The following is a 72,089-nucleotide window of genomic DNA, read 5'->3' as shown; positions in this document are numbered from 1 at the left end:
CCTGGTAATAATTTATTTAATGTGTCATTATGAGAGCATTGGGTTGACTTTTAATTTGGGCTTAAGATTTTCCATCCTCATCTGAAATGACAGAGTGTATAGTTACGCATTAGCAGAAAGCTTTTTTGTGCTTGAGAATTCCCAGGTCTGTACTACCTACACAATATGGCACTCTTTTTGCACTCTAGGTATATGGAAATGACATATCAGGAATTAACCTTATTTAGAATGAAATTCCAGGCATTGTACAAATGAATTTGCATTTCAAACAGACACGGAAAACAAGGCGAATTAGCACACAATTCAGTCTGAAGACACATTAGTGGAGCTGAAAGGAGAAATACAACCCACAAGACCCCGCCGTGGCTACTTTTGCAGATGTGGACCTTGATACTCCATGCTATCAAGGGGTAAAGCAACATTGCTTGAACTTTATAATGACATGGAAAAGAGAGAGTGAAGAAAAGGCTCCAAAAAGAAGGATATAAACCTTCCATAATGGTGATAATTAGAGATGCCTGTATTAAAGAGGGACAGGGTTTATAGGGAGAGATATTACAGCTCTGTGCACCTGAATGATGAACACATTTTCAGAAACACTTCCTTAAAAAACAAAACAAAAAAAACATATCATACAACTTGGATATAATAGCTGCCTACAATGAGCTATAGCAAAAACATTTTTGGGCCCCTAAAACAACGAAAATATGGTCTATTTTGCAAACATATATTCTTTATTAATCTTTGCCCATTGGACCTCTACAATCTAGGCCCCATAGGGTCTCCTTCCTATATTGCTATGCCCCTGCACAAGTGAAAAGAAAATTGAAGAAGAGATATAAACATGGTCTACGCCCACCCATTTTTGGTGTTTCAGCACCCTTTGTGCTCATTGGTTGAACTCACCTGCATTCATACAATTAGCAGGTAGGTGTGTATATAGGAATATGACTGGTCGTTAGCCTGGATTAAGGGAACACAGGGTAGGTTAGAAGCAGGTCTATTAAGGTTGATATACTTCTAAAAACCAAAGGTCTTTGGAGGTTTGGCAGTTCAAGAACAGCATGTTGATTGCTGCAGGTTGTAAGAACCAAATATGGAGTGTAACAGATTGTCCAGCCTTGTATTAATGTATTTCCAATCATTTCCGTTCTTTCAACCATTAACTGACTAACTGTTATTAACTGTTGAGCCAACAATCTATGGTGATCATTAGTGACTGGGATCTTTCATTTCAGAGCTGTGTGTATGGTTTATGTTGGGCATTACTGGATAACACTCAACTCTCCCAGGCCTCTGGGCCAGTCACACGACTGCTTAGGGTACTCCTTAAAGGAGAACTAAACCCTAAAAATGAATATGGCTAAAACTGCAATGTTTTATATACTGAACTTAGTGCACCAGCCTAAAGTTTCAGCTTGTCAATAGCAGCAATGATCCAGGACTTCAAACTTGTCACAGGGGGTCACCATCTTGGAAAGTGTCTGTGACACTCACATGCTCAGTGGGCTCTGAGCAGCTGTTGAGAAGCTAAGCTTAGGGCTCGTCACTAATTATCCAGCAGAAAATGAGGTTGGTCTGTAATATAAGCTGATGCTACAGGGTTGATTATTAAATTCTGATGCTAATTGCACTGGTTTCTGTGCTGCCATGTAGTGATTATCTGTATTTATTACTAATCAGTCTTATATTGTGACGTTTCTATTCTATGTGTACTGTATATTGTGAGTGGGTCCCTAAGCTCAGTAAGTGACAGCAGCACAGAGCATGTGCAGTGAATCAGCAGAAAAGAAGATGGGGAGCTACTGGGGCATCTTTGGAGACACAGATCTTTACTGCTAAAGGGCTGTGGTTACAGTTTATTACATAAGTAGATTTACTAGGGCAATGGCACACAGGGAGGTTTGACATTTATAACATTTTTACCAGGGTCCTATGCTCAAAATCTCAATAACAGTCGCTTCTCATTGGTGGTCAACCTGTCACTGGCAGTCCTGTAGTAGATAGAGTAGATATATAACACTATGGGACTCAGTAAAAAGCAAATAAGGGCTTTTGATCACTGTTGTTTCCTACCTGCATACAGACATAGGCCTAAAGCATAGCTAAACCTAAAATGGATTAACCCTTTTGCCTGTTCCTCTGCTTAATGTCTCTTCGGTGTGGGAGGTGCTATGACTACTAATTGTGCAATACCCATGTTATGTTTAGTTTCCCTTTAAAACACTGCTCCTCAGAAACCTAAGCCCTTTGATAGCAAACTCACTCTCATCCAATTTTCTTGAAGAACAAAAATTACAAACAGTGAGAATATAGGGGCAGTGTCATCTACTACAAACATCAGTTCTGTAAAAGCACATCCATCATACTATATCTCAAGTATATTATTATTATCCATTAGGTGTGTATATATAGATGACTGAACCCCTACACCTCACATATTGAGCATACCATTTCACCTGCCTTCCCAGCCACATGAACATTAGACAGACACCTTTACAAGTGTCAACAAAGGCATTTTTGTGGAAGACAGCCATGAGGGCTATGTATACCTACAGAGTCAACAATGTACCTCCATAATTGATATCCACTTTGCACCAAAACATGAACACCAGAGCTGCACAGCAATGAGCAAAGTAGCAAGCCATTAACCTAATACACGTTGCTCACGAGCCGCAGGTTGAGGATCACTGCTCTAGTGAATTAAAGGAAGAGGGTGAGGCCGACTCATTCCTTTGTTGACCTCCCCTCTTCCCAAGAAAGATGGGACAATGTGTTCCTAGACGCTGAGATTTTAGACCATAATAAAGCCATTACGAGGCATCATGAAAACACGGTAATGCCAATTTTAGGCTGATATGTAATAAAAGAAATGTAATAAATGGCACGAGCAGTAACCTATAGCAATCAATAAGATATTTGCTTTTCAACAGGCAATCAATAAATTCTACCTGCTGACTGGTAGCTATAGGTTATTGCACCTGGGCAAACTCAGTGCCTTTTGTTACATACATGGTACTTAGACCAGCAATCTAAATCTCATTCGACATACAAGCGATAGCCACTTGCATAGGGATTGCCAACCTTTTTTACCCATGAATTACATTCAATTGTAGAAAGAGTTGGGGAGCAACACAAGAATGAAAATTTTCCTAGAGGTGCCAAATAAGGGCTGTTATTGGCTATTTGGTAGCCCCTATTTGGACTGGCAAGAGGTTCTGTTTGGCAGTACATCTGGTTCTTATGCAACCACAACTTGCCATTTAAGCCTGTACTTGAAAAATAACCTGCTTTGAGGCCACTGAGAGCAACATCCAAATGGTTGATGAGCAACATGTTGGTCATGAGCCACTGGTTGGGGACTACTGTACTAGCCCATGGATCCTAGTGCTGAATGTAAAGATCTCTACTTGAGAGCTTGCCCTATAACTGTTGCAGTTCGCTCCATGTAAGAGTACAGCAGCCTAGTCTTTTATCAGTTATAAATTCTATATTAAATTCTTCTATTGCACTGTTCAGTAATTTGTTGGCTGATACGCACATGAAAAATACACACATGAAATTGCATCTTTAAGGTTAAAGGACCAGTAACATCAAAATAATTTGCATACATCGAAAAATAAACACCAAGACAAATTAAACTTTAAAATTGCAAAGCCTTTATTAAGAAATAACTTACCGAAACTCCACTTCCGCTCCTCTTCATCCAGGTGCAGATAGCGGATGTGAATGATAACTCCCCGCGCTTCACTCTGGCCGCTGCTTTTCTTGCACTACTTCCGCACTAGTTCTTGCCCAACCTCGGATGGCCAGAGCGAATCTCGGGGAGTTATCGTTCACGTCCGCACCTGGATGGACTTGGTGGAGCTGAGAGGTGGGTTGCCCTTGTCTCTGGCAAGAACTTTAACAGTGTAGGTGGCCATTGCCTCCCGGTCCATCGTCCCTTTCTGCCACTCTGTTGGGCCCAGGCCACGGGATGTGGGGTAGGGGCCACTGCGCCACGCTGCAAGGCCAGATTCCAGTGCACTTGAGGGCCAGGGGAATCTGTACAATATAGCACTCCCTGATCCGCAGCTTCACATGCTGTCAGTAGAATATATGAGATAGCCAGGGAGGAGAAATAGAGTACCACAGGATGGATTGTCGCCCTGTCACCTTTTCTGAAGAGGAGCGGAAGTGGAGTTTTGGTAAGTTATTCCTTAATAAAGGCTTTGCGATTTTAAAGTTTAATTTGTCTTGGTTTATTTTCCTATGTATACTAATGAATTTTTTTATAATTTTTTTTGAAGTTACTGGTCCTTTAAGGGACTTAAAATGTAGCTCACATGCTTTTGAAGTAAGCCAAACATTTACTAGCTGAATACATGTTGCATTACTAAAATTATTACTAGCAATAGTAACAGATTTGTTGAACAGGATAAGGTTTATAGATACGCTGAGATAAACACAGACACCCAGACACGTACTCTTGATGTGCCCACAGTGCAAGGGTTAGGCGATTTATTATATACTCTGCAAATGACATGCACTTAGTATTGAGAGTATATGTGTAAAGAAGGGATAGGAAAAGATGGTGGTGGTCTGTCTGGAGGAGTGCATGTAAAATATGTGTATATAATGAGCTCAGGAGGAGATGCAACTTATCACATGCTTCTTTATCTTTTACATCTCTCTTGTTCATTCTCCTTCTGTTTCTATGACATATATTCTGTTGAATAATCAGAGTACACTCAGGTGGTTACCTACTAAAACTCAACATTATCTTTTTATTAAACCAGGTTCAGCCCAAATCCCATCCAATATTTTTTTGTAATTCAACTTTTTATTGATCTTCATTTCCAAGGAAAGATATCAAGTACAACAGTGATGTAAGAAATTATGCAGTTGACTGTTACAGATGTAGCACAGTTAAACAGAACTCTTAAATTAGCTCAACCAACACTTGTGTCACAAATCCTGAGAATGTACATTGCAATATCAAAACACTGAGTCCTAATGGAAGTAGAAGAAGATTTTGTACGTTAGTGTAAGAAACAAGAAAAATAGAAAAGTAGACAGGTCTGACTAGGTCTGGGCAGATAGTAAATTCAAATCAGTGCACAGTACCTCTAAGGTGCAAAATCTCCAGATGTTGAGCCCACGGATACCACTCCAGCTCCCCCTCATAACTTCTATCCTGAAGTCTGTTTCGGATGGATTCCATCGCTCTAATCCAGTTTACCTTTGCTACCAGCATTTGTAAGCCCCGAGGTGAAGGACTTTTCCAGTGTGCCGCCAATAAAGATCTTGCTGCTGTCAGGATATGTGTAGCTAATTTACGCGATTGTTTCAAATGTATGGCCCTGATCTTCATCCCTAAGAGGAAAGTGTGTGGAGAAGCATGTATAGTGCAATGTAGGACTTCAGAGAGCAAAGCTGCCACCATCCCCCAAAATTCCTGAGCTACTGGACAGGTCCACCAGGTGTGCAGGAAGGAGCCCCTCTCTCCACATCCTCTAAAGCACTTTGAGTGGTCCGGGTTACCGCTTAGTTTAGCAATTCGCGCAGGGGTGTAGTACCAGCGAAATATTATTTTATAAGCCCTCTCACTAGAGGCTGCACATATCGATGTTCGTTTGGCCGTTTCCCAAATTTCTGTCCAGGACTTTTCAGAAATTGTGAGGTCTAAGTCCCCATCCAATATTTTAACTTATTTATTAATAAAATAACTATATAATATTGTTTCGGAACAGATTAGATAAAATTGAGCAAAAACGCAAAATCGTGCAGATTTTTCGGATTTGATGCCCAAATCACTAGATTTTTTTGCGTTATTGCCTGAAAACCCCAAATTTTTCAGATTATTGTAGGAAACCCAGAGCAGATCACGATATCTTCAAATTGTAAAAGGGACATCTGCCAATGTCTTCCACATGACCTCGGCAGGTTTCAGATGATTTGGATTCTGAGTTTTAGCACCTTCGGGGCATATAAATTCTTTCCCCTCAATCAGAAAAAATTTAGGTTTAGTAAATAACCCCACCAGTGTACATCGGTCTCTTAAAATTCACATGTGGCAACAAAATATATAGAATTGAAATATTAAATGTGTACATGTAAGGTATTTTACATATATGTATAAAATTATGTATATATATCATATAAAACAATGGTATGTATATGTAAAATACATGTATGGGACCTGTTATCCAGAATGCCCAGGACTTCATACTTTGAGGGGCACATTTACTTAGCTCGAGTGAAGGATTAGAATAAAAAATACTTTGAATTTTGAATTATTTTTTTGGCTACTTCGACCATCGAATTGGCTACTTCGACCTTCGACTACGACTTCAACTTCGAATTGAAAGATTCGAACTAAAAATCTTTAGACTATTCGACCATTCGATAGTTGAAGTACTGTCTCTTTAAAAAAAACTTCGACCACCTACTTCGCCACCTAAAACCTACTTCGCACCAATGTTAGCCTATGGGGAAGGTCCTCATAGGCTTTCTAGGCAATTTCTGATCGAAGGAAAATCGATCGATGGATTAAAATCCTTTGAATCGTTCGATTCGAAGGATTTATTCATTCAATCGAACAATTTTTCCTTCGATCGAAACAATTGCGGTAAATCGTTCGACTTCGATATTGAAGTCAAGGATTTAACTTCGATGGTCGAATATCGAGGGTTAACTAACCCTCGATATTCGGCCCATAGTAAATGTGCCCCTGAGTCTACTAAAATAAGATTTGAACATGAATTAAAACCTATAGGATTGTGTTGCCTTCAGTAAACATTATGGAGGTTATTTACTAAACTTCGAATGCAAAAATTCATAAAAAATTTGTGATTCTTTTTATAAAATTAAAAAAAGTTTAAAAAATAATCGCGAATGGAAAAGTCAGAATCAGAAAATCTGGCATCTCAGACCTGTCGAGGTTGCATATAAGTCAATGGGAGAAGTCCCAATGATTTTTTGATGTGCGCTGGGTTTCGTGCAATACCTCAACGTTTTCGGGCAAAAATCTGAGTTTTTGGGTGAAAAATCCCAAAAAATCGGATGAAAAATCGGAAAAAAATCTTGAAAATTGGATTTTCCCCTCAAAGCAAATTTTCAGGAAAATGTAATAATAAATAAGCGCAAAAAGAATGAGCAGATTTCAGTTTGTAGCAGAAAATATTGAGATAAATTTGGACTTTGATAAATAATCCCTATATCTTGGTTTTGATCAAGAAAAAAAGGAAATTTCTTTTAGAATTTTGAATTATTTGGATAAAATGGAGTCTATGGGAGATGGCCTTTCTGTAATTCAGAGCTTTCTGGATAATTGGTTCCAGGATATGGGTTCCAATACCTGTATTATTCATTCTACTTTCTTAAAAATGTTCTAGCTAGCTTTATAGCAGATAAAGAGGCATCAGTGTTCTTTAGCTAAACTGAATTAAAAAACCCTGTGTCTTGGGTTTATACATATGGGATTTTGATCATACAGGGGACTGCAATTTGGGACTGTTCTGTGATCAGTGGGCAGTATGCATTTGGTTCACATTTGTATACACATTTTCAAGCACTTCTATCGCAAAAATGCCCCTCAAGGCCATTTTTTGATTAGCCAAATTCTTTCCTAAACGTTGTGTACATGGGACAGTTTTTCAGTTTGAAACTGGCCTTTAATAGAATCCCCTTTAAAAGAAACCAATGGGTGGGTGTGGCCTTGTGGCTTTGAGGGTAGAGAAGGATGGACCATAAATGGAACATTGCATTGCAAAGACAACATCTCAAATGTTTTTAGAGCTTTTTGAGAGACCCCATCAATCTATACCAGCTTCAAAGTTACCCTCTACTAAGCACAATTCAGTGAAGTTTCCCTTTACAATATTTCTTTAGGTTTCTTTATTGCTTATATGGTGAGATACTGTGAAGCTATACCAGCCCCAACTTTCCCCACTACTAATCACAATTCAGGGGAGTTTCCCTTTACAAGATTTCTTTATGTGAGTTCATAGATTTTACAGAAAGATACCATAAAGCTATACCAGCTCCAACTTTCCCTTGTACTAAGCACAATTCAGAAGAGTTTTCCTTTATAATGGGTTTTACCTTATGGATGAAGCATTCGTTTGGTTGGCAGTGGCCCACCTTTTAAATCAGGTGGCAATAAATGAAGCTGGGCAACATGGTTGCTTTAATAAGGAACGTTCAAGAGGAGCCTGGATAGCCTCAGTATGGCTCAGGAGAGGATCCAGTGTTAAGGATCCTGAGGCTGCAAATAAAATAAGATGGGGGGCAAACTGGAGGGAGCCCTGGCTCAATAAAGACCTGCAGCCGTGCCAATTAGGCTGTGGAGCTTTCAGTCAAGAATGTGTACCCAACTGGGACCATCTGTTGCTTGGATCCCACTACTTAGAGTCAACATCAGGATCTCTTCTAGGATCTTCTCTTCCCATAGGATTTGGAAGTGTCTACATTGTATCCAGGCTGGAAATAAGGTGCCTGCATATATTTATCAGAATGACATTTAACACAGTAGGGTTTCAGGGTATGTTACCAACATGGTGCACAGTTCAGTTCTCAGATGGGGGCTGTTTTATTGAGCACTTGGGGATTGCTTAAGCACCTGCTGATATCCTCTTCACTGTGGAGTTTAAATTCCAGTGAATACTCAGTAGTTTCTAACGTTGAACTCTGGACTTAATATTGCTTTGTCTTATTTTAAACACTGCCTAGCCGGGTCATGCAGAACTATATGTCCTATTTTTTTTTCATTGTGACGTCATTCAAAGCTTTTCAATGAATCCTCTAAGGTTTTCTACCTTTATGTCAAGTGCAATTTGTTCCCTCGAAAAACAAACCTACTCTTCCATAGTGAACACTGACTATGCTTCCACTGTGCCTCCAGAATACTTACTATACTTCAGTGCATTTTTCAGTGATAAGTGTTTGTCACCAGAAATTTATTTTAAAGGGATACTGTCATGGAAAACATGTTTTTTTCATAACACATCAGTTAATAGTGCTACTCCAGCAGACGTCTGCACTGAAATCCATTTCTCAAAAGAGAAAACAGATTTTTTAATATTCAATTTTGAAATCTGACATGGGGCTAGACATATTGTCAATTTCCCAGCTGCCCCTGGTCATGTGCCTAGCAGCCCCCCTGGGCAAATGCCCCTAACTCTTTACTTACCCCTCTGTGCAGATTCTGTCCAGCAGAATTCACCGGGCACCATCTTCAGCCCATTCTGTAATCTTCGGAATGAAACCAGCTCAGCAATTTTCGCGAGTCTCAGTACATGCACAGTTGTCACGGAACAGATGATTGCTCCAACTGCGGTCTCATTCTGAAGATTACTGAAGAGAAGAAGATATGGAACGAAGGCCTCATAACACCCATCTACAAAACTGGGAACCGGCATGACCCACCCAATTACAGAGGGGTCTGTGTGGGCAGCACAATGGGCAAACAAAATAGTATACTAAAAAGGAGTATCCTCATGTTCCTAACCCAGCACAATATCCTCAGCCAGAGCCAAGCAGGGTTCATGGCAAAACACCGCACCACAGATCACATCTGCATTCTCATCAGTCTCATCAGGAACCATGTCCATAATACAAACCATGGAAAAATATTTGCCATTTTTGTAGATTTTAAAAAGGCTTTTGACTCAGTGTGGCGCATAGGTCTATTCCTGAAGAGTGGGATAGGAGGGTAAACATATGATGTCATAAAGAGCTCATATAATGAAAACCAATGCAGCATAAAGGTCAATGGAAATAGATGTAAGTGGCTCTGGCAGGGCCGTGGAGTCAGACAGGTCTGCAACCTGAATCCAACTCTATTTAACTTATACATTAACGAACTGGCAGCAGCCTTATGTGCCTCCTTGGCACCAGGACTGAAATTACATGACACCGAGGTGAGGTTCCTACTATATGATGATGATCTCCTATTCCTGTCACCAACAGAGAGTGGCCTGCAAGCCAACTTGGCAGTGCTGGAGAAGTACAGCACAACTTGGGCACTGCCCATCAACCCAAACAAAACAAAGGTCATGGTGTTCCAGAAGAAAAAGAACAAACAAAGCAAAAGCCCCTCCTTCATACTAAGCAACTGTGCACTGAGTAGCACTAACAGCTATACCTACCTTGGCCTAGAAATCAGGAAGCTTCAGGCTTGCAGAACCTTCTACACCATCAGAAGACACCTGTACCACTCTCAGCCACTGTTGAGAGTCTGGCTGAAGATCTTTGACAGTGTCATGACCCAAATCCTTCTCTATGGTAGTAAAGTGTGGGGTCCTGTCACTTACCCAGACCAATCCAAATGGGACTCTAGCCCAACAGAATTTTTTCATCTGGTATTCTGTAAGCACCTTCTCCAGGTCCACCAGAGCACCTCAAATTCTGTCTGTCGGGCCGAGCTGGGCAGATTTCCCCTACTGCTCACCATACAGAATAGGGCGCTCTTATACTGGGCGCCCTATGACCTACCAGCATAAAGCCTGGCTGAACAACGAGATCCAGGACAAACCATGTGTCATAATCCTAATTGTATAAATATATTTATTTATCAAATCTGTGATTCCTTTGGATTGCTGCACTCCATATTGTAATGAATTGCTTTGGATCTCTGTATACATTCCTAAGAACATGCAACCAAAGAAGTTACTGGTTGTCTAAAAAGACAGATTTGATAATTTTAGGATCATACATCCATCTGCAGTATAGTGCAAACAAACAGTACTATGCGCCTATCTGATTTCCGAGAGCAGCGGGAATTTATGAGAATACAGATTATTGCAAAACAATGAGAGCAAAGCAGGTTTGTCCAGATACCTGGTAAAATTCTGATGAAATCAATAACCATTTACTGTCCATGCAGTGAGCTGCCGGACCATTCAAGTGCTCTGACCAGGACTGGATTTAAAAGTAAAGAATTAAAAAAATAGAAAAAAAAGGAAATTGGGTTCGATCTATCTAGCTATATATTTATCTATCTATCATCTATCTATCATTTATTTATCTATCTATTTATCTATTATCTATATATCTACCTATCTCAGGGTCGGGTCAAGGGGTAGGCAGAGTAGGGCGCAAAACTGGGGGGGGCGCCAGGCACGTACCTCCTCTGTCGCCTACCCCCAGTCCGGTGGCCGACTATCTGTGGTTTTTATGTCTTCTTGCGTTCCTGTGCATGCATGCGAACGCATGTTCTCGTCATTTCGCACATGTGCACGTTCGCGCCAATCGGCGCATGCACAGAAGCACAAGCCTTTCTTGCGCATGCGCACGGGAGCACCACTTATCACTCGGGCTAAGCCGGCACCGCATCCGCCGGCTCACCTTGGGCGCCTGTGTGGCGCGGGCCAGCCCTGACCTGTCTATACACCTATATATCGATATATCTATCTATTTAGCAATTATCTATCATCTCTATGTATATATCTATCTATCTATATCTATCATCTATCTATTTATCTATCTATTTATCTATTATCTATCTATCTATCATCTATTTATCTATCTATCTGTCTGTCTGTCTGTCTGTCTGTCTATCTATCTATCTATCTATCTATCTATTATCTATCTATCTATCTATCTATCTATCTATCTATCTATCTACAGTGATGGGGAATTTGAGCATAAAAAGTTCTTTTTTTCTCTTTCTCTTTCTCTCTGTATATATAAATATTATATGTACTTTATCACCCAAAGTTTTTATGAAGAAAATACAATAAATTAAACGCTGTGCTAACATACATTACAACTTATTGACATTTTTGCAAATTATTGAAAACTTAAATCAATTAAAATCCAAAAATATACATATATTCACTCATTCTAATTTTCAGTACATTTTTTCATGGAATGCAATTTCTCTCCGTAATAACCAATTCTCTCAGTTTCGGTTTTATTGCATGAGAAAATTGTTTTATCGCCAGTTTTACCCACAGACATCAATTGATTTTTTTTTAACAAGAGAAACAGAAGGATTTTTTCATGCAATTTAATCCAGCCCTTTGCTGTTTAACATATACATGTATGTATTTACTACCTTTATTGTCTTCATTCTGTTGTCTTCTTAATTAGATGGCTAATATGACAGATAGTTCTTGTTTGAAGCTTTAGAATAGGATTATAAAAGACTAAAATTGGAAAATAGAGATCCCATTTTATTCTTGCAGAGACTTATTTGCTTATGAATAATATATATCTATATCTATATATCTATCTATCTATCTATCTATCTATCTATCTATCTATCTATCTATCTATATATATATATATATATATATATATATATATATATATATATCTATATCTATATACATACATATATATGTATATATCTATATCTATCTATATCTATCTATCTATCTATCTATCTATCTATATATATATATATATATATATATATATATTTCCTTTTTCTCTGTAATAATAAAACAGTACCTTTTAATTGATCCAAACTAAGATATAATGAATCCTTATTGGAAGCAAAACCAGCCTATTGGGTTTATTTAATGTTTACATGATTTTTAGCAGATTTTTAGCAGACTTAAATTATGGAAGTATCACTTATCCAGAAAACCATAGGTCCAGAGCATTCTGAATAACAAGTCTCATGCCTGTATATTATTGTTATTAGTGTTAATAATAATAATAATAATAATAAACAATACTTTTTAATAGTAATCATTATAAAAATGCATACTTCTACATATTTATATTTTAAAATGTATCATTATTAACAATAATAATAAAATGTAATACTTAATGTAAATTGTATTACATTAAATATATATAATTTTCTGATATAATAATAATAATAACATATAATAATATATATACAGTATTTAATAATTTCATTGAATCTCTCTCTCTCTCTCTCTCGCTCTCTCTCTATATATATATACATATAATTTGCTGATAAATGCATAACAATAATAATAACACTAATAATAATAATAACAACATAACTACTAATCATTTTATTTTATCTCTCTCTCTTTGTGTGTGTATATATATATATACACCATCCTGATGACGATCCAGTGGGATCGAAACGCGTAGATATGCGGTTGTTGGAATAAAACTTTTGCTATTTGTACTCATATGACTGACCCGTGAGTGCTTTCATCTGGTGGAGTATGAGGATTTTGGTGAGCACCCGGTAATTATTGCATAGAGTGGTGCGTGCCGATAAATGGAGATATATATATATATATATATATATATATATATATATATATATATATATATATATATATATAATTCAGTAAATGGACCCGCACTCATTCTTAAATAAATGTGCTACCCGTAATTACCATGTTCATTATAAAAATCTGAAAATATTTCTCCTTATCTAAACTGTTAAAATTACTTATTTTCAGGCGTGCGGAAGAGTTACTTAGTTATGTGTATGAGAAACACGAGGTATATATAAAGACCTGGACGACATGGGTTGTATTTTTGGAATCAGATCAATATAAATTTTTGTATTCGGACTAGGAGCTTATCTATTTTGGATACGTGTCATATTTTACTTGGTAAATCTGTGTTGGGACTTACTTGTATATCATTAGAGTAATTTACAACAGCTGAGCTACTCTCTTTCTTTTCTTTTCTGACTTTACTTTTTCTCTTTTCTTTTTCTGTTCTTGTCTTTTCCGGTCTATTATATTATGTTATTCACTTGATTTTGGTATCCTATTGATATGCTTTTAAACTATTTGTTTTTCAACAAGATATGAGTATACTTTGAACGCAAATGGTCCCTAGATTCCTGCAGCAGTCAAGTAACGTAATCTATTATGGGACGTAATATGTATTACGATAAATAAGACTGTGTAGTGTTATATTGTCAACTGCGCTCTTCCGAGAACTGTGTGTATTTTGGTATGCTACATGGCCCAGGACAGTTTGCTATTGTATATCACATGATTCTAACTCTATATCTTTGTTGTGATATTATTCTAATCTTGATACCTATGTTTATGCTATGTCTTAATATGCTTTTTTTTCAATAAAAAGAGAATATATAAAAAAAAATACTTATTTTCTTATCTCAAAATTGTTACAAAGCATCTTAGTTACACCTGTTAGCTGTACTGGCCTCTCTGCCAAAAGCCAATTAAGTTAGAAACTTTGTTTCTGTTCCTGGCTGTTCAGTGCAGAGAAAAGAGGGACTTTCCAGTACAAATGAGGGATCTCAGGTTGAGCTGTTAAAAGAGGGACTGTCCCTCTGAAAAAGGGACAGTTGGAAGTCTAACTATCATATACAAAACAGCAGGAATGCCCTTAACCAAAATGGCCACACAAGCAGGTTACTACAATAAGAATAGCCATATCACCTAAAATGATCATATTTATGTTTTGCATACTTTTCTTTCTCTACAATCATCATAAGTGCAGCATTATATTTCTCAGCCATTTGTAAGAACTTCCAGTTATGAACCTGTAGTGTTTAACAGCAGCTCTTTTAGGAAAGGTTTGTTCATGTTTATTACTATGCAGCACAGGGGACATTAGAGGGCGCTCTCTATAGCAGGTCAGATACTTAACCTTAGCCATGTGGAGCAGAGCTGGCAACTTCTCATCTTGTTTGTTATATGATAATAAGCTTTGTTCTTATTGGTTCAGGAATGTGACTGACAGTGTTGCTTCCCAGAATGGTTATTTTATCTGTTTTGTGAAACAAAACTGTCATTTTGTGGAAAGAATGAATCCTGTGCTATAAAATCTTGCTTTCTGTCGCAGGTATCTATTTTGTCATTCAAATCTAGCTTGTCATGCACTAGTTAGTTACACTATTATATATTATGTCCAACTTTGTTGTTACATAATTCATTCTGTAAGTAACTCTGCACATAAGTGTGTCCGTTACATGGAGGTTATACATTTGTGAGACAGATTGCTTGTTAAAATGTACAGAATGGAGTTTGTGATATAATGACATCCTTTTGTGCACTAACCAGATTTTGTTCTCATTCTTTAATAGAAATAAGTCTTTTGTATATTTTTTTTCTCTGTGTATGGTCACAAATACTTATATACCATGAGAGACATTCATTCTGTGTAATAGGGATAGTTTTGTATACAGAATGTATTTGGGACAAACGGCACCCCATAGGGGAGTGGAGGTAGTTGTCCATGCCTACTAAATCAGTAGGGGTGGGGGGGGGAGGAGGGAGAGTGTATAAAAGAAAGGGCAGGCTCCCTTCTCTGCCTGTCTCCCAAGGACTGGAGCAGCTAACAACATTATCCTGGCTTGGTGAGACGGACTTAAAGACATCCTATCACCCTCCTCCTTTTCCTCACTCTCTCACAAACCAACCTTAGTAACGTGCACTCTACCCAAAACTACCAACGTGAAACAAACAAGAAAAAAAAAATTCCAAACCTCCATTTTTTGTTTTATTGGGAAAAAAAAGCACATTAGCAAGAGAAAGCTGAATCATTCAATCCCAGAGGAGCTGCCAACACATTTACAGAAAATAAAAGAAATGGAACAGCTTAGTTGCAAACACAGAAGTAGCAGCATGGAGGCAGAAGCCCAGCTCTGCAGGCAAACGGAGAGCAGGAGTACACAGGTAACAAACTCCAGTAGGATTTCTCATAGGGGGTTCACACTGGAATATTTATATCTGCTGTTGTTTTGGTAGCTTCTATTTGTAACCTACCTTCTGGGATAGAGAGGGGTGTGCAGAGACTGAGCACTTGTACTGGACTTGTAGTTGTCTCTGCCAATGACCTTCCACTGGGGAGGTTTAAAAAGAAATGTACGTGTGCTTGTTCAGTACCAGGCTGTGCCAATTTTTATAGGGATTTCTAGGAAACAAACTGTACAAAAAAGAAAGAATAATGCAGATCTAGGGCAGGTTGGAGATACCAAGTGACAGATAGTAGATAGTAGATAATGATTACATGTGTTATTGCGTTGCATGCAGATAGTCTCGCTCTGAGCTGATGCTCTTCTGGAAATGAAGAGCAACTTTGTGTGTTGATTTGTTGCTTATGGCTAATGGCTGTTTATGCGCCTGTTGGGATTGGTGCAAAGCAGAACAGAGCGAGCTACCCTCAATAAGAGTAAGGCAGCGCCAGCCAATAGCAGGACAGCCATTGATAATGAGCCATTCAGACCTATGATGCTGAGAACAAAAGTAATCCAAGAAAGAGATTTATGTACGGTCTATGTGCAACCGGTTTTGCAGTTATTAACCACGTATTTGGCAGCAGTAGAAAAATGTTTGACTTGCAGCTTTGTGATCAGTCTTTCCAAGACGTGGTTAATAACAAAAGGTCCAGAGTGACCTGGTACGTTTTGGGACATGACGGGGCAAGTTGATATGATTTTGGGCAAGAGTCAATTAAGCGAGGAAAAGTTATCTCATGGTTTATCATAAGAAAACGCACGGACGAAATTCCAATTGAGGAGAAAAAAAATTTTCTCCAAATTCAGTTCCAGGTTTTTTTTCATAGACTTCAATAGAGCTTTCACGTGATGAACAGTGAGATAAGTTTTTCTTAATTGAATTCCAACTCAAATTGAATCTCGTCCATGGCTTTTCACGTGATAAACTTTCTCTCATTGAATTGAATCCAGCCCTATGTTTACAATTAATGCCCAGCTCGCCGTTCAGAGTAACCATGCCTTGATTTCCTCCTGGGGATGGTGCCGCTCCATCGCCATTCTCCAGAAAGATGTTTCTAGATGATAAAACTTGCTTGAAAACCTGCGGGGTACAGTAGCAGCTGACAAAATGTGAATGTGTCCAAGTTCTTCCATCTTTCCACTAGAGGGCATTGGCGGAACAGGCATGTTGCATATCGTATTGTTGTGGTTGCTTTAGTATTTTATTATTTTCAGGGGATAACTTTTTCTACATTTCTATTTGTTTTCTTTAACCTCTATCTAAAAAAAACTCATATATATATATATATATATATATATATATATATATATATATATATATATATATATATATATATATATATATATATATACTTAGTTTCAGTCATGAATGCCCTTTCATTATACAGCCTGCAAGCTGCGTGTGTTGTTATTGCTGATCTAGCTTTGTTTTTGGGCTTCGAAGCAAGAGTTTCAGGCATTTAGAATCAACAGCAACCAGGTAATTGCATTGATTGTTGAAGGTCTTGCATTTTCAGCCAGTGATTTCGATTATACAGTAACCCACATTCACTGCCTGATGTTGGCATGCCTGCACATACACACATATGCTAATAAATCAAGATCTCTTGATCTCTGCAGTTAAAAGGCTTAAGACTAATGTAGCTACTTAATAATAAACAGAACTTAGATTAGTGTTTATGTCTGAACCAAGATCACAAGCCATTCCAACACACAACAACCATATTATATGAAATTTAGATGCATCTAATGCATTCATCCCTTCTTATGTTGGTAGGCTTTGGAGGATAGGGCTTTCCAAAGCCTACCAACATTAATAGATAGTAATATCCAGTAGGTAGGTAACAAGTTCTGACCCCCCCATCTAATCCCCTAGAAATGAACTTCTGCTTTAATTCCGTCTGCGCCCCCTGAGGCTGCATGTAACCTGAACTGCAGCTGATCTGGGAGCCTGTGTGTGTGTTTCCAGGGCCCCTTGGCTAAATCATTTCTAGGAAAATGCTTGTTTTTCCCTGTCCTTTGAAGTGCGGCTTTGTATAACATTTCAAGCCCTTGTGACGTCGCTCACAGAGAATGCTTGTTACAGTTCAGTGTCACAGATAAAGCGTGCACTCACTGATTCCACTAACTGCTGACTCAAGATTCTGAGTAGGAAAAGTCTTCTTCCCACACAGAGAAACACATGGCACAGATATGTTGAGCATGGGGTAATTCCTGCAGACTGGAAGCCTTTAAACCCGTTAGCTGCCAGACAGTCTTGCAGCATTGCAACCTGTTGGAAGCCCCCCGATAGCACCTAAAAGGTTAAAAGGGGAAAGAAGAGAGGGTGGGGACTGGTTAGTGAAATGTGAAAAGGTTAGCAAATCATTTTTGAACGCAGCCTGGGAAATGTTTGAAAATTCAAACCAGGGAATAATTCAACCCCCATTATCTTCTGTTTTTGTAGTTTGTAGGTGGTCTTCCAGGGGATAGGACAGTAATGAAATATTTCAGCATGAGAAGATATAATGTTACCCAAATTCTGCACTTAAGTAGCTGCTTGGAGAGCGTTTTACATAAAACACCTGTGGGGGCCCTGGAAATGTTGAGCGGCTGTGGCCACCTCTATCTAAACAAATTTCCAGCCTGTAGCCCTCAAACGGTTGAACTGTAAATGATAGGCAAAAAGTTGGACATCCCTGGGTGTATGTATTGAAAAATGTATAGGTTTTTCTTGTTAAGGGGCCCCTGTGATGCTTAGGGCCCAAAGCAAATTTGTATTCTTCTGTTCTGCTTAAGTTTCACCACTGATTGCTATTTATCTGCCTTTATCCATGTAGTGGGATGATCAAATGTGAACTGGTCGGTCTGTTGTGTCATACAAAAAAGTCTATGTCGAAGGTTTCCTGAAAATACTTTGTAGAGCCACATCTGACCACAAATTGCCAATCCTTGATATATAGACTGAAAAATACCCTTTTAGTTCTTTGTACCCTTATCTTCATTTTTCTCTTCAAGGGGCCCCTGTGATTAAGGGCAGTGGTCCTCTCTGGGCCACGCTAAAGCCAGCCCTGGATAAATTCTATTTCTCAAATAATATTTAGAACTATTTACAAAGAAACTGCTTTGCTCTTCTGAGCTAGAGCAGTGGTTTGATTGGCCAATAGGGACTGGTGAGCACAAATTCCCATGGTTGTTGTAGATCACAGAGAAGTAGTAGGCACTGGCATCTGCTTTGTGGAATGTGGAGCAAGACGGTTGCATGAGTTGAGACAGTGGTACCATGACCAACCATTTTTTCTAGCATAGAGAAAGAGCAAGATTTCTCAGACTGTCAAGCTTACAATCAATACCAAGGGCAAAAAATGACAGTGCAACATCAATTAGAAGCTGTAAAGACATTCTAGTTCTGTTTAGACTATACTCAGGTTTTGTCTACTGTTTGCTATCCCTTTGCTAAGGCAAAGCTGTTCAATGTCCCCCTAGTAGTGTGATGATTGTATGTATCCACTGGTTGGTCTTTCATGTCATAAAAACAAGTCCATGGAGCCTATGAGGTCTTAAAAATCCTTTGGAAACCCTATGGCCTTTTAGGGCTTCCATGTGGCCTCCAATAAGATTAAAGGACCAGTAACATCAATTTTTTTAACAAAAATTCACTAGTATACAACGAAAAAAAACCCACAAAGACAAATTAAACGTTGAAATCGCTAAGTCTTTATTAAGAAATAACTTACCGAAACAACAATTGTGCTCCTCTTCAGAAAAGGAGATCCATTGTGCGGCGCTGGATTTCTCCTCCCTGCCTTCCGTATAGGAGATAGCCAGGGAGGAGAAATCGAGCGCCGTACGATGGATCGTCACCCTGCCACCTTTTCTGAAGAGGAGGTTATTTCTTAATAAAGACTTAGCGTTGTATACTAATGAATTAAAAAAAAATTATATGTTACTGGTCCTTTAAGGTGGTAAAAGCTGTAAACTTTCAGCATCTTATTGGCGCCTGTATGAGACTCATGATGGCCTTTGACCAATATCTGGATAAAAATAACCCAGATATCTATCAGGTAGGTTGTAAAGTCCAGTACGGTGAGGACTGCATGAACACTTTGATGAGTAGGGTTCCCCCTTTCTCCAGCGATAGATCCGGGCAGGGGGGGCAGGTGGTGATGTCACCGGGAGGGACCTTGTTGCCTCTAATTTGGAAAACCATGAAGGCAGTTTTGACCTGAGCAACCCTTCTGAATACTGGGCCTAAACCATACAGGTGGCAACCCTATCAATGATGAGGTCAACTTTCTGCAGGCCCCCAGTATGATCCGATCATTGCCCTATAGGTGCAGTATTGCTTGAAAGCAGTTTGTCTTCAACTTGAAAGTCACTTATGACTAAAGCTCTAGTCACAAGTCACTATGTCATTCATGAAGTCATCAATGACATCATGAAAGGGCTACTAATCACTAAGCAAACATGCAATATCTGCTATTTTTCTGCACATCATTTCCCTTGATGCAAAGCAGTGATTTGTTCCAGATTTCCTTTAACATTCATACACCGTGACATTCCACAGGAGGGAATATTAACCCAGCCTGCCGAAAAGCAGCAGTACAGTTCCAGTTCTATAAATATGCCGTCTACTTCACATGCAGTTTTTTTTTTGTGATCTTAAGTTGCTTTTTAAATCCCTGACTCATGTACCTTCAGGATCATTTTCTTTGCAAACGATCAGAGATCTGATCTCCTCTTGTACGCAAGCCATTCTTAAAAGGGTGAGTCCAGTAGGAAAAAATAGCCCCGTGACATTATACATCCAAGATGGAAGCCGTGAAATCATTTTCACTGCAGCAGGAAGGTTGGCCGAGACTGCTGGGAGTTTTTAGTCCTGTTGAAAGTGCCAGAAGTTCCCTAAACTTGATCTGCAGGGGGAAGCGTAATGTTACATGATGCATCTTTTCTTATGCAATCTACTCGGCAGTTCCTGAGTGTTTTCCCCCCTGTTGCTTTCATGACCCTTTGCACCAGATCAGGCCAAAACAATATGCAGAATGTATTTAGGAAAACAATAACAGCTCAGCTACTTTCTAAAGGATTAAAGTACAAATAAACCCCAATACGTCAGAGCTGTTTTGTGTTTAAGTAATTAACTTCTCCATTGTCCCTCTTCCTTTAATCCTATGGAAGTTTTCTAGTCTAGGTCACTGCTTGAGTCTGATATATGGATATATTTATGCTTTATTGAAAACCTATGTAGTCTTGCACACCCATGCCTCCTATTCCTATTGTGGGGTGCAAGGGAACCCTGTGTGTTACACTTGCAAGTACAATGGCAATGTGAAAAACATTTTTTTTTATTTGTGTTTTTGCCAAAATACAACTGAATAGTAAGTAAAAGCCAGTGCCTCAATGCATGTTACCTGCCATAATAATGCCATTTATATACACAGGTGGAAGCTTTGCAACAGTGTTCTAGTACAGGTATGGGACCTGTTATCCACAATGCTCAGGACCTGGGGCTTCTGGATAATGGATCTTTCCATAATTTGGATCTTAATACCTTATGTCTACTAGAAAATGTAAACATTAAATAAACCCAATAGGCTTGTTTTGCTTCCAATAAGGACTAATTATATCTAAGTTGGGATCAAGTACAAGCTCCTGTTTTATTATTACACAGAAAAAAAATTATATGGAGTCAATGGCCTGGATAAAAAGTTTCCAGATAATGGATCCCATACTATTGCTTGTACCTTAGCTATTAGAAGGTTGCAAGTACTGTACTCTGGAAATCAGCAAAAATATATGGAATTTTGAAAGCATTTCTGCACTTAGTGTTTTAGCCCCACTGTCTCAGTGGGGGGCATTTGCTATTCCCCCAGCCAGAAGTGCAAGAGCCTAGAGATGAATGATGGGCCCCCATAGACGCAAAGATTTTTCTTTGATGAACAACCAGTTTCAGTGCAATCCAACCAATCCGTCAAATTATCGTGAGGTTAGTGGGAATTGAACGATCGTGCATCTAACGCTTTTTCGTCCGACATCGGTCAATCTAACCAGGTTAGAAAATTTTCATCAGTCATAGTTAAATCTATCTATTGTCCAATTGTGTGCAGGGCCAAGCAGGCAGCTACCCTCAGTTTTCCTGGCTTCAACTAGACAACATTGCTTTAAATGGTCTTTTTAGTGGACAAATCATACATTTAAACAATCGTTTCAAGATAAGCTTGGTGTTTTAAAAATCCTAACATCTATTGCCAGCTTAAAGGAAAACTATACCCCCAAAATGAATACTTAAGCAACATATAGTTTATATCAAATTGAATGACATATTAAAGAATCTTACCAAACTGGAATATATATTTACATAAATATTGCCCTTTTACATCTCTTGCCTTGAACCACCATTTTGTGACTCTATCTGTGCTGCCTCAGAGATCACCTGACCAGAAATACTACAACACTAAATGTAACAGGAAGAAGTGAGGAAGCAAAAGGCAGAACTCTGTCTGTTAATTGGCTCATGTGACCTTACATGTGGTTTGTATGTGTGCACAGTGAATCTTACGATCTCAGGGGGCGGCCCTTATTTTTTAAAATGGCAATTTTCTATTTATAATTACCCAATGGCACATACTACTAAAAAAGTATATTATTATGAAAATGGTTCATTTACATGAAGCAGGGTTTTACACATGAGCTGTTTTACTCAGTATCTTTTAATAGAGACCTACATTGTTTGGGGGGTATAGTTTTCCTTTAAGAGATTGAAACAACAGGACAGAACAAAATTGACATGTGTATTGAGCCGTTAACAGCCAATAATTAGAAAGAAGTACATTTCCCTAAAAACATTCTATTGTATCCTGAACCCTGAATTGCTCCTTTAAGACAAAGCAAATTTTCTGGATACTTAAACCCAAGCCTGGCTCCACTGCAGCATTATAAACATCTTCTGCGCATCATTTTACATCTTAGTGCAAAGGGATATAGAGACCATTTCGAGGTAATTGAGAGGAAAACAGGACAGGGGGATAGATAAACTTTACTTGGAAACAAAGGGGGTGGAAATTAAAAGCAAAAAAAAAAAAAAAGCCTCTCCATCATATTAAAGTCCCTGAGGGGAGAATATTCAGGCAAAACAAGTGAGAATGGCCAGAAACAGAGAGTTAATGGTTGGCGTAAGGCCAGCTGAAAAAGTCTGTTGTTTGCTGGTTTTATTCTGTTTTTCTTCCTCTTTCTCTCCCAGTTGCTTTCTCTCGGCAGTAATTGTTTGAAGAAGCAGGGACTGAGCAGAGTTGGAAAGGCTTCTGCATTGTTGAGCAACAGGGAATAGGGGGCATATGAGGGAACTTTTAACATGCAGGAGTCGCGACAAAGGAGCAGATGTTGCTGCCTTTCCCATTTCTTTGCTCTACACCTTTAAGTGTCTCTCCCCTGTTTAATTGTGCGCTTGAAACAAAACACAGACAGGCTTTTTTAATCCGGAGTTAGACTTTGGGATAGGGGGGGAGAGGGGGGGAGAGGGAGGACCATTAAGAAGAATCAGGTTGACATGTGCGTAATTTGTCAGCTGAAATCTGTCAGGCTGGTTGCAGATATGAAGTATGGAAGCCAAATCTGGTGACGAGTTGTGTGATGAACCTCCTCCAAGTGCAGACAGACAGCTAGTGACATTCATGGAAGAAGCACGATGAACTGGTTTTGGCTGCCTGTTTATATTAAAGGGCAGGTTCACTATAGAATGAGACCTCGTAAGGCAATTTGTAGTTGATCTTTACTTTTAATTCTTTGATGTGTTTAAGTAGTATAATCGAATAATAGCCTCTGGGAAGGGAGTGTGACTGTGGGATAGCAGGTATAGTAGGGAGAGATGGTGTCAATAGTAACAGTGGATAATAGTCTCTGGGAAGGGAGTGTGACTGTGGGATAGCAGGTATAGTAGGGAGAGATGGTGTCAATAGTAACAGTGGTATAATAGTCTCTGGGAAGGGAGTGTGACTGTGGGATAGCAGGTATAGTAGGGAGAGATGGTGTCAATAGTAACAGTGGATAATAGTCTCTGGGAAGGGAGTGTGACTGTGGGATAGCAGGTATAGTAGGGAGAGATGGTGTCAATAGTAACAGTGGTATAATAGTCTCTGGGAAGGGAGTGTGACTGTGGGATAGCAGGTATAGTAGGGAGAGATGGTGTCTATAGTAACAGTGGGATAATAGTCTCTGGGAAGGGAGTGTGACTGTTGGATAGCAGGTATAGTAGGGAGAGATGGTGTCTATAGTAACAGTGGGATAATAGTCTCTGGGAAGGGAGTGTGACTGTGGGATAGCAGTTATAGTAGGGAGAGATGGTGCCTATAGTAACAGTGGATAATAGTCTCTGGGAAGGGAGTTTGACTGTGGGATAGCAGGTATAGTAGGGAGAGATGGTGCCTATAGTAACTGTGGGATAATAGTCTCTGGGAAGGGAGTGTGACTGTGGGATAGCAGGTATAGTAGGGAGAGATGGTGCCTATAGTAACAGTGGATAATAGTCTCTGGGAAGGGAGTGTGACTGTGGGATAGCAGGTATAGTAGGGAGAGATGGTGCCTATAGTAACAGTGGGATAATAGTCTCTGGGAAGGGAGTGTGACTGTGGGATAGCAGGTATAGTAGGGAGAGATGGTGCCTATAGTAACAGTGGGATAATAGTCTCTGGGAAGGGAGTGTGACTGTGGGATAGCAGGTATAGTAGGGAGAGATGGTGCCTATAGTAACAGTGGGATAATAGTCTCTGGGAAGGGAGTGTGACTGTGGGATAGCAGGTATAGTAGGGAGAGATGGTGCCTATAGTAACAGTGGGATAATAGTCTCTGGGAAGGGAGTGTGACTGTGGGATAGCAGGTATAGTAGGGAGAGATGGTGCCTATAGTAACAGTGGGATAATAGTCTCTGGGAAGGGAGTGTGACTGTGGGATAGCAGGTATAGTAGGGAGAGATGGTGCCTATAGTAACAGTGGGATAATAGTCTCTGGGAAGGGAGTGTGACTGTGGGATAGCAGGTATAGTAGGGAGAGATGGTGCCTATAGTAACAGTGGGATAATAGTCTCTGGGAAGGGAGTATGACTGTGGGATAGCAGGTATAGTAAGGAGAGATGGTGCCTATAGTAACAGTGGATAATAGTCTCTGGGAAGGGAGTGTGACTGTGGGATAGCAGGTATAGTAGGGAGAGATGGTGTCTATAGTAACAGTGGATAATAGTCTCTGGGAAGGGAGTGTGACTGTGGGATAGAAGAAGGTGGTGTCTTTGCATCAGGTTTGACTATCTTCTTCCTTTCAGTTATTGTAGAAATAAACCTACAAGCACATACTAACATAAAGAGGTGAAGAAGAATAGATTGTGTAATCCCAAGGGCAGTGGCCTCCATCTATTCTATCCATACATTTTGCCTAAACGCCAAAAGGCTAATTTTTAGTTGAAAATCAATGTGCTCCCTTTTGTGGCTCTTGCGAGTCATAACAGTGATTCTAGATTTGATTGAAAGCAGCGACATCCTATAAAGTGTTAAAGAAAAAAAGGACGGGGGGCACTGTGTTTTCATGGAATTGATTCTGGTAACCCCTGGCAGGGTATTTGGAGGTTGATCCTCTGCAAACATTTGAGATCAGATTGCTGGCTGCCTCACCTCACCTCCCCTTCTGTACATCATATACACTTTGCCCTAATGTACAGTAGGGATGTAGCGAACCGCCGAGTATGTGTTCGCGAACGCCGTTCGCGAACACCGGCAAAAAATGCGAACAGTTCGCAAACTGTTTGCGAGCTTCGAACATCCGAAAATCGTTCGATTCGAACGATCGAAGGATTTTAATCGTTCGATCGCACGATTTTCGTTCGAATCGAACGAAAATCGTTCGATTTTAGCGATCGAATGGTCGAATGGTCGAACGATTTTGACGCGAACGCCTATTGGCGAACGTCGCGCGACGTTCGCGAACTTGCGGCGGACGCGAACAGTCGAAGTTCGCGCGAACTAGTTCGCCGGCGAACAGTTCGCTACATCCCTAATGTACAGACAGACAGCAGGGGACAAGCTATAGAAGGATCACATATTTGGACTTGCTATAATAAAGCACTGGGGAACAGTGACCTTACTGGCCTTCTACAGGATTGTGACATCATCATATTTGCGTATAGCTAAACTCAAGCTATATACAGGTATTGGATCTGTTATCCAGAATCCTCGGGACCTGGGGTTTTCCGGATAACGGATCTTCCTTTAATTTGGATCAACATTAAATAAATCCAACAGGCTGGTTTTGTATCCAATAAAGATTAATTATATCTTAGTTTGGATCAAGTACAAGCTACTGTTTTATTATTACACAGAAAAACATTTTTAAAAATCTTAATTATTTGATTATAATGGAGTCTATGGGAGATTGACTTTCCGTAGTTCTGAACTCCCTGGATAATGGGTTTCTGGATAACGCATCCCATACCTATATGTGTGTGTGTATATATATATATATATATATATATATCTATCTATCTATCTATCTATATATATATATATATATATATATATATATATATATATATATATATATATATATATATAGATATATATTTATATATATAAAAAACGGTTAGGGGTAACCTATTAGTAGTGATGGGCGAATATCTCCCATTTCACGAATTTCCCACAAAATTTCAAAGTTCACGAAAAATTCATGAAATTCGCCTGTTTTTACGAAAAATTCATGAAATTCAGACGTTTTCACGAAAAATTCACGAAAATCAGACGTTTTCACGCAAAATCGAGCAATTCGAACCTTTTCACGAAAAAAGCGAGCATTTCTAACGTTTTCACGTAAAAATCGGAAATTGCCGCATTCAAATTTTCACTGGTGAATTTTCGCAAGAGATTTGCAAATTTAATCGCCGGCGGCGAAACACAGGAATTCGCCGCAAATTCGTGCCTGGCGAATGTATTCGCCCATCACTACCTATTAGGATCAATGGGTAACCTACATCAAGAATAATGATACAACTGCTAATGTTAAGGACACATGGGCACATGAGCAAATATAGATGCTATCGAATCGACCCAACCAGTGAGTCCCCAACACGTTGCTCACCGGCCCCTTGAATGTTGCTCTTGGTAGCCTCAAAGCAGGTTCTTATTTTTCAATTCCTGGTTTGCAGGCAAGTTGTGGTTGCCTAAAAACCCAGTGTAATGCCAAACATAGTCTCCTATAGGATGCCAGTCCAAATAGGGGCTACCAAATAGACAATTATAGCTCTTATTTGGCACCCGCAGAAACTTTTTCATGCTTGTGTTGCTCCCCAACTCTTTTTCCATTTCAAAGTGGCTCATGGGTATAAAAGGTTGGAGACCGCTGTGTTAGACACTCAAACCCAGTGCTACAAATCAGAAAGTAGCTTTCATCTGTGTAGTGAGCCAACAAAACAAAACTCAACAAAAATAGGGGTGTGCAGTTCTTATGACCGTCATGCCTAAGGAAAACATTTTTTTAGCTAGCTAGATTTTTTGATAATTTTTATACGTTTTAACTAGAATAGACGTTGATTGGTTCACCTTTATTAAGGCTGTCAACACCTATATGTATATGCTGATGAAGCCTGTCATTGGCTTATAAAACAAATTATGATTGCAAAAAGAAAACCCCATAGACCACCCAATGAGCAAGATTAGATGCTTATCTTTCCCAATGTATTCTGGATAGCTTTCCCGACTTGATTGACATCATGCAAAAGAGCAGGTTATAAGAGAAGGGGAACCCAAGTTCAATGCCATTGGCAGTCTAGACGGTAGATATATCACTAAGTAATCTATACTTGTATAGTTAGACTGGGCCTGAGGACCATTTAGGGAATTAGAGTGGGATTGAGTTATTATTATTAAAGGCAAACTTAAATATGCTGCTCCTACTAGAATTATTTTTGTATTTGACCTATAGATTTGCTTGATTATTATGAACTAAGAGTTTCCCCAAGCTTCTATGAAGTTATTACTGACTCAGCGGGCAGCTTTGGCCTTGTCTCTACAGCCACCAACCCCTTGGATGGCTGGGTACATCTATCCTTAACAGCTCCCATACCCATCCTACTGTGTTATAAAGGACACAACAATGAATAAACTGTAATAGCCTGTAAACCATCTCGAAAAAATGGTGAATCTGTTGTTTTAATCAGTTGGAAAAGTTACAAGAACATCATTGTCTATTAGTGTCTATGAGAAGATGTGATTATTGGCTTAAAATGTGTATGACTGAGCTTTGGCTGCAATCACACACACGTGCCATGCCTGGGCTATTATGAGAGGTTATTCCCCACTGCTATCACTTTTCCAGCATGTGGAATCTCATGCCGGCTGTTCCCCCTCTGTTAATGATTTAAGTACAGGTATGGGACCTGTTATCCAGAATGCTCAGGACCTGGGGTTTTACAGATCTTTCCTTAATTTGGATCTTCATACCTTGTCTACTAGAGAATCATGTATACATAAAATAAACCCAATAGGCTGGATTTGCATTAATTATATTTTAGTTAGGATCAAATACAAGACAATGTTTTATTATTAAAGAGAAAAGGGAAACCATTTTTAAAGATTTGGATTATTTGAATAACATGGAGCTTTCTGGATAACATGTTTCGTAGGGCTGTTGAATCTCCGGGTGTGCACAGCAGCCCTGTTAAACCTACAGGTGAATTGTTTCTTTTATTCTATATTTAGTTGCCATTTACACTTACCAAGACATAAAACATGTTTTTTATCTGTCAGGATGAAATAGCATTTAGCATTAACGTCACGTCAAATTACGATGTGATGGGATCACATTCATTGTGGCAAAAACACATTTTATGGCATTTTAATGCATCACAAAGCTGACAGTCCTATAAGAAAAACACAACCTGAATAGACCAAAATGTAATTAACACAGATTTGACGTCAGTGGCTTTCCTCTGACTGACGTACTCACGTATCACAATGTTATTTTTCCCTTTACTGTGCTAGTTGTTATTTATCTCTAGATGAACCTGAATTTTTATGTTAAGAACCCTGTCAGGGGGTGATTTTTACCCTTCTTTGGTCTTCTCCAGCCGTCACTCATTTACACAAAGGGGTGGCCATGAATGAACCAACTTTCATATTGGCTAACATCCCCCCCCCCTTTAAAGAGTGGGGCTAAGAGAAATGCAATGTTGAAGATCTCCTATGAAATATATGTGGGTGTATATTGGGTACTCCTTGTTGACATGTATGCCCCTTTAAACCTAGGCACTTGAGAGCAATGGGCATTGGCCTGAAGGTCGGCCCATCAGTACTGGAGTGAGGAAGTATTGCCTTGCTATATGATTACTTGATCTCAGAGAATGTCTTTTTGGTTTAGAAGACATACATAACAGTGTTCCCTCTAAGCCGTAAGAGGGAACATTGAGATATAATCTAACTACTCTATTGGGTGTGTTTGCATTGGTCTAAAGGTGGCCATACACTGAGAGATCCGCTCGTTTGGTGATGTCGCCAAACGAGCGTCTCTCTCGCCAATATGCCCACCTTGAGGTGGGCAATATCGGGCTGATCCGATCGTGGGCCCTAGGGCCCAACGATCGGATCCTAACGCATGGGAAACGGGGGTCGGATCGCGGGACCGCATCAGCGAACAGATGCGGCCATGAACCGACTGGATTTTTCGTCCCATCCGATCGAGATCTGGCCGAAAGTCGGCCAGATCTCGATCGGTGAAGCCCGTCGGGGGGCCCCATACACGGGCCAATAAGCTGCCGACACGGTCTTTCGGCAGCTTTTATCGGCCCGTGTATGGCCACCTTAAAACCAAGCTTTTGTTCTTCAGATCCCAGTTGACTCCCAAATAACCATCAAGAGTAGTATGATTATATTCTGGGTGTTGATCACATGATGACACCATTATTTCCTCTGTGGTGATCCCAAACCAGTTTCATGTTGCTCTTCAACCTCTTGGATGTTGCTCCCAGTGGCCTTAAATCTGGTGCTTCTTTTTGAATTCAAGTTTTGGTTACATAAAAATCACATGTACTGCCAAACAGAGCCTCCTGTAGGCTGCCAGCCCACATAGGAAATTCCAGTTTGCAATCACATCCCATATTTTGCACCCCTAGGAACTTTTTGCATGATTATTCTGTATCCTTGACACAGAAGAACTGACTATAGTCTGTGTTTCCTAAATGGTCTGGTACTGGGTAAACACTTCTGTTAGTTTCATGACAGTGTTTATTGTCAGGGCCCAGTAACTGGCAACAACCAATAAGCACCTGGTTCTGATTGCACTATTTCTCCTGAAATAACGAAAGCAAACATCTGGTTGGATTCTGTGGGTGAACAGACTGAGGAAACCTATGGTTTATAATGGAATACACTACAATAACCATTTTGTTTTGCAGCCATTGAGCGAAATAGGTGTACTCTGCGAGTCACTGAAATGCAGTAATTAATTAAAGTCTACAAATGATATGAAATACATACTAGGCAGGTCAACCAGTATAGGTCCTTCCACTTAACGAAATATGCATAAATATGTAAATAATCTCTGCTCACCCTCCATGGGGATAAGCTTTGCACCTTGTGCCAGATTAAAAATCAGACCCAAGGTGAAGAGCACTGCCCTATCTGGCACAGGGGTTCCTTACATTTACTGTAAAATCATCGGCACACAGAGCAAGTGCAAGTAGGGTTAACCCTCGCAAGTGTGCCAACCCCTCCATAGCACCAGGTCTGGAAAGGCAAGGGTGTGCTGGCATCTTCTATTAGTCTCCTTAAACTTAACTTAATACTTGTCCTAAGTAAGTGGCAAGTAGAGGGCTCACCAGTGACTTGTGTCTAACATCGCCTTATCTGTATGGTTTATGTCTAGGGTTGCCACCTGGCCGGTAAAAATGATGCTTGAGCCCAATGTTATTAATAGGGAAAAAAGATAAATATGTAGTAAGGCCGGTATTTTTTTCCAGAAAAGATGGCAACCCTACTTTGAGTGCAATATGTGGGGCCACGATGCAGACTGTCAAAAAAAAGGCCCTGCCAATAGCAAAGGAGGCCTATTATGTTTTACTGAGAACTAAGAAGCCAAATATTTATTAAGAATTCAAACAAACCACCGACAATTCCAAGTAACCTGTATAACCCATACAGTTTTCAGAAAAGTTTTGATTGTGAAATTTACTAGGTTTTTCTTGTTGTTATTGCTGCTTTGCAGATATTGATGTAAGGAAGTAATTTCTGGCCTTCTGCCCCAGTGGGACAAGGTCCTGTTTATTTAAAACTGCAGTCACTCACGTCTTCTGCGAAACGAATCATTTTTCTAACTACTAAAAGGTGTACGGTCCATTGGAATAAAAAGTACTCGTTAGCAGATGTGGCCGTGGATGAGAAAACATCTGCACTGTGTCAAAAGCCATTGCTGCTTTTCTATAAGGGGACTCAGTGCCTTTTGTTTCTTTTAACTACCCTTGATTTTTAATTAAATGCTGAAAATAAACAAACAAACCTCTAACTGGAAAAAAAGTTAAAATAACTTTTTTTTAAAAAAAAAAAAACTAGCGGCCAACAGAATTTAGGAAACTTTGCAATATTTTGTTATTTTTTTTAATATCAGTATGATATGGAGGGCTTTCGTATTTGGCATGTGTTTTTACTTGTGAATTGTGTTATGTTCTGATTGGCTGTAGGTTGTCGCTCCCCTTGGGTACTTCAGCTGAGCATAGAGAGGAGAAACAACAGAATTGCAATAGGTGCTTTATCCTCAGGGAAAATGACAAATGTATAGGGGTAAAACAGGACACCAGTGGGTCAATGGGGACAGAGACTTTTCTTACCAACCCTAAACCATCCCTTAAATTTTTTGGATTTCCTAAGCAATAGTAGAAGTGTTGGAGATGATTGATGACTATACTAAAGTCAAACACACAGACAACAAAGAGAACGAAAGGAAATATTAAGCTCAACAGAAAGCTCTGGAGAATCGATGGACTGGCAGACTTTTTAAAAATAATAGTAAAATAGTAAAATAACAGCTTTGGCCCATTCTCAGTACACTTACAGTGGACTCTTGGGACTTCATATAACAGCTATCCTTTATTGCAAAATGATACATGGCCGACGTTTCGCTCTGTTCCTGAGCATTCTCAAGACTTTCTGTTCTTTGGAACAGGTCGAAACCCCACCATGTGTTCCAACAAAGGATTATCGCATAATTAATTGCCAGAAGAACATTTTATTCATTTTTTATGTACATAATATAAAAATGGATTCAAGGCAAAACATTGTTTATAAAATCTTTAGCTGTTTCATTAATTTTAGGAATCCACGTCTGACTGGTGTATGGGTAGCCCTGCGTCCATAACAGCATGAACCAGTCACTGCAGAAGAGCTGGGGGTTTCCAAGCACAGGCCCATTCTGTTTATTGGGGATTGACAACAAGTCATTTATTTAGCCATGGAGAAAAAAATAATACACTGAAGATGTTCCACTTGTGAACTGTAAGAAGCTTCACTATTGCATGGTACCTTGACTATAGTGTAAATGTTTGCCCAAGCTGTATCATATACTTGCCCAGGGTAAAATTAGAAATGAAGGTTGGTACGGACAAAATTTATCATTAAGTTGTAAACAGGAAGAAAGTTCCAATGCTTTTTTTTTTTTTAAAGTGTGTCAGTGACAGTTTAAAACACCTCTCACTATAATATTTAGTTCTCTCACTGTCTAAGAGCTGTGTTTTTCCACCATTGTTTCCATACCTGACTCCTTCTGTCTCCAAGAAAAGACATTTGTCACCTAAAGTGATGGGCTGTTTTATTCCTGTATCACTTAAATGTTGTTGGGAAAGGAAATTCCCAAAAACAAAATAGCCAGCTTGCATCAAAAAGGGCACTGGACGTTTTAACTCTCTCTGAAGACTATTGCTTTTTATATTATACTACTTATGAGGGATCGTCACTGTATTTGGGATAATGACATATGGAACATTATGATGAAAAAAACTGGATTACAAGCACCATTAATATGAGCCTTAGCCCTTGGGTATGGTGGCACTGGGTCCATATGGTAGGGGGACCTGTACTGACCATTATCCTTCTTATCCTTCAATTTAACTTTATTACTACACACAGAGGGCTACCTTAAGGCACTTAAGGCACCAGTGGCTCATGAGCAACAAGTTACTCACCAAACCCTTGGATGCAGATGATTATTTTTGAATTCCTGGTTTGGAGGAAAGTTTTTGTTGCATAAAAACCACATGCACTGTCAGGAGCCTCATGTAGGCTGACGGTCCACATAGATGCTACCAATAGCCAATTAGAACCCATATTTGGCACCCCAGGACTTTTTGCATGCTTGCGTTGCTCTTCAACTTTTTTTACCTCTGAATGTGGCTCATGGGAAAAAAGGTTGGGGACCACTGCAATAAAGCTTGTCCTCTAAATCTGCACAATAAGAACTCCCCCAGGGTGCCAAGTGTGGGCTTACAAAGTATAAGATATATTATACAAACCATTTCTTTCTGCCATACATTTCTGCCTGGAAACCAGTCATATCATAATCAGCCCTTTTACTCAGCTTGCTTTGCTTTGTACAAGAGACAAAAGCCTTAAGGGGACAATAGGCAACTCCATAAATATAAATTACATGGACGTGAACATCAACACATTTTGGTTAATTAATCTTCACTTTACTATTTGGTTTGGAAAAATATTTGCTCTGCAGATTTTCTACAGGAAACCCTTTCACTTCCTAAAATACATTACTAATGCTCAGGCACCAAAGGTGATTAATGGAGTCAGATTGGAAACATACATCATGTAACCTGACAATTTGTGATGGAATTGCTCCACACAGGCGAGGAGAGGGCTCCAATGTAATTTTCTTTGATCTGTTTGGGTGACTAATGATTTCTGAGCAATCATATGATAAGCAGGTGAATAACACCAGTGTCACAATGGCTACTTGTCTCTATGCAGCCTGCAGGGTACGTCAGTGCTGACATGCTATGGATGGTAACTGCAGTTATATGACAAAGAGAGCTACTTATAAGTTCCCAGTGCATTACATGGTCTTACACCTTCTCCAACGCGTGGCTGGTTGCCAAATGTGGGGTGGCTTTCTGCAGGCATTTCAGCTGGATCCAAAAAGTCTTCTCATCTGTAGCAGAGAAAATCAATCCCTCTGGTTGTTTAAAGCATGGTTAGGTTTTCTAAGAATTGGGGCCCCGAGTGGCACCTTCCGTGCTAACGCTCTCCAGCTGCCAATGGTTTCTACTTCCTAAGTTTTTTATGGGTGGTGGGGGGGAAGCATTGTTGAGGGCATATAGTGCTTGGTGCTTCTGCTCTTGTCACTAAATATATGATATGCTGGGGATAGAGAAGATTATAGAAGATTATAGAAGAAGATTATAGACGATTAGGACTATTAGGACAATTATTAGGACAATTAACTATTAGGACAATTTGGGTACAGATACATGTATATTAAGGGTGCCCAATAAGTGTTGTTGTTCAGCTTGGACAGGGGTCCACAATCTTTTTTTTTACCTGTTAGACACATTCAAATATTGAAAGAGTTGGGGAGCAATACAAGCATGATTTTATGCAACTAAAACTTGACTCCAAGCCAGGAATTCAAAAATAAGCACCTGCTTTGAAGCCACTGGGAGCAACATCCATTGGGTTGGTGAGAACATGTTGCTTGTGAGCTACTGGTTGGGGATCACTGAGCTAGGACTCCCAGCACCATCAGATCTCAGCTGCTTGCAGCTGATAGGCCACATCGACTGCTACTTCAATGCTTTGGCCCTATGATGTCTTGTCTAGTACAAGACAGTAGCATGGAGGTACTTTATGTACAGTTTGCACATTTCCTTCCGCCACTACTTTTTGTGTGTCTTAAGGAAAATCCTCAGTACAGGAAGTTAATATTCTCTGTGTAATATTACAGTGCTTAATAATACAAATAAATATGTAGACTGTTAGTAGTTCCTGACTGGTTTTACAGCACTTGCATAACATCCCTGTGTTTTTTTTCTTCTCTCCAGCTGCCAAGGATGTCAGTCATGAGGCATCTATTCCTCCTCTCTATCACCTTTCTGGTATACACCCTAGACTCTGCTAAAGCCTACAGACCAACGGAGACCCTGTGCGGCGGGGAGCTAGTGGACACCCTGCAGTTTGTTTGCGGAGACAGGGGCTTCTATTTCAGTAAGTGAAACTAAATATATATCGACCAGTTGTGGATAGGAATTGTATTAATATGTCCACTGTTTCCAATGTGCAGACATAAAATGTCATCAACCACCTGCTACTCATGTGCGGCTCTGAGGCTTGGCGCCGTATCTTTTCCACAGAGATTGAAAATGTTTAACCCCCCCCCCCCTCCTTTCAAATAAGATGAATGGGGGTTTGCATACCTAAAGCTCTTTGAAAACGAAGCTATAACATCATCCATGACACCACTGAAGTTATACCGTTATAAAGCTAAAATAAGAGAAATGGGATAGTAAAACTTATAGTGAGTTTGCCAATAATATTACATCTTTAAGTACTGGGGGTTTCTTTCCTGTGGTAGCAATAAGTCAATGGAATGTTTGTTTTAGGAAAATGATAATTAAGAAACATTCATCTGTGGACCTTTCCCTTGAGATATTAGTTGCATCAGGTGACATATTCAGGCCATCTTTGCACCCCCTATTCCCCCCCTCTGATTTAGACACCACCTGTAGAACAGCAGTTTAAGGTAAGAAGAATGGGATTTGCAGGTATAGAAGTGAAACATAGCGACGCTCTGTGGTCAATTGTTGACAAACACAACCCAGAACCTTCCCTGTACATGGTTTATCAAGACATCTGTGCTGCTGCTCGTGCCCTACAGTGTTTCTGAGACCTTAGTCATTCTACTTTATATATTGGACAAAGGCATCTACCTGAGTGTGACCTAATTGCACAATATTAAAAAACTATGTGTGAGGGATCTCATATCTTGCCAGCTTTAGTCACTTGTTGTAGGCATCTTGAATTTTAAAAAAAATGGTTTGCCCATTATTCTCAAAAAATAAGAGGTCCAAACTGGTTGTCTGTATTTCCTAGTTTGCTGCCCTCCCCTTCCACTTGCCCACTCCAGTGTCATCTTTACAACATGCCCTGAATATTGCTCGAGTCATTTATTGAGTCCTCTCGGTCTTGGCAGCTGCCTATCCTTCAGAACAGAGACAGCTCCCAAAAAGGAACAGAGTTCTCTGCTCGAAACAGCTGATAAGAGTTTGTTCTGTGCAGCTTGTGCTGACTGTGCACATTCCTGCCCTATGTGTCCTGCTCAGTAATGTTGGCAGGGGAGAAAGGAAGACCCAGGCAGGAGGCATAATGGGACAGTGGCTCAGTCAGCCAGGTCCTACAAAGACCCTCTTTGTTGCTTCCTGCATTCCTCTGGGAGAGTAGAAGGAGGGGAAGAGTATTGTTTACTTCAAATTCCCCTTTAACGCAGTTTGATTGATTTGGAAAGAGGGGGGGAGGCTGTTTGAGGTAAGGGGGGGGCAAGGGAAGGATGCTAAAAAAGAAATTGCCAACATATTTATTGAACACATGTTGTGTGTGTGTGAGAGAAAGAAACATGCAGGAAATCTGTGGCAAGTCATGTCTCGCTGGTTAGAAAGGGCTTTTCTGAGACAACATTATTACAGCTGCCTTGTATATTCTATAAGGGTATGAACCATCCCCTGTTGAAACACTACAGGACTACAACTCCCAGCATGCTTCAACATATCAGTAAGAGTAAAAGCATGCTGGTAGCTGTAGTACAGCAACACCACCAATGTTTGTGGCTGCTTTCTCTGTAATGACCCATTGGTTGCAAGTAAATATGCTTCTAGATGATAAAATACTCTAAAACAAAAAAACCCAGAGACACATTCAAATTAGTTTACTTTATAATCATCATTGTTCTTGGTCCACATTAATAAACTTCAATAGAAGTGGGGGCAATAGAAATTGAAACAAAATCTAGTGAAAATACAAACTGCTAGCACTTCACAGACAGCCAAAACAACAAGGTGTTTTACCTTTTAGTGCAAATTATATACCATGTTAACGTGTTGGCTAGTTTGTAATTACCGGTATAGTGAAATTCCATTATGAGTCAGAGTTTTACTTCTAAATCCAAACACATTGAGAAACAACATTAAATCCACTGTGGTTTGTAGACATATAGGAATGGGACCTAACTAACTAGCAGGCATATCACTTCTGTAAAAACACCAAGTTTTATATGTATATTTGCCTTCTGATCATATATATTTCCATCTACACTTTTTCCACTTTCCGGAGCACAAAAGTGCAGTCTCAGCATGGAGTTACTAGTGTGTCCTACTGGCCCATTTCCCCAGCTGACACCTGGGATAAGGAAAGTGCTCATCAAAGCCAGCTCAAGTCAAGCACGGGGAATTGGACTGACCGAAAGCCAAACTGTCATGGAGAGATGGGTCTGTGCCAAAAACATTAAATAATCCTACATCAAACACATGCAATAAACCTACTTATTCGTCCACAAATGAAAAACACTTATAATTTCAGTTCAGTACCCTATACTAATTAAATTAAACTCTCAGGAAATGACAAGCGTCCTCACGGGTCGAACAGGAAACTTTAGCTATCAGTGCACTCTAATATGCAGTTGGATGATCGATTTTATCTACTTGTGTGCACAATTATTATTGGTAGTTTTCTATTATTACACCAGTTTGTTTCCTATATATTCTCCAGTTACATCTAGAGATGTCGCGAACTGTTCGCCGGCGAACTTGTTCGCGCGAACATCGGGTGTTCGCGCTCGCCGGAAGTTCGCGAACGTCGCGCGACGTTCGCCATTTTGGGTTCGCCATTGTTGGCGCTTTTTTTTGCCCTCTCACCCCAGACCAGCAGGTACATGGCAGCCAATCAGGAAGCTCTCCCCTGGACCACTCCCCTTCCCTATAAAAACCGAAGCCCTGCAGCGTTTTTTCACTCTGCCTGTGTGTGCTGAAGAGATAGTGTAGGGAGAGAGCTGCTGCCTGTTAGTGATTTCAGGGACAGTTGAAAGTTTGCTGGCTAGTAATCGTTTTGATACTGCTCTGTTATTGGAGGGACAGAAGTCTGCAGGGGTTTGAGGGACATTTAAGCTTAGGTAGCTTTGCTGGCTAGTAATCTACCTTCTACTGCAGTGCTCTGTATGTAGCTGCAGTGGGCAGCTGTCCTGCTTCTGATCTCATCTGCTGACTGCTGCAATAACAGTAGTCCTTGTAAGGACTGCTTTTATTTATTTTTTTGTTGTTTTACTACTACTACTACTACTACTACTATAAGAGCCCAGTGCTATTAGTCTAGCAGTGTTGGGGAGTGGGACTGGTGTGCTAATCTGCTGCTCCTAGTAGTTCAGCAGCACCAACTTTAATTTTTTTTTTTAATATTCATTTTTTTTTTATTTTACTTTTTTTTATTTTACTACCGCTGTAGTAGTGTATAAGTTGACCTTTTAGGCATTATTTGCCCTGTAGGCATTATTTGCACACTGTTTTCTTCAACCCGCCATCGAGCTGTGTGACCTTGTTCACATTCTGTCTAAATATCCATAATATTACCGTCTCCAGAAAAAACACCGGAGTCACTTTTTTCAAGCAGCCATAATATATTTTACGTAATCCGTATCCACCGCTGTAGTAGTGTATACGTTGGCCTTGTAGGCATTATTTGCACACTGTTTTCTTCAACCCGCCATCGAGCTGTGTGACCTTGTTCCCATTCTGTCTAAATATCCATAATATTACCGTCTCCAGAAAAAACACCGGAGTCACTTTTTTCAAGCAGCATTCATATATTTTACGTAATCCGTATCCACCGCTGTAGTAGTGTATACGTTGGCCTTGTAGGCATTATTTGCACACTGTTTTCTTCAACCCGCCATCGAGCTGTGTGACCTTGTTCCCATTCTGTCTAAATATCCATAATATTACCGTCTCCAGAAAAAACACCGGAGTCACTTTTTTCAAGCAGCATTCATATATTTTACGTAATCCGTATCCACCGCTGTAGTAGTGTATACGTTGGCCTTGTAGGCATTATTTGCACACTGTTTTCTTCAACCCGCCATCGAGCTGTGTGACCTTGTTCCCATTCTGTCTAAATATCCATAATATTACCGTCTCCAGAAAAAACACCGGAGTCACTTTTTTCAAGCAGCATTCATATATTTTACGTAATCCGTATCCACCGCTGTAGTAGTGTATACGTTGGCCTTGTAGGCATTATTTGCACAGTGTTTTCTTCAACCCGCCATCGAGCTGTGTGAGCTTGTTCACATTTTGTCTAAATATTGATAATATTATCGTCTCTAGAAAAACCACTTGAGTTACTTTTTTTCAAGCAGCATTCATATATTTTACGTAATCCGTATCCACCGCTGTAGTAGTGTATACGTTGACCTTGTAGGCATTATTTGCACACTGTTTTCTTCAACCCGCCATCGAGCTGTGTGAGCTTGTTCACATTTTGTCTAAATATTGATAATATTATCGTCTCTAGAAAAACCACTTGAGTTACTTTTTTCAAGCAGCATTCATATATTTTACGTAATCCGTATCCACCGCTGTAGTAGTGTATACGTTGACCTTGTAGGCATTATTTGCACACTGTTTTCTTCAACCCGCCATCGAGCTGTGTGAGCTTGTTCACATTTTGTCTAAATATTGATAATATTATCGTCTCTAGAAAAACCACTTGAGTTACTTTTTTTCAAGCAGCATTCATATATTTTACGTAATCCGTATCCACCGCTGTAGTAGTGTATACGTTGACCTTGTAGGCATTATTTGCACACTGTTTTCTTCAACCCGCCATCGAGCTGTGTGAGCTTGTTCACATTTTGTCTAAATATTGATAATATTATCGTCTCTAGAAAAACCACTTGAGTTACTTTTTTTCAAGCAGCATTCATATATTTTACGTAATCCGTATCCACCGCTGTAGTAGTGTATACGTTGACCTTGTAGGCATTATTTGCACAGTGTTTTCTTCAACCCGCCATCGAGCTGTGTGAGCTTGTTCACATTTTGTCTAAATATTGATAATATTATCGTCTCTAGAAAAACCACTTGAGTTACTTTTTTTCAAGCAGCATTCATATATTTTACGTAATCCGTATCCACCGCTGTAGTAGTGTATACGTTGACCTTGTAGGCATTATTTACACACTGTTTTCTTCAACCCGCCATCGAGCTGTGTGAGCTTGTTCACATTTTGTCTAAATATTGATAATATTATCGTCTCTAGAAAAACCACTTGAGTTACTTTTTTTCAAGCAGCATTCATATATTTTACGTAATCCGTATCCACCGCTGTAGTAGTGTATACGTTGACCTTGTAGGCATTATTTGCACAGTGTTTTCTTCAACCCGCCATCGAGCTGTGTGAGCTTGTTCACATTTTGTCTAAATATTGATAATATTATCGTCTCTAGAAAAACCACTTGAGTTACTTTTTTCAAGCAGCATTCATATATTTTACGTAATCCGTATCCACCGCTGTAGTAGTGTATACGTTGACTTTGTAGGCATTATTTGCACAGTGTTTTCTTCAACCCGCCATCTAGCTGTGTGTATTATCGTTTCCAGAAAAACCAACTGAGTTTTTGTTGTTGTTGTTGTTTTTTTAAAAATAATGCCAGGCAAAGGCAGGCCGCCACGCAGAGGCCGTGCTAGGGGCCGTGCTGCTATGCAATCCTGTGGCCCTAGCAAATTTCCCAGTTTTAAAAAGCCAATGACCCTGAACTCCCAAAATGCTGAAGAGGTAGTTGACTGGCTTACACAGCACACCCCATCCTCTACCGTTTCTAACTTTACCACAACATCCTCCTCATCCTCCACTGCTATGGCCACCCCACGTAACACTTCCTCCACCACCGGTGCCCCTTCTTCACTGGGGTCAGAGGAGTTATTTTCCAATGAGTTTCTTGAACTGAGTAATGCGCAACCATTATTGCCAGAAGAAGATGAAGGAGATGAGGACCTTACACCAGATTTAATTCTGGCAGAGAACACGATAGAGATGGACATAATGAGTGATGAGGAGGAGGTCCCCGCTGCTGCTTCCTTCTGTGATGTGTCAGAAGAAATTGATGCATCTGAGGAGAATGATGATGAGGAGATTGATGTTTTGTGGGTGCCTAGTAGAAGAGAGCAAGAGGAGGGTAGTTCAGATGGAGAGACGGAGAGTCAGAGAGGCAGTAGGAGAATAAGACTTAGAAGAAGCAGGGAGGACAGCCCGCAGGGATCAGCAGGGCAACAACATGTATCGGCACCTGTGTTCAGCCGGCCAACGCACCCGCCATTGCCGCCAATACCGCCAACTCCGCCAACTTCTACTGTTACCGCCAGATCGCACACTTCCAAAAAGTCAGCAGTGTGGGATTTTTTTAATGTGTGTGCCTCTGACAAAAGCATTGTAATTTGCAATGAGTGCAGTCAGAAACTGAGCCTTGGTAAGCCCAACAGCCACATAGGTACAACTTCTATGCGAAGGCACATGAGCGGCAAGCACAAAGCACTTTGGGAGCAACACCTCAAAGGCAACAGGCAAACTAAAAGCCACACTCCTTCTGGTCCAGCATCTTACTGCTCTACCTCTGCTCTCCTTGACCCGTCTGAACCACCCTCCACTCCGCCTTCCACCTTGACCACCTGTTCCCATTCCCAGTCATCTGCCACCAGCCAAGTTTCTGTGAAGGCCATGTTTGAGCGTAAGAAGCCAATGTCTGACTGTCACCCCCTTGCCCGGCGTCTGACAGCTGGCTTGTCTGCACTCTTAGCCCGCCAGCTTTTACCATACCAGCTGGTGGACTCTGAGGCCTTCCGCAAATTTGTAGCAATTGGGACACCGCAGTGGAAGGTACCCAGCCGCAATTTTTTTTCTAAAAAGGGAATACCACACCTGTACCAACATGTGCAGAGCCAAGTTACCGCATCTCTGTCACTTAGTGTTGGGCCAAAGGTCCATATGACTACTGACGCATGGTCCTCCAAGCATGGTCAGGGCAGGTATGTCACCTACACTGCCCACTGGGTGAACTTGGTAATGGCTGGGAAGCAGGGAATGGGTAGCTCAACAACAACAGTGGAGTTGGTGTCACCGCCACGGATTGCACGCGGTTCTGCCACCACCTCTACTCCTCCATCGCTCTCTACCTCGTCTTCTTCTTCTTCTTACTCTGCTGCTGGGTCCTCCTTCTCCTCCTCCACACCTGTGCACCCCCAGCTCCCCCTAGGCTATTCGACGTGCCAGGTACGCCGTTGTCACGCTGTCTTGGGGATGACGTGCCTGGAAAGCAAAAACCATACCGGATCTGTACTCCTGTCATCTCTGCAGTCACAGGCCGATCGGTGGCTGACCCCACACCAACTGCAGATCGGAAAAGTGGTGTGTGACAATGGAAGCAATCTGTTGGCAGCGTTGAGACTAGGCAATTTAACACATGTGCCCTGCATGGCACATGTGTTAAATTTAATAGTCCAACGTTTTGTCTCCAAGTACCCAGGATTCCAGGACGTTCTCACCCAGTCCAGAAAGGTGTCGGCCCATTTCAGACATTCCTACACAGCCATGGCACGCCTTGCTGACATTCAGCAGCGCTACAACATGCCAGTCAGGCGTTTGATTTCTGACAGCCAGACTCGCTGGAATTCAACGCTCCTTATGTTGGAACGTCTGCTGCAACAACAAAGGGCCGTCAACGAGTACCTTTTTGAACTGGGTGGTAGGACTGGATCTGCACAGCTGGGGATTTTTTTCCCCCGTTACTGGGTGCTTATGCGCGATGCCTGCAGGCTCATGCGACCTTTTGAAGAGGTGACAAATATGGTCAGTCGCACCGAAGGCACCATCAGCGACCTAATACCCTTCGCTTTCTTCCTGGAGCGTGCCGTGCGACGAGTGACAGATGAGGCTGTAGACCAGCGTGACGAGGAGCTGGAAGCGCACGATTTCTGGTCGGAATCACCAGAACGAACCCAGGCACCTGCTGCAACGCAGGGAGAGGTGCCAGAAGTGGAGTCAGAGGAGGAAGGTGGCTTTGTGGAGGAGGAGGAGGAGGACCAACAGGAGCAGGCTTCCCAGGGGGCTAGTGGTGACCTTTTGGGGACCCCTGGTCTTGTACGTGGCTGGGGGGAGGAGACCGTGGATGATGCAGTCCTTGATAATGAGGAAGCGGAGATGGATAGCTCTGCATCCAACCTTGTGAGAATGGGGTCTTTCATGCTGTCATGCCTGTTGAAGGACCCCCGTATCAAGAGGCTTAAGGAGAAGGACCTGTACTGGGTCGCAACGCTACTAGACCCTCGGTACAAGCATAAAGTGTCAGAAATGTTACCAACATACCACAAGTCCGAAAAGATGCGGCATTTACAAACCAGCCTGCAAAACATGTTGTACAATGCTTTTAAGGGTGATGTCACTTCAGGAACTCATCAACATTCCAGGGGCAGAGGTGCCAGTAATCCTGCCACGAGCACACCTGCAAGGACAAAGCCCTTTGGCCAGTCTGTAACGTCAGACATGCAAATGTTTTTCTGTCCAAGGCAGCGCCACAACCCTTCTGGATCCACCCTCAAAGAACGCCTCGACCGGCAGGTAGCGGACTACCTGGCATTAACTGCAGATATCGACACTCTGAGGAGCGATGAACCCCTGGACTACTGGGTGCGCAGGCTTGATCTGTGGCCAGAGCTGTCACAATTTGCCATGAACCTCTTGTCTTGCCCAGCCTCAAGTGTGCTCTCAGAAAGGACCTTCAGTGCAGCAGGAGGGATTGTAACTGAGAAGAGAACTCGCCTAGGTCACAAAAGTGTCGATTACCTGACCTTTATTAAAATGAATGAGGGGTGGATCTCGGAGGGTTACTGCACGCCGGAAGACTTGTTCTGACTTCTATGCAGCTGTCCTTCTCTTCAAGCCTCATGACTCCACACACAGCTGTCCTTTAGCGTCCTCCTCCTCCCTCCGCCACCGTTACAAACTAGGGTGCAAACCCTACTGGTTTAATTTTTTCTGGCCTCTGTGCTTCAGTGGCTGCAACCAAAAAAACTGGGCAAACAATGTCTACAAGGTCAACGTATGGCAAAAAATGACTATTTTCAGCATTTATATGGCATATTTTTTCTGGCAACTGTGCTTCAGTGGCTGCGTCCAAAAAAATGCATATTTTCTGCATTTATATGGCATAATTTTTCTGGCAACTGTGCTTCAGTGGCTGCGACCAAAAAAATGCATATTTTCTGCATTTATATGGCATAATTTTTCTGGCCTCTGTGCTTCAGTGGCTGCAACCAAAAAAATTTATATTTTCAGCATTTATATGGCATAATTTTTCTGGCCTCTGTGCTTCAGTGGCTGCAACCAAAAAAATTTATATTTTCAGCATTTATATGGCATAATTTTTCTGGCAACTGTGCTTCAGTGGCTGCGACCAAAAAAATTACTATTTTCAGCATTTATATGGCATATTTTTTCTGGCCTCTGTGCTTCAGTGGCTGCGGCCAAAAAAACTGGGCAAACAATGCCTACAAGGTCAACGACGTTGACCTTGTAGGCATTGTTTGCCCAGTTTTTTTGGCCGCAGCCACTGAAGCACAGAGGCCAGAAAAAATATGCCATATAAATGCTGAAAATAGTAATTTTTTGCCATACGTTGACTCAACGTATATGGCAAAAAATGACTATTTTCAGCATTTATATGGCATATTTTTTCTGGCAACTGTGCTTCAGTGGCTGCGACCAAAAAAATGCATATTTTCTGCATTTATATGGCATAATTTTTCTGGCCTCTGTGCTTCAGTGGCTGCAACCAAAAAATTTATATTTTCAGCATTTATATGGCATAATTTTTTCTGGCAACTGTGCTTCAGTGGCTGCGTCCAAAAAAACTGGGCAAACAATGTCTACAAGGTCAACGTATGGCGAAAAATTACTATTTTCAGCATTTATATGGCATATTTTTTCTGGCAACTGTGCTTCAGTGGCTGCGTCCAAAAAAACTGGGCAAACAATGCCTACAAGGTCAACGTATGGCAGTTGTTTAAAGAGAACAGTAGATTACTAGCCAGCAAAGCTACCTAAGCTAAAATGTCCCTCAAATCCCTGCAGACTTCTGTCCCTCCAATACAGAGCAGTATCAAGCAGATTACTAGCCAGCAAGCTTACTATCATCTGTCCCTGAAATCACTAACAGCTCTCCCCCTACACTATCTCTTCCAAGCACACACAGGCAGATTTTTCAGATACATTTTTGCCCTTGATCCCCCTCTGGCATGCCACTGTCCAGGTCGTTGCACCCTTTAAACAACTTTAAAATCATTTTTCTGGCCAGAAATGTCTTTTCTAGATGTTAAAGTTCGCCTTCCCATTGAAGTCTATGGGGTTCGCGAACCGTTCGCGAACCGCTCGCATTTTTGCGCAAGTTCGCGAATATGTTCGCGAACTTTTTTTCCGACGTTCGCTACATCCCTAGTTACATCTACTGAGCAAAATAGATGATGCTGTTGTCTTGAAATCTATGATAAATATCTGATGTAAAGTAGGCAATATAGCAGCTCCCACTCGTATGTATGCTTTACAATATATCCTGTACACAGTAGCCTAGAGATTCCCAAATTATTGGACTGGACCCTCTAGAGCAGTGGTTGTCAAAAGGTTTCATTTCAGGCCTCCCCTGAAGGTCCAGCACCCCCTTGTTAAAGGTCCAGCCTTCGGACAGATATAGGAAAATACTGGTGCATCAGTCATTAAGCCATAGATCCAAGAACATCAGTGACAGCAAATACATATTCACCCCAAAACTTACCCTAAATTACATCAAGACAGGCTTTCAGGCGTATCTAATAGTGCAAATGTCTATTCTAGCTAGTTTTCTCCCTAAATGGCCTTTAATCTAAGCCCCCTCCACAACTGCTCTAAGGAACACATGTTTGTATTTCTGTAACTTTGTTATGCGTTAAGAGGGACTCGATCTTATATTACATGAAAAAAGGTCCAAATAGCTTGTTTTTGATCATGTTAATTTTTTTTCCCTATCCTCTGTGCTTTGCAGCCAAATGACATTTTTCAACAACCATCTCTTGGCAATATTTCTCATAATTTATTGTTTCCTCGTTTCACCCCTTCTATCATCAGATGTTAGCCCTGCCACTAAAGAGTTAAAGAACAAGTTTTATAGAAAAGAGCTGACACAGATTAGTGTGAAACCCAGTATCTGGGGCTGAAATCCAAACCTGTTGTTTACATGGACTGTTCTGCTGGTATCAGAGATGAGAAACGGGTGCACGCACTTTCCCTTTTTTTTCTTTTGGTTGGTAGATATTTTGTGCTGTCTCGAGCTTATGCAATTGAAAGATAAACACATTAAACTTCAAGATAAATGGTGCTACAGTGGTTAGTGTTGTTGCCTGGGGGTCTTAAATTTAACTCTGATAAGAGCAATTTGCTCATTGGATGTTGTAAGTTCTCTCTGCATTTGGGTTGGTTTTCTAAGCAGTTTAAAAAGCTTTTTTTTAAGTTAAAATGTCATCTGATAAGATTCAGGTTTCGTGCTTTTTAGTACCTGTTGCTTAGAATGTTGATTGTATCTTTTTCTAAGACAGTAACTGATTTAATGCTGTCAGAGGGGTGTCTAGCTGTTCTGAACCCCTAAGTATTCCCTTTAATCTGATCCAATACTTGAGTACTTTACAGGGTGCAGGGAGTAAACAAGCAAGGCCCTGGAATAGACAGTTTTCAGTCCTGACAACAGAAATCCAACTGGGCAACTAACTTGATAATGCAGTTGCAGGTCCAAAAATGTGTTAGTCGCATGTGAATTGAATGGTATTCTGATTTAAGAAGCAATATATTGTTTCCTCATATGAATTCATATATAAAAAAATGTTTCAAGTGAAGGGTCTAATGTAAATGTAAGCCCTTCCTTTTAATGTTTTTAAAAGCATACTTACTGCCTTCCCTCTATGAAAAATCACTGGTCTACACCAACCTGCAGTGATTGTACTTCCTGAGGTAGAACTTCCTGTTTACATTGATTGAACAGGAAGTAGTTAGCCAGACAGAATCCCAACTCACCACTATCACTATATGCTCTGCTATACACCAGGAAAGTGAAAATAGCATGAATAAAAGAGTTGCCATACACTTTGCCAATGTATTCCATTAAACCGATCGCAAAGGCTGCTATTAAGAATCTTTCTTTTTCACAACACTCAATACAAACAAGGATCACTTTGTGAACACAACTTCCAACACAGAGAAATGAACTTGGGGATGTCCCCCTGAATAAAATACCTGTAACTTGCCCACTAAGTCATTCTCTCTTGTTATATATAGATATACTGTATTTATTTGATTGTAAGCGTCATGGGTCACTCTACCGATGTTGTAGCAGTTTTGATTGTACCTAACAAAACCCAGGCTGATTGATAGATCTAGAATGGCTCAATACGGTGCGAATATCTTGAATACTAGACTAAGGAACCCTTGCATGGTGCTATAATAGGAATTGTAGGAAGCAAGTGGTTTCTTTAAGGCTTTAATGACTTTTATTGTTTGGATTTTAAATTGAACGTTAAATTGAAAACACAATTTTAATGCTACAGTTTTAAGTGTGTGCTTACCACAAACTACATTTCCAAGAGATGCATTGTCATTAAAGTGTCTGTTTCCTCCCAGGCACGAATAATGGCCGCTCCAACCGTAGGTCCAACAGGGGGATTGTGGAAGAATGTTGCTTCCGGAGCTGTGATCTGGAACTGTTGGAAACATACTGTGCAAAGCCATCTAAGAATGAGAGGGATGTCTCCACTGCACCCGCCACAGCAATACCACCAATGAACAAGGTGAGTTAGAGGGCTTATCTAGAACAGATTTTGCTTAGTGTGTAGATTCACGGTGGACAAGATGAGGGCAGTGGTGAGAGTTAAAGTAAACTTTCACAAGCTGCAAAGCTTGCAGATCCTAGAGACAGTCAAGTCAAGCATTAAGCAAAAATGACACCATAACTGCAGCTACTGATTTTAACTTGGTCATTTTAAGTGGCCCTTTAACCAGAAATGCTAATTTGTTCTTAACAATGTCTACAAACCTGAATGAGCATCTTAAGACTGTTATGCACTGTTGACCAGAGATTGGCTACATATGGACTATTTTACAACATTATACAATTTTGTATAAACAAGTCCTTAAACATTGTTAAACAAAATGTGCCCACAATGTCTACTAACCAGAGTACTGCTATTTTATTGAATGTAATTATCTAATTGGTTGCTATGAATTACCAGACCTGGTACAAACTTTTAACATGGACAGTTGTCATACATTTCCACATACCAACTCTCAAGGCAACATTCTTTGTTCTTCCTGCCTATACCAGGTATATATTTGTTACCCACAAACATTTAGTAGAACTAGAACCATTGGAGGATTTTCATCCTGCAACATATGTACTGAATTTGGCAGCTTGTGTAGTCTAATTCTTTAGGCGTTTAAAAGAGGACAGTAGGTTTATAAAGTAACATGGTCCACAGCTGCCCCAGTTGGCTTCAAAGTGTTATGGGTTACTGCACAGGGGTACATTTTGTGTTCTTATACCAGAAGTATCAATATTAGAAAATTACATTTTCTTGTTTCACTCTCCAGCAGGACCTGTATCACAAACATCACCACACAAAAAGCTCCAAGTATGATATCTGGCAAAGGAAGTCCATCCATCGGCTCAGAAGAGGTGTCCCTGCTATTGTACGTGCTAGGCAGTATCGGTTGCTCATGCAGAAGGCTGAAGAATCAGAGCAGGCACTATTGCATCGGCCCCTTACCACCTTACCCATAACGCGGCCTCTCCATCTGCAGCAAACCTCAGAACCTTCCCACAATTGAACCAGGGACCTTTCACTAGAAGAATCCCATTGCCATCATCTTTTGTTTTTCTAACTTTTGTCATCTCTGAATGGGAGGGAAATCGAGTCTGGCCTTACCCCTCTGTCTATATCTTAGGCCGATGAACAGAGGTGAGCATATAGAGCTCCTTATTACAACTCAAGGAGGAGAAAAAGGAGTAAAAGAAGGACGCCAAAACAGGAACAAGATGTTTTTCTCGGGTACATTTCTGTGGATTTATGTGTCCTGTTGTTTTTTATTCTGCATTTTAACCTGCAAATCCATCAGTGTATGTGTACATATATATGCAATTTCACTTTGTCTATACATACATACACAAATGTGCATCAAAGGAATCCAGATGATTCAGCACTTCATGACTTTACCTGTGCACCGGAGCTGCAAATGTTTTCATTTTTTTTCCATTTCAAGTATTATATATTTCCACCAAAATACTTATAAATCGTGGAAATGGTAAAAAAAACATTCAAAAAGGGGAACCTTTATCACCAATGGGTCTATAGTTTTTACCCAATTTCACATCTATAAAGTCATGCAGCATTTAAATAATGATGTCCAAATTAATTGCACCTTTTTTTGAATGCCTGGAAAAAATTCTAAGGACATCTAAGTTTTTTTTGTTTGTTTTTTTAAGTTTGAGTGCTTTTGTGTCAAGCTGGACTGTGATTTAAGATTCTGCAGAATCATTGCAGCCCGTCTGGCACAGTGGGAGATAAGCACAAGAGTTCCAAATGTATTTGCACCTTTTAAATCAATGAGAGTGAAGAAGGGGAAATTAGACAGAAGGCTTTTTTTCATATTGGCGAGAGTGGTCTGCTTTGCACATGTGCCACAGATTACAATGATTTTATATATGTATAATATATTATATAAGTTTTTTTTTTGCAAAAAAAAAAATGTCAAGCACTATTTTTTACGGGGATTTTGTTTTTCTAAAGCAGCGAAAGACAGGTGATTGGATAATTTAAGTATGATCGGCTATGGTGCTAAAGTCATGCAGAAGGTTAGAAGGAGGCGGGAGATGTTGAGGGGACTTTAGAGGGTCATGAAACATGCGTCCCTTACATGGCAAAAGTTTCATGAAGAAGTTGATGATTCACTTTGGTCAGTTCAAGTGCGTGTTTGTCATGTAAAGAACCCCTGTTGTAGCATGAAAGCGACTGATTATATACAGTGAACTTGAAAAAAAAAATTAGGCTTTTCGTTTTAAGAAAAGTAACTTGTTTTGGTTCTTTCCTCTGAATTGTGAAGAGGGTCTCATTCAAAATATAAAAACACTCACCTCTGTCACCAAGAAAAGATGATATTGTTCTACAGACTTCCACAGTTTCTACCTAGGGAAAGGGGAATTGCATTAGTCGCAAATTCTTTTCCCACCGCCACCTAAATGACTTAATATTATTTGTGTTCTAGAGAACATTATGGATCCTTTGGCTATGCCGGATCCCATTTCCAATCACCCATAGCTGGTCCAAACTTAGAGCCCCCCCCACTGGATATAAAATAACACATAAGATGGTGCCAGTATGGCAATATATCAATAGCAGAGTAAAAAAGCAACAGAAACATTTCATATCATTGAAACCCAACTTGCAGTTTTTAAGCTGTTGTCAAGGCAGGGCTCCCAGGTCCAACTGATTATTAGACTGGATTATTATATAAATAATGAGCCTACTGCCATTACTAAAGATGGTCCTACATTCACCTGTGATCATAGTGACAATCTACTACATCTAAATATGAATAAATGATTGCTAGTGAGCAGAAGAGTCTGATCTGAAGGTACTTGAAAATCTGCACTTTTACTTGCTCCTGAGAACTGGATTTGGGAATCAGCCATACGAATGTGGCTTAAAATATTGATATGCTTAAACAATCTATCAAGTTTGAAATGTAGCATATACAGTGGTGTTTAGCTAGAGCCTAAAGAACATTTTACCACTGAAATGAATCCCACCAATTACTTACAGTTTAGGGCACACTTATGAAATAGATATACCACTGGGGTGTATAGTTAAAAAGCAGATCTGAAGAATGTATCACAAGTAGAGCAAATATGTGTTCTGCCCTGTAAATTTTTCTGTTTTAAAACTCGACAACCCATTACAGGTCATAGATAGGCATTCCGTTGCAGGGCTGCACCATCAATAGGGTTGGCATGACTCTGTTGGAGGTTACATTTCTGCAGAAGTTGAAATGCTGAATTTTATTTAGGCAAAGAGAGGCATTAGCTCTCCTATGCGACATTAGAGTAGTCTGTTATATTGGGTTTATTACAGCTGATCTTTAATATGAAGGTTTTTTAAGATCTGCTTTAGGCTACATATTCCACACTGTGTAGTTAGAGGGCAAAGTATCACCAACTCCAGTAGATCAAAGCTCCACACCACTTAAGTGGTGCACAATGTAACAACTACAATACAATACATTCATAAATGAGAATGAACAGCTGATGATGCTCATACAAACCATAATATGGAAAATATCATTCAAATTTTATGCAGCTGATTTCTTTACTGGTTGGTGAAGGCTAGAGAGATCCAGACTGTTGCTCTAATTCTGTGGAACAATTACATCTCCTTGCTAGATCATGCTGGATGTATGAGTTCATCAAAAGCACTTTAGCCACAGGCTGGCTTTCCCTGGTGTAAGCAAACTTTAAGGATTAGATAAGTCTTTTAATGAGCCAAATGATACAATATCTCATTGCTTAATGCCACGACCAATCCTGTAAGTAGTAATATGAGTATATTGTTATTAGCTTTTGCTATTGAGGCATTTAGGAGGAGGCATTTAGCATTGTGCCATTTCAAAACAGAGCTGAGCAATGTAGCACATCTCTCTACATCTCACTAACGTGTGAGTCCGTTTACCTTGCAATGATCTGATCTACATGAAAATTATGTATTTTCACATTGAAGCAGTCTGTGCTGCTTCCTTATGGAGTATCATTTGTTACAACTAATTTTAATTGCCCTTCCTTGCCACAAGCATTATCTATTCACCCACTACTAGCTGCAGTTCCTAGAGATCCACAGGTAGCATGTCTGTCACTTGGCAAGTTAAGTTGGCCTTTAGCACACAGATTTTTGATTTACACTTGGTGAGAGCATTAGCTTTATTGGGTGTTTTTTCTTTTCTGCCTTAAGAAGAAAAAAATTGAGAAGGCTACTTGAATTGTACAAATTTTCAATACGTTAAGTAGAAATACGGGGTTGTTTGGGGAGGGTTCTACGGGTGGGTTACGAAGGGTGTAATTGGTCTTTTTATTTTGTAATCCATTTTTATATGATATTAATATTATTCTCTTGCAAAGTTGAGCCATGATACTTTTTTTTTAATAAAAACTGAAAATTTTTAAAAATTTAAAAAAAAAATAAAAATAAAAAAACAGACAAAACACAATGCAATAAGACAGACATAAAGTAAAAAAAACAGCCTTATTTATTGATGTACAAAATTATGAGGGCTTAGGGAAGAAAGAAAGAAAGAAAGAAAGAAAGAAAGAAAGAAAGAAAGAAAGAAAGAAAGAAAGAAAGAAAGAAAGAAAGAAAGAAAGAAAGAAAGAAAGAAAGAAAGAAAGAAAGAAAGACATTGAAAGAGGGAGCAACTTATTTTGTACTTTTAGTATGTACTTTTTAAAGATAAATTTTCGTAAATGCTTTGTACCAAAAGAGGTGTAAAAAGAAAAAAAAAAGAAAAATACAGACTTTTTATGGCTGTTTTTTTAAAAAACAAAACAAAAACATTTTGCTGTCTTTTTCCCATTTTTGCAAAAAAACAAAAGAAACTGAGAACAAGCAGGTGTTGTATCCCAACAAGCAGGCCTGAGCCATCTAATTTTTTATTTTTTAAACAACTATTTTTGTAAGAACACAATTATATTCAGAAACAACCAAATGGTCCTTTTTAATTTGACATTCTCCAGGACCTTTACTATACAGAGTATAGTCTGACAGACACCGTGATTTCTGTAATAATTGTAAAAGATCGTCCTCACCTCAGGCCTTCTTGTTTGGTGATCTGCAGATATTAATCATATGCAATATTTAGTAAACTTATTGGGGAACAAGCACCTCTGAGTCTACAGTTACACCATTGTCAATCAGTTCTTCATGTACTATATCATCATGTATCAGTTTCATTAAACAGCAGTTCTGTTTTTTTTTTATCATGTATCAATTCTTCAACAACGCAAACCGCATTCAGATCTGTTGTTCACTGAATCATTTCAGGCTTTTCAATCACTACCACTGCAATTGAAAATTCTTGTCACAGTATTGTATCATACACTTTCTGCCTTACCGAGGAATTAAGGACAATAAAACAAACATATATACTCGCTCAACTGGTTACAAAATGTTCTGTTTTGGTAGAGCCAAAGTGCAGTGCCATACATTTCCAGAGGCTTCCACAGAACTTCTGTCTAAAGAGAAAGTTGTGCTCGCCGCTAAACGTTTTTATTTTAGGGTATAAAGTGGCTTCTGCACTTCCACAGGACTTGACCACCTGTCAACGGCAAGGTTGGCCTCTGCACTATATGAAGGAAATGGTTTCTATGCACTGCCACAGGACTTTTGGCTTTTCCGTGAATATATGCATAAATGGATGGATTGTTTTACTGGCGAGCCATGGGCGTCTGTGTGTCCTGGCTTGTCCATATTTTATGTGCACTCTACATAATATGCAATTCAACAACCGCCCGGATTCTGCACCTATTGTACCTTTTTTTTAAAATATCATATCAATAAAATAAATCTATCATACCATAAGAAAATACAGTCTTCCCAAGTGTCGTATTTATTGCTGGTGTTATCTACACAATCGCCATGTGTCCATGACCCCATTGGATGTACACAAAGCACCAAGTCAATTATTGTTAAGGATTATCACACTGAAACTAAATACAATACAGGCATGGGATCGCTTATGCAGAAACCTGTTATTCAGAAAGCTCCGAAATTTAGGAAAACTATCTCCCATAGAAAAATAATTCTAATTTTTAAAACTGATTTACTTTATCTGTGTGATAATAAAACAGTAGCTTGTACTTGATGGTGACTAATCTGCATGAATCTATATTGATGGCAAAACAGTCCTCGTGGGTTTATTTCATGTTTAAATTATTTTTTAGCAGGCTTAGGGTACAGAGATCCAAATTACCCCTTATCCAGAAAACCCTTGGTCCCAAGAGTTCTGGATAATAGATCCTATACTCAGACATGTGTTGATTGTTAGTTGCCCATGCACAGAACCAGAGATAAAAAAATATGGCCCTAGGTAAGGTAGTGATTTAGGGCCCTATTTTTGTACTGCTAGTGTAGAACATCAGAACCTCTGCTGTGTGTGCGTGCAGGGCCTTATTTATTGTATTGCCATCGTTTTGACCCGTGGTATCTGGGCAGGGAGCGGGGCCATGACACGGCCAGGGCGCACTGGTGACTCGCCTGGGGCGGGGCTGTGACATCAGAGACGGGGCTATGATGCGGTGATCGTCAATTGGCCGTTCACAGCGTCAATTATAGGAATAATATATAGCAGTTTTGACCTGGGCAGCCCTTCAAAAGACCAGGCTATCCGGGTCAAAACTGGGCAGATGGCAACCCTACTTATTTACAAATACAAGAGTCCTCTGCACTCAACCCATTATCAATATATTTGAGACAGCGACATTTGTGCATACTGCTACTGAAAAATGCCTTACCCTTTAAACAAAACAGGGATTGTTTGTCCATATATTGCAATATATTTAAGCTGGCCAACTACGTCAAAGTCATCCCATATCTGGCCAGTCCTATGCTCAATTTTATCTGATTCATTAAGAATTCTATTGCTTCATTATACATTTTACAAAGGGACTAGGTTTTACCTGCAACTTACTTGCTGCTTTCAAAGTAAACCCCCATACTTGGCTGCCCTTTTATTAGACACCAGTGGGATCACCTGACTATAGCTGGGAGGGGTGGGAGCTACAACATGGAGCTGGTCACTGCTCCTGTATAACTATAACAAACAAGGGAAAGTTGTGCTCACCACTAGTTTTTAAAAACATTAGGCGGGGGTGCAATGAGGCTGTGACCACAAAATACATATAGTCAACTACAAGAGGTCCTCTGCACTCAACCCATTATCAATATATTTAAGACAGCGACATTTTGTGCATACTGCTACTGAAAAATGCCTTACCCTTTAAACAAAACAGGGATTGTTTGTCCATATATTGCAATATATTTAAGCTGGCCAACTACATCAAAGTCATCCCATATCTGGCCAGTCCTACGCTCAATTTTATCTGATTCATTAAGAATTCTATTGCTTTATTATACATTTTACAAAGGGACTAGGTTTTACCTGCAACTTACTTGCTGCTTTCAAAGTAAACCCCCATACTTGGCTGCCCTTTTATTAGACACCAGTGGGATCACCTGACTATAGCTGGGAGGGGTGGGAGCTATATGTATTTTGTGGTCACAGCCTCATTGCACCCCCGCCTAATGTTTTTAAAAAATAGTGGTGAGCACAACTTTCCCTTGTTTGTTATAGTTATACAGGAGCAGTGACCAGCTCCATGTTGTAGCTCCCACCCCTCCCAGCTATAGTCAGGTGATTCCACTGGTGTCTAATAAAAGGGCAGCCAAGTATGGGGGTTTACTTTGAAAGCAGCAAGTAAGTTGCAGGTAAAACCTAGTCCCTTTGCAAAACCCTTTCCAAAAGAGCCAACACATGATTATTCATGCTGTTTATGGGACAGTGATGCTTCCCCAGAGAAACCATCTTACTGCCCCCTTCATTTCCTGTTTTGCAGAGCAACTTCCTGTTGCTGACATTTAGCTCTGTAGTTATTGTCGAGATCAGCAGAACTTTCTGGTGATCGTCCAGAAAAAGTGGAAACATTTCTGCCTGTTAATAACTGATGTGTGAGGAAAAAAATACACAAATGCCAGTTTTGCTAATTCCAGATGGAGTTCTTGCACATCAGAGGCTCCTGGGAAACACTTTAGCGCAGCAACTTTTGCTTTCAGCTTGTGAAAACTCTCTGGTGTTCCTGTAAAGAAGATAATTGAGATGACAGTGTTTGCCTGAAGTGCTTCTCGTTGCTTCATAAAACAAAACTACACAGAATAGGCTATTCTGCACTGAGAGATACATTTAATATTATTATTATCTTTTATTTAAGATTTCTTCCTGCGCAGGCTGCCCCCTGGAGACTTCCATCTTTGGCTAATTCCCGCCACCCCACCGTCACTTCCATCATAGTGTCCCTTTTGACCAACAGACCATGGCTCTCCTTAAAGGGATCCTGTCATGGGAAAACATGTTTTTTTCAAAACGCATCAGTTAATAGTGCTACTCCGGCAGAATTCTGCACTGCAATCCATTTCTCAAAAGAGCAAACAGATTTTTTTATATTCAATTTTGAAATCTGACAATTTCCCAGCTGCCCCCAGTCATGTGACTTGTGCCTGCACTTTAGGAGAGAAAAGCTTTCTGGCAGGCTGCTGTTTTTCCTTCTCAATGTAACTGAATGTGTCTCAGTGGGACATGGGTGTTGTTCTTAGATCTACCAGGCAGCTGTTATCTTGTGTTAGGGAGCTGCTATCTGGTTACCTTCCCATTGTTCTTTTGTTTGGCTGCTGGGGGGGAAATAATGACTTTTTCCAATTACTTTCTATTTTCTGTGTGACTGGTTTTCAGATATTGAAGTGTCATTTTTCACCTTCTAAAACAGCTTTGAGAGGGGGTGGGGTCGCTGAACCTGTAAACTGTTTAAAATTGATACATTTAGTTGATCCATTTCCATCTTTGTCCCTGCTGAGCAGAATCTCTGAGTTTCATTACAGGCCACTGTTAGACATGATACAATAGTTGCTAATACTCCAGAGATGCTGCTGAGGGTAAGGTTAAGGGTAGACGGGTAAGGCCAGACGTGGCGTTTTTGCTGCGTTTTTACGTTGCGTTTTAAAAAAAAGAACAGCCAGGCGTAAATACGCTACTGAAACCACACGCGACCATCAACATGCGTTTTTCAGCATGTACGATTATTTTCCCAACATGCACTTCTCATTGTTCTCATTGAATTTGGACGCCATTTTTAAAATACGCTGCATATTTATGTACAGTGTGGTTTCAAATGTGCAGATCCCATAGAGTCTATTGATTTGGTAGTTTCTTGATGTATTGGCGTTTCTGCTAAAAAACGCCAATACTGCGTCCTGTGGCAGATTTCAGCTTGCAAGCGCCCTGTGTGAATTGCCATAGTGCATTTTCCATTAGTTTCAGTGGTAGTGCAGTTTATGCGTATTTACGCCTGGCTGTTCATTTTTAAAAACTCGACGTAAAAACGCAGCAAAAACGCCACGTCTGGCCTTGCCCTAAATGTTGCAAAACTGAAACAGTTCAGATTCTGCACCTGAATTACTGAGCTGCAAGACTCAAACACCAGAGACACGTACGTTCAACTTTAAACTTAGATTTTTGAAAAACAGTAAAAAAATAAATAATGGAAAGTTGGAATCCTTTCATCAGCAGCAGCATGTTTCAGCAAGTTACAGTAATGTTTACATATAACTGAGAATGATACAACTCTGAGATTAGTAGCTTGGATTGTAATGCTAGTGCTAGTATTTCTGAAGAGGTTTCTTATTGTGATGCTTTGCCAAGACACTCGTCTTTTCATAAATACACATATTGGGATTAGGCTGGTTTTATGCTAATAAACAATCTCATTGTGAGATCAGCTGTAAATAGTATGCTTTAGGGGCCTGGTCATGATACCACATGGAAGTCTAAAGGAACAGGAGCTGCTTTATTCAATGGCCATACAATTCTATAACTCTGCCTCAAACCAATTGCAGGCGATATGGATGGAATTAGAAGAAAGGGCCTGAGTCACTGTAAGAAATTGGAAATCAGGGTTGCCCCACTTGAACCATCCAACATTTATTGATGTACAAGTTTACTATTTCCTTTTTCCAAAAGTGGCCATACAAAGGCAGATTTCAACTGCCAATTTGGCCCATTAAGATGGAGTAGACAGCATACCTGACCCAAAAATGGGGCCATTGATGGACCTGCAGGCTCGGATTTGTGGGCACTACAAATAGCACAAGCTTAAAAATGCCTCAGAAAGTGCAATGGAGCCCTGTACTCGAGTCCTAGGCAGGTCTAGTTGGACAGACCCATGCCTGGATCAGCTAACCTGCAACCCCTCCTGAACCCACCAAATTGCTTTGTCTCTTTTCCAGACCTACTACATGACATTATGCCCTGTGTAAATCAGAAGTGGCATCACTCTGGGAGGCAGATCCACCAGAATAAGACAAATTAGGGTACCTGTAGGTATTCCGCAGACACCTAACCTGATGCAGGACTCTACTTTGTAGATTAGGAGTGCCCATACTTTACTAATGTGAGGTCTACTTTAAGTGATGATGTCCCATTGTGATCTACATCCATAAAAGCATTAGCATTCTGTTCCATGGAAAATATAACTTAAATACTGACTAATGGGAAAATATATATTGCTATATTTAACAAACATCTATTTCCTATGTGACCTTAACATAATAAATATCCAAATGAAAAGCATGAAATAGGAGGGTGATATAGACAAACTGTTTGTTGACAGAGTCTTGAGATCTACTGATCACCGGCTAAAGGTCTACTGGTAGATCCCGATCAAGCTTTTGGGCACCCCTGTAGATTACACCTTCCATAGGTTGGGTGGGGGCTTCCAGGAAACACTATGGTACTTTCTCCCTTCCGTCCATTCCATTACTGGCAGCACTGCATACTGCTTTAGGAACACAATAAGCTGCGCTTCTTTTGATAAATGCTATTATATTGATGGAATTTGCAGCCACAATGTATTCTGTCCAGAGTCCGTTTCTCTAATTACACAGACATCCTTCTCCATGAAGGACTTGCCTTACATTGTTTCATTTACTGTAATAACCATTCACATTTTTGCATCCTGAACACATCACTTAGTGCTTATTGATATTGAACTTCTTCTATTAATTAGATTCCCAGTGTCCAGTTTTACTTTTCTGAATATCTTTTTAGCGTAGGCACATCCTGTGTATTAATCTGCAATACAGGATACAACAAGGAGATCACTTACATTAAGTTGTACACTTCAGTCCATCTTCAAGGTCATTAATAAATAAAGATGTGTTTCCGGGTAAGAACCCATATATCTTTCATTTAAAACATCAAAATAAAATTTGCCATTTACTGATAGGGGAACAGGAACAAGGTTTTTATCACTTTGCTGCCTGTCCACCAGGCCACAAGTCCTTGTGCTCCAGAATGCACTGTGAGGACCTTTGTTGCTTCCTTTTCCCAACCCTTCCTAATCCTATAACTTGTGCATCATTCAGACTCACAAGCTTTGGAGCTTGGCCGGGCACAGGCAGGTGGTAAGGACACAGCTGCCTTGCACCCACCCACCAGAGCTGTGCCCTGCACTATGTGCCGGATTTTTATTTTGCCATTAGGTGTAGAATACAGAACAGACTTCTTTGTTCTTTTTGGGGACCATACCCGTGGGACCACTGAAATGGGAAAAGCAGATGAGACACTACATCTTTCAAGCAGCAGAGAAGACAGCCACGTGCCATGAAGGTTTTTCGCACTCCTGAAAGAGTAGGTATATGGGGGAATTGATTGTCCTCAATGCAAAAACTCAAATGCAACTCAAAACCAGCTCTTCCAATTTTTTGGAAAAAGGCTTCTATTCATTCCCCAAAGGCAAAGGGAGATTTTAATTTTTGACCATACATTCCCTTTAAATTGATTTATTGTAGCCACATGACATGTTTATTGGAGCCACAGGACATGACGGTTTTTAATGCTTCAGGGAATATGGAAGATCTTTGTTGAACTTCAGGATATTATAAATAAGGATGCACCGAATCCACTATTTTGGATTCGGCTGAACCCACGAATCCTTCACGAAAGATTCAGCCAAATATTGAACTGAATCGAATCCTAATTTACATATGCAAATTAGGGGTGGGAAGGGAAAAACATTTTTTACTTCCTTGCTTTGTGACAAAAAGTCACGCATATGCAAATTAGGATTCTGACCCGAATCCTGCTGAAAAAGGCAGAATCCTGGCCTGATCCCAAATCGAATCCTGGATTTGGTGCATCCCTAATTATAAACCATGAGATTAAATGAAGCTCCAGGTATAATCCAGGTGCCATATTTGGCACTTTATTCTCCCAACTATTCTTTATTCTATTATTATTTTTCCTTTCCCTTGCAGCAGCAGTAAAGTGAAAATGAACAGACATAGGGGACTGGAAAAAAATGTACTGTCCATTAAGATTTATTCTGCAGTTCATGAAATAAACAACATCGGTGGCTACAGCAGAAGCATAGCCATCATCATTATTAGAACTGGGGTACTGACATGAAATTGACACATTTCAATATATCACCGTGAATTTGAGCCTGTCTAATTTTTTCGCCCATCTCTAGTACTGAGTCTTTCATCAATGGGGTTTATCCAGAGGAAGGTTAAAATAGTATATGTTTTTACAGAGTTTCAGGAGAAAACTCATGCAGACAAACTACTGTAGGATTCTTTTGGATTTTTTGGATTCGGCCGAACCCCCGAATCTTTCGCAAAAGATTCGGCTGAATTCCGAATACCAAACCGAATCCTAAGTTTCATATGCTACATTTTTTACCTTGTTTTATGACAAAAAGTCATGAGATTTCCCTCCCGTCCCTAATTTGCATATGCTAATTCGGATTCCGATTTGGTTCTGCCCAGGCAGAAGGATTCAGCCCAATTTTGCTGATTAAGGCCGAATCCTGGGCAAATCCCGAAGCGAATCCTGGATTCGGTGCATCCCTAATACAAACTGATTGTACATAGTGCTCAGCTCAGGTTCGAACCAAAACTCATTACTACAGTGTTGCAAGGCAGAAATGCAAAATCAAGGTCCAATGCTCAATAAGCATAAGATATAAGCAATTAAGATTATGGGTTGTATTACCTACCAATACTGAATGGTGGGTATATGTAATATAGCAGTGGACAACTAAAGGTGACAATTTAAAAAAAATCTTTCACATTTTTCTCAACTCTAAATATACAAAATGTTCAGTTTTTTTGTAGAGGATGTCAGAATCCAAAAATGGTGGATTTGGTGTATTGCTTTGATTCTAGGCATTGTTGTCATGACACTTTTGGGGACTGTGCTCAGTGAGTGATGCAAGGTTTTCCCAATGGGAACTTTGCCCTTTGTCTATAAATGCCTTAAACTGTCCGGGTGTTTCTGTTTTGCATTTAAATGACTTCAAATACATGGCATGCCCCATCCCAGATCGTACATGATCTATCTCAGATACAGTATTAATATGATTCTACAATCCCAAATACAGGTATTGGATCTGTTACCAGGAAACCTGTTTTCTATATAGCTCCAAATTATGGGAAGGGTTTAATTTATTGGGTTTAACTGGTGTTACAATTCATTTAAAGGAGAAGGAAAGTTCCAAGATAGTTTATTGCCAACAGATTAGCCACAATAGTGCAGGCTAGAACGCTATCTTTATTCTGCAGAATTCTTTACCATACCTGAGTAAACAGCTCTAGATACTGTCTCTGTTTGTTTAGGATAGAAGCTGCCATAGAAGCTTGCTGTGACATCAGTGGCGAAACTACCGGGGGAGCAGGGGGGTGCGAGCAGGCCAGGGCCCGCACCCCCTCAGGGCCCCCCGGCAGCCCGTGCACCACTGCCAAATGCGGAGGGGGGGGGCCCGGCTGCGCGTCATGCACCAGGGCCCGCCCCCCTCTAGTGACGCTACTGACATCACTTCCTGCCTGAGTCTCTCCCTGCTCACTTACAGCTCTGAGCTCAGATTACAGCAGGGATGGGAGGAGGGAGGGAGAGAGGAGCAAACTGAGCATGCTCAAGCCCTGCCCTGGAGGTTATGCTGAAAACAAGTCTGATACAGAAGCCCATGAGTACACAATAAAAGGAAAGAAATGCTGTGTTTCTTTTGACAGAGGACTCATAGCAGCATTTCTTTGAGGGTTTACTGGTGTATCTATGTAGACCTTTCTGATAAAGCTCACTTAATTTTAGCCTTTCTTTCTCCTTCAATCTATTGTTTTCATTCTTATATTAGTATCATGGCAAAAACCATGAGGACTGAAAATTGGACACATTTCTGTTGTTCAGGAATATTGGGTAGAATGAACTGTATTCAATGTAAGTGCCAGTTGTAATTAATCATCCATAAAATATATAGAATTAAATAAATTAATTTGAGTCAGGAAGAGCTCAGCTTGGCAGGTGAATCAGATCTCTTTGTAACTAATTATTCTTTAAAACACTGTGGAAAGCTTGTGCTAATTGGGCTTTCATCCAATGTTCATTTTGTAAGTATAGTTTGTGTAAAATAGTAGATAGAAATGTATGTAGTCATCCAGTCATTCAAGCAAGTATAACTGGCCAAATGAGCCGTCTAAATGGGGCCTTTGTTTTCTAACCTCTTTCACTGATATCTTTATGTCACTCTCATCTTCCTCACCATTGATGCAATCCAAACTCCTTTTGTTTTTTTCCCTATAAACTTGTTATAACCTTTACCCTGGCCTCCAGCCTCTGACAACTGGCACATTTCCATTTTTTCTCATACATTCATGTAATTACATCCATTTTCCAGAAAGATTCTGTGGCATCTCATGTCTTTTAGGGCTCTTACACATGAGCGTTCCGACCTGCGCTCCCCTGCGTTCCGTTTTTTGGCGTTCAGCCGCAGGGGAGCGCAGGAATAGACGCAAGTCATTATTTGAAATGGGGCTGTACTCACTCAGGCGCTTGTAGGCGCCGAACGCAGGAAAAATGCAGCATGTTGCGTCTGAACCTGCGTTCGGCGCCTACACGCGCCTGTGTGAGTACAGCCCCATTTCAAATAATGACTTGCGTCTATTCCTGCGCTCCCCTGCAGCTGAACGCCAAAAAACGGAACGCAGGGGAGCGCAGGTCGGAACGCTCATGTATAAGAGCCCTTAGACCTGCTGTTCAGCTGTTCTTCTTCATTAGATAATGGGGTATATTATGCTTTCCAAGAACTTTACTTGTATATGTGGCCTTATTCAGTCAAGGGCAGTAGAATATATTGCATGATGTTTGACCTAATGCATTTCTTTGTATATTATATTTCAGTTCATTAAAACAACTACCTAAGACAGCCATTGAAAAATATCAGTGCAGGATCTTATTAGCATACTGAGGATGATACAATTCTGGTTAATATACAAACATGGATGTAATGCAAATATAGATCAAATCTATATTTTTAACATTTATTTGAAAATGTCTCTCAAAAAAAAAAAAAGACAAAATCCTGCCTGTCTTAAACCAAACTTACAATAAATGCTGCCCACCCTGAACAAAGCTGAAAATGTATGCTGCCTGCCCTGAACCAACATGAATGCTGCCTGCCCTGAACCAACATGAATGCTGCCTGACCTGAACTAACATGAATGTTGCCTGCCCTGAACCAAGCTTATATTTTGCAGTGCCACACTTCAACTCTTCTATTAATCAATGAATCTCTATCCTTAGATCTTGGCAGGCATCTGACTCCTTTCCAAAGCTTCCTAATCTAGGTGTGTGCCTGTCCCCAATGGCCGCTTTCATCCCCAAATGACACAAGAATCACACTATTTAACAATAATGAACTACCTACACTGTTAGCATTGCTTCACATAGGAATGCTTGCAAAACTAGATAAGCCATAATGGGCTATCTGCAGAGGCGGGCCAGGCGGGCTGGCCGCCCTAGGAAGCCCAGCCAGCTAGCTCGTCCACTCCCTTCCCCTGTTCTTGCACACATGTGGAGTAGCGCTGTTCCAGCGTGGATGCGTGATTGCGTCATTTGTTTTCACATGTGCAGGTTACATAGCATGCAAACTGGGTTTGAGTTAAGTCCAGTCTAGAGGTAGGCAGAAGAGGTACCTGCCCAGTGCCCCCCCAATCTTTGCGCCCTAGGCAGCTGCCTCTTCAGCCTTCCCCTAGTTCTGGCTCTGGCTACCTGCCATGTAATCCAACCTCTACAGGTGTGCTGGATGAGCATGTAGGGTAGGCACTAGTGATGCGGAAATCTGACACATTTCACTTTGCCGAAAATTCGTAAAACAGTGAAAATTCACCAAAATGCATTGGTGTCTATGGCCAACAAAATTCTTTGAAGTGTGACAATTTCTTGAATTTTTTTTCACCCATTGGCGTCTATGGGCATAATTTTAGCTGCAAAACTTGCCGAAAAAAAACGCACCCAAAACCAATCCCAAAATGTACTGGGATTCAGACCTGTAGAGACCCCCAATAAACCACAGGTTGCTGATTGTAATTTATACCAGAGCCTCTCAGCTGGGACTCTTACTACCTTAGTAAATTCTTTTGGGGGGTAATTGGGAGCACCTGGACTACATTTACTATTTGGTGAGTGATTCGCAATTTATTATGGAGCTCCGTGTTTTTTTAAACCATTGCAATGTAATTGGGATGCTACCAATGAGTGATAACTGACAGAGGAAGATAAATTCTTAAAGAGAGTATCACAGACACCATATGTATTGCATGATATGTTTGTATCCTGATGAATGGAGGGTAAACCCCCCGAAACGTTTATACACTGGTGGTCACAATAAAAGGGGTAAGCTCCCCACCTGCAATATATATGGTGTCTGTGTGACTCTCTTTAAGAACTTATCTGCATTGTATTGACGTGTGCCGACCGTCTAGAGAGATCTGCATCACCAAAGCAGGAAAATCATAGGAAAGATGAGAGGAGCAGTTCATCTACATACAGAACTGTCAGAGAAAGACCTTTAGCTTTCCCCTTGACCTTCCTCTTTGACCTCACCTGCCTCCACTTCCTGGTCTAGTTAAGGTTCCTTCTCATACATTGCCTACAAAAATGGACCTTCCTTACAAGCACTGCAACTCAGGGACACAGACACTGTTTGTTATATACTATAACATGATATCATAATACCCTGAATAACCTAGGCACCCCTGTTCCTTGAGCAGACTATAGTTGAAGGTCAGGTGTGGTTAATACATTCTTAGTCCTAGAAAATGCACATGCCAAAAGCTATATGGATGCATCTGATGAAGGTTTGAGGTTGAGGGTTTTGGACTGAATACAACAGATTTAGTTAAAAAAAGTTATTCTTAAAAGTAATATTCCTGAACAAAACAGTTTACATTGTAGAGTTTCACACACTAAATAGCAACCAGACCAGCCTCTGTATCAACTTGATACTAAAGGTGGCCATACACAGAAAAAAAGCTGAGAAAAGCTCCCGACAGACAAAGTCGGCAGCCTATTAGCCAGTATATGGTGTCCTACAGTGGGTTCCTGTGATTGATGTTTGGCCGAAAATTGGGCAGATGTCCATTGGGCAGGCTTAAAATTCCCATCAGCACCTCATCGGTTTTTTCATGCAGTCCTTGATCCCACCATCTGCATTCCTGGTCTTGCGATCCGATCGTTGGCCCCTTGGGCCCATGACTGGATCAGCCCAATATTCCTCAAGGCGAGACCAGATGTCTGTCAAATCCATTGGAAAGCATAGTAGTTGCAGCAAGAAGCACCTGTTGGTCCATGACATTAGACCCAAGCTCTATTCTACTCTCATAATCTTCTCAGCCATAAAGCATTCTCTAAAGACTGCTGTAGCAAGAAGAATATCCCCTGTCCTAAAGATGGTGCCCTTGCTATTGTTATCCATGGGAAATGTAAGGTAAGCAATATGGAAAATCCCACTCCAATAACCAAATACAAATATATTCTGATAAACAATGTTCTGTGCACACTGTGTCCATCCTTCGTCATCTAATTTATGCATAAGTCATTAGGTATGCGTATATATAGCACTCATTTTCAAATTAAATGCCATTGTTTTCCTAATCCCTGTTACGCAATGCTGCAGAACATGCTGGCACTTCATAAATAAAGCATAATAATTGCTCTGTTAAAGTAAAAGCAATTGGGAAGTACAGTAGCTGTTTCCCAGATGTGGGGTGTTTTCTTCAGACTAGTCACATTCCATAAGTCAAACAGATATTAACTAAAAGATCTTCTCGGCAGGGAGTTTTTTTTGTAATTATCATGCAATTAAAAGGGGGAAATACCAGTTACATCTCAGAACTTATTCTCCCGCAGATAAAAATATTTTGGTTTTTAATTAAATAACATTGGGTGTCATTTGCCTACTCACGGCATGTATATGTTAATTATTTCCTCACCCAGACCAAATATATTCATGTGACAGTCAACAAAACAGTTTTGTCATTCTTTACAAAGTCCTTTGCAAAGTGTTTGTCTGGCTTGCTACCACGCCAGTCATCACGCCCCATGGTTGGGTAGGGAGCATTTTCCATAAAAACCTTAAGAAGTTACAGGCAGAGAGGGGGACACAGATATTTTCTCCTAGATGGCAGCAGTGGTCAGAATGCCCCTATCATCCTTGTTTCATATTATGTGCACATTAAGGGTCACTATACTTTTCAAGAAAAACCAATCACTATTAGTGTCTTGCTGATGCATTTATTAACATGTCCTCTGTGCACATGTATGTACATGTAATGTAGCACAACACAAGTTACTTTTTTACTTAATTACAATTCATAGGCAATATAAACAGCCCATGCCATGACCTCAGTTATCTACAAGAACAATGTAACACCATTACAACAAGGGAGGTTCTCTCTTGTCTATATCCTTTAACGAGTTTGATAAGTTGGCCACCAGTAGGAGTAACTCCATTAAAAATCCTTAGCAATGCTTTGACTAGCTAAGGTGCACTCAAAGGCCAGTTGATTATTGGTTTGAAATGCTCACTGCTGAGCCATAACCACACTCCATGAGTGCACCAGAAGAATCCATCGTCACCACTCAAGTCAATCACCCAGTGCCATTGCCCTTAGAACTCTTTTCTTCAGCCTTTCTTCCCCCTGGTTCTGAAATCAGCAGGTTATACATCACAGGTAGCTATACAATAAGTTCTCCCACCCTGGGTAACACCTAGTGTTGGACTGGGCGACTAGGGGCCTGCCAGAAGACCTAGACCATAAATCCATTTTCCAAACTCTTCAGCTCACTTAACATCTATATTCTTCTAGATTCTTTACTTTACATACTATAAAGTATTATGCCATCTATTTTTTTTATAGAAATAGGGCAATGCCCATGAAATAGACCATGTTTACAAGTAGAAGGGCCCACCTGAAATTCTGGTTGGCCAGCCCAACACTGGAAACACCCACCCACCCTGATACTATGTTCCAGTTTCAGTTTAGTAACTAATGGCAGACTATAAGGGTAATTTACAAATACCCAGAGCACAAGTACAAGAGCACTATGTGACATGTGGATTATCGATAAAGAACCAACCAACCTAAATCTTTCAAAAGTCTGGTTATGATAATATGCAGGGGCGCTCCACCAATGAGGCGAGTTAAGGCACTCGCCTCAGGCGGCAGCGCCTCCCTGGTTGCCAGGGGCGACAAAAATGCCACTCCTGGTAACTAAGAGCCGAATTTCCGGTTTTCAACCCGGAAATTCGGCTCTTCTAGTGCAGAGAGCGCAATTGCGCTCTCTGCACTAGCGACGTGGATCCCCCTGAACCCCCGTTCAGCGCTGAAAGTGAGTGCCGTGGGGGAGGCGGGGGGTGTCAAAAACAAAGGCCGCCTCGGGTGGCAAATGGGCAGGATCGCCCCTGATAATATGGCACTGGAGAATATATTGCATGGATTTCCATTGCTAACAAGATGGCAGCAGATAGAACAGTAGGTCGCCACTCTGGACTGATACAAATAGCTACTAAGGCATGGGAAGGCTTTTCATTAAAGCACAGGGAGTGTTAACTGCAAGAAAACTATTCCTACAATTTGTACACACTGACCTTACAATATTTTCTTCATTCCTATCTCTCGCCTTAGTGACCTTGAGTTAAATTTTGGAGATACCAGTGCAGCCAATCGTAAACCTCGCTCTGGCTTGTTGATAATATATCTGTTTGTTTGCTTCACAGCTGCAGCATAACTTTTCAGGGAGTGAGGTGATTAAAAGTGGAGCTGGCAGATACCTTATCCCTAGTGATTTGTGCCGATGCTCCCCACTCCCAAAGCAAGCTATCTTGGGTAGAAAATAAAGTGCCACGCTTTCCTCAAGGCCTTTAAATTCGTCACAGGGTAGGGACTTTATTTATGGAAACCCTTCTAAAGACAGCAGATGGCAATGCCCATTGCCAGCTCAGCTTTGTAAACTATTTTGTGTATGTATGTTCTTGCCTCAACATGTTCTCCTGAGTCAAGAAGTCGTATTTATTCATTCTGAAATGAAAGGGAAGATAAACACTATTTATAAGTAAAGCTTAATGGGCACTTATTTTGCCTTAAACATAATAGGTTGGTATATGTGCATTGCTGTAATGCTTGGCTGTGCTGTAGTATTATTGATAGACAACAATGCAGAAGTGTGCAAAGTAATCAAGGGTGTAGGATCTTGAACTTTTAGTACCTGTAAAGTATAGACACATTATGCCCATGTACGTTAAAATCCATTCCTCTGTCCTGGGTACTCAGTCTGGACCTCCTCCATCATTGTAAGGAGATTAAATCCTCTCTCATTGTTGTCGATAATGGTAAAGTACATTGTATGCTGGCATTAAATTGTTGGTAAAGCTTTCATTCATCATGTAAGGGCAGTGAGCATTCACATATATACCCTTAAAGGGAAAGTAAAGTCTAAAATAGAATAAGGCTAGAAATGCTGTTTTTTGTATACTAAACATAAACATGAAGTTACTGCACCACAAGCCTAATCAAACAAATGATTTATGCTTTCAAAGTTGGCCACAGGGGGTCACCATCTTGTAACTTTGTTAAACATCTTTGCAAGACCAAGACTGTGCACATGCTCAGTGTGGTCTGGGCTGCGTAGGGATCGTCATAAATTATCAAAACAGGGAAACAAACAAAGCTGATTGAGTTCTGCATGGCTGGGAAGTAAGGCGGGGGCTCCCCCTGCTGTTCATAAGTATGATTGTTTCCCTGCAGAGCAGTTAGGGACTGTCTGACAATTGCAGAGGCAGCTGCTGGCAAACTAACTGATGCAAGGGAGCAATTATAACTCACATGCAAGGTCACCAGCAAGATCACCTGGAATGTTCATGTGGACACAGAGGTTCTAGAAACTTAGTTTCATAGTCTGAAAACTAGGAGTGCCCATTCTTTACTAATGTGAGGTCTACATTTAGTGATGATGTCCCATTATAATCTACATCCATAAAAGCATTGTTAAGATTCTGTTCCATGGAAAATATTACTTAAATATTGATTTATGAGAAAATGTCTATTGCTAACAAACAACTAATGCAACAATGACAATAACAAATAACAGTAATAAATAGCTGAATGAAAAGCATGAAACAGGAGGGTTATTTGGACAAGCTGTTTGTTGACAGTGTCTTGAGATCTACTGATCACCAGCTAAAGATCTACTGGTAGATCCCGATCTACCTTTGGACCCCCTGCTGTAGGCCATGGATAAATGAACAGCAATACCATATCTATATATAAGGCCTGATCTAAACATCTGCTCTGTCATTCTATATTTGCCTTACTTCTTTTGAGACCAACCCCCCACTAACAGTGATATCACTGGATTTAATGTAAGTGAAGGGAAGTGAAAGGCCTACCATATGACCAAAGTCAAGTTCCTGCTTAATGCTTCCCCGTCCATACATACACGTGAATCACAGATGACTCATAAGCACGTTACACATAGACTTTTCAACTGAGACAGTAAAATCAAATGTAAAAAAAAATTAAGTAACAAGTTATAACAAAAAGCAGATTGCCTACACAATTAGGGATATTAGAGGTTTTTGTCCATACTCAAATCATTACAGATGCCATTTTTAGGGGGGTCTATCTTTCTTACTATGGTCCCTTATAGCCTGACATTCAAAAGATCATGAAGCTACAGGTGGTAGAAATAACAGAAAACTGCTGAACTAGGTAAACAGTTCAAACACTTGTAATGACTGGAATGATCCTATGGTAAGAAGAAACATCCACTGTTCCAAAATGTCTGGTAGTGTTTGCATTTGAAGAATTCCCAATGAAGTTTACAATGCGTAGTACCAACAGATAAACATTAAAGGGATACTGTCATGGGAAAAATTTTTTTTTCCAAAACGCATCAGTTAATAGTGCTGCTCCAGCAGAATTCTGCACTGAAATCCATTTCTCAAAAGAGCAAACAGTTTTTTTATATTCAGTTTTGAAATCTGACATGGGGCTAGACATTTTGTCAATTTCCCAGCTGCCCCTGCTCATGTGACTTGTGCCTGCACTTTAGGAGAGAAATGCTTTCTGGCAGGCTGCTGTTTTTCCTTCTCAATGTAACTGAATGTGTCTCAGTGGGACCTGGATTTTACTATTGAGTGTTTTTCTTAGATCTACCAGGCAGCTGTTATCTTGTGTTAGGGAGCTGCTATCTGGTTACCTTCCCATTGTACTTTTGTTTGGCTGCTGGGGGGGGGGGAAGGGAAGGGGGTGATTTCACTCCAACTTGCAGTACAGCAGTAAAGAGTGATTGATTGATTGAAAGACTGATTCATTTTGAAAAAATTTTTTTTTCCCATGACAGTATCCCTTTAAGAAGATTCTGCTATGATCTGTCCAGTCATAAAATGACCTTTGTTGGGTCCCACTATCCCTGTACAATGTAGATGTAAAGTTAGTGATGATATGGACATCTTAGGTGACAAGGTGAATCCAATGGCACAGAGATTTTGTCCAGCTAGAGATGCAGTTTGTCAAGATAACACACTTGTACTCTCAGATATGTTCATCTTTGGTGTGAAAAGTATGAAGGCAAAGTTGTAGTGCAGTCACAAAATGTGAATTTATTTTGCTGTTACTTTTTAAAAGACCCTGGAGTTTTGTCCATAATATGTATTTGCTTTAGTGGCAAATTTTCTGGACCTAAATGAAACGTACCCATATTTGTTCTTAATAATTGACCACTCTTTTTTTCTTTTGTTTTGTTCAAAGAGACCAATGGGGTTCATTTGTCAGTGTCTTTCAGGGAAAACAAATCCATTAAAAAACACACGCACCTCACATATAGTGCAAGCCCACTATCATGGTCAAATTTTTAACCAAAGCCCATTTGAACAATACTAAGCTTTGTTCTCTAGGTTAACAGTACTGTACATGAGGAAACCTTTAAAGTTTGTTTTCTTATCATCAACCTTCACCCCTTCCTTCTTAATGTGCACAGCTTCCCCTCAAGTTCACAAACATCATCAAACCTACCAGCCTCAATAGGCATGCATGTCTTATCAGAGGGAACAGATAGGTCAGGTGCATACGTGTTGACTGCCCTCAGCAACTTTGATATTTTTGTTTTTGTCAAAGGGGGCCTCAATGTACAGGTTAACTCTTGGTCAAGAAATTCGGACAGACATTGGACAGGTCAAAAATCTGACTATGTTTTTCCTATCCTATTGGTAAAATAAATTATCCAGTCTCTTTGGCTGCTCTTCATTGCTTTTCTCCCTGTCTCAGGCAAGTTTTGTTTCAAACTGGGGGACTGGAGAAAGGCTGGGCGGGGGGCTGAATCTGAAGAACAAACAGGGTGAGTATTGGGCAGAATATATATTCGCTCTCCTAGATACTTAGCATAACCAAATAGGGTTGGGGCCTTGAACCACAGTCAATGTCCTAACCCAGGGATCCCAACCTTTTGAACCCGTGAGCAACATTCAGAAGAAAAAGGAGTTGGAGAGCAACACAAGCATGAAAAATTTTCTTGGGGTGCCAAATAAGGGCTGTGATTGGCCATTTGTTAGCCCCTTTGAGGATTGTCAACCTACACTGAGGCTCTGTTTGGCAGTACATCTGGTTTTTATACAACCAAAACTTGCCTCCAAGCTTGGAATTCAAAAATAAGCTTGTGCTTTGAGGACACTGGGAGCAACATCCAAGGGGTTGGAGAGCAACATGTTACTCACGTTGCTGGTTGGGGATCACAGTCCTAACCTTTCTAAATCCTCCTTTGAAGGACCCCTCTGAAGATAATATCCTAATGAGATCTAACAAGATCAAAACAAAAAAGTGCCTCTGACTCTGTGATAGTAAACAAGCGGTTCTGAATGCTTTGTTGGCTGATGGGATATAAATTAAGAATTTCAATATCTTGAATCTTTGAGTGAGAGTTAAACACATCTAATGTTTTCTTTTGAGAGATGCATGAGGCATGTAATTACCATCTGCTATTAGAAGGTTTTTACTGCATTCATAAAAAGAAAATGTTTTTGCATAGGGATGTTGTAAATCCCAATAGCACTTATCTTGTATTAATGAGAAAAGTCTTTTTATAAAGTCCACTCAGCAATTTAGGAATCTGCTAGTAATGCATGGACTGTCATTAGCTCCACCTAT

At 40.3% G+C, this 72,089-nt stretch overlaps 1 protein-coding gene across 2 annotated transcripts; it reads left to right on the top strand.

Moving 5' to 3' along the window:
* Positions 1-15,199: 15,199 nt before the first annotated feature.
* igf2.L (insulin like growth factor 2 L homeolog) lies at positions 15,200-53,371 on the top strand. 2 transcript variants are annotated; one of them, XM_018256660.2, is made up of 4 exons: positions 15,200-15,578; positions 34,683-34,845; positions 47,371-47,537; positions 48,340-53,371. In XM_018256660.2, exons 1-4 carry the CDS (start codon positions 15,492-15,494, stop codon positions 48,571-48,573), a joined length of 651 nt encoding a protein of 216 aa, XP_018112149.1. In that variant the 5' UTR covers positions 15,200-15,491; the 3' UTR covers positions 48,574-53,371.
* The last annotated feature ends 18,718 nt before the right edge of the window (positions 53,372-72,089 follow it).

The sequence above is a fragment of the Xenopus laevis genome, chromosome 4L, assembly GCF_017654675.1.
Source record: "Xenopus laevis strain J_2021 chromosome 4L, Xenopus_laevis_v10.1, whole genome shotgun sequence".
NCBI lineage: Eukaryota > Metazoa > Chordata > Amphibia > Anura > Pipidae > Xenopus > Xenopus laevis.
The sequence above is the reverse complement of the archived record's forward strand: the minus strand, read 5'-3'. Positions and strand labels throughout refer to the sequence as shown.

Coding starts and splice junctions, on each gene's coding strand:
- igf2.L (XM_018256660.2), top strand. CDS start 15,492: ATGGAACAGCTTAGTTGCAAACACAGAAGTAGCAGCATGGAGGCAGAA. Junction 15,579..34,682: donor CGGAGAGCAGGAGTACACAG/GTAACAAACTCC, acceptor TCTTCTCTCCAG/CTGCCAAGGATGTCAGTCAT. Junction 34,846..47,370: donor AGACAGGGGCTTCTATTTCA/GTAAGTGAAACT, acceptor GTTTCCTCCCAG/GCACGAATAATGGCCGCTCC.